Below are 72,089 nucleotides of genomic sequence, written 5' to 3' on the forward strand. Positions count from 1 at the left end.
TATGATTTGAGTGATTGCTCAAATTTGGTTGTAGATATATGTTGTCTCTCTGTATACTGTCTCTGTGTGGTTTTTTTATGCTTTTAAATTTTGCATGTTGCATTTTTAATGTTTTTAGTCTATGTAAACTGTCCAGAGAGCTTTGGCTATGGGGCGGTATATAGAAATGTAAATTAATAACAACAACAACAACAACAACAACAACAACAACAAATAATTTGACAGTAACCTTTGGAGGGTATATTAGGAATATTTCCTGATAACCAAACATTGATGGCCTCCTGTTCTTTGGAATGTGTAGATTTGTATAATGCACTTGAGAAGTGGTATCTGTTCAGTGTTCATCCATGTGCATGTGTCCTCTTATATACACTGGTGTTTCGTGCATAGCTTATAGCATCCTTCACACCTATGTACATCTTTCCATTTGAAATGCTGAGGAATGAATGGATGATACTACCACTGAAGACCATGGTTTTGTAAGGGAAATGAGTGTATTTTATCCATAGGGAAAATCTTCAGCATTAATTATTGTTCCTTTTTTAGATTCCCACATGGAAAAACATTATCCAGGGAAATTTGATGCATGCATGTGATCTCCTCAAATAGTGATTTGAGCTAGCGGCAGAAGCACTTGCTTTCAAATATGCATGGTAGCTTAATAAATAGGTGATTTTTATAACTTGGCACAAGAGCTCCCTAGAATTAAAGCTGACAGTCATTCTCCCCAGCCTCCCAGCACAAGCTTGGGAAAATGGCATAAAGGAACAACATTAAAGCTTAATGCAACCTAAGTTGCAAAATGCTCCATAGGATGCAGTCCTATGCATGTTTAGACAGAGAAAAAAAATTCTACAACTCCCAGCATGCCCCAGTAAGCATGGCTGACTGAGGAGCACTGGGAGTTGTAGGACTTTTTCCTGTCTAAATATGCATGGGATTGTGCCCTTAAAAATAGAGTTAAATTGGTTGTGTAAAATCTAAAACATTTGGGTCAGGTTGGTATAAAAGCATCTTAGGGGTAGAAATTAAAATTGTTTGAAATAAAACATCCCCCCCCCCATCTGAACTCAAATTTGGATTTGGGGAATTCTGAATTAAGTGCTTGTGTTCACGGAGCAGCACTGCGTTAATAAATACTATTCTCCCATGTTGATTTTGAAATTTCTGATAGACCACTGCACATGTGCTGTTAGTTGCAAATTTCATTTCCTTGTGTGGTTGTTTTCTTTTATACCTGTTTTTCTGATCTACACCGCTTAATAATGGTATTGAAGTGAATTGATAACTGTTGGGGCACATTACATATTCCATGTATCGCTTTTATGGTGTTTTCCTGCTTTTTATTCCACATTATCCAAAGTACCACAACAAATGTCATTGTGTGTCCTATGAGGCATAAATGCACGAGGTGATGGGACATTACCGTGATGGGATTGTAATGATTTGACACAAGGTGTAGATCTGGCCCAGATGCACACAAGCACCTGCATTCATTGAGGAAACACAACACAAATAACCAGAAGGAACTAAACACTGTGATTAATTCTATCAGTTCTGGAATTCAATTTAGAAACAGTTCAATAAGAAGTTGTAAGAAAGGCAGAGCAGGAGAAGGGGAAGAAGAATGGGATGAAAGGGGGAAATCCTAACAGGGGTTCCTGATAGGGTATATGAACAGGTATCTTGTGTGAATTCTGCACCCCAAGCCTCATGCTTCTCAAATTCAGTCTGGCATGGAGGGAAATATCATAACACCAGCAGTCAGAAAATATTGCCTTTTTGATTTAGGAGTGTTGTTCACGTTCTGTTTTATGATTTACTTGTTGTTGTTTTTAAAAATTAGATTATAAATCAGAAGTATTTATTGTTGCTCTAAGGGCAATTGAAATCATGGAAAAGTTGTTTAATGCAATACTTACTAGATGCTTGTTTGAATATATCTGAAATAACTAAGGCTCAGTGCATGTGATCAGAACTCCCTCTATTGGACAATCCAGCAACCAGACTTTAGAGTCTACAGGATTTTCTGTTTGCAACAAATTGTGATAGAATAACAAACTCTGGAGAAGCTAACTCAGTATTTTTTTCCAAGGCATCTTTCTGACCCATTGAAAATGTTCTGGCCTGTTATTGAAATGACCCAGATTCAGTTCTCTGCTCTGCCATGAAGCACTACAGGAGGCCTGGTGGAAGTTACTGTCTGTAAGGGCGAAAACTAGATGTGAAGGTGGAAGACCTGGTTGCTTAAACATGATCCAGGCCCTATCATGTATAAAGCAGGAGATGGGCTCTGATTTTTATCGCAAAAGGGATATATGCTAGAAAAGGTGTGGAGAAGGACAAACAAAATAATCAAGGGACTGTAGCAATGCCACCATGAGGAAATTTTTACAACATCTGGGTCTCTTTAGCATAGAAAAAGGCACATAAGGCAGTGAAGGGGAGCAGGGTACATGATAGCAGTATATATAATTATGGTGTGAGAATGTGGATAGGGAGACATTTTCTTCATTCTCCAATGCAGTCATCCAATGAAGGGGAATGGTGGATGATTATGAACAGATAAAAGGAAGTACTTCTTCACACAGGATTTTATGTGCGTAGGATTTTAGAAGGGGCAGCGTAGGTAGGGAATATAGGACCAAGCATTGATTAATATTAATAATCTCTCTGTTTGTATTTTAAATAAATCTTTATTTGTTTTTGTTTTTTAATTCAAACTCCCACATATTGACTGACTTATTACGCTACTATTATTAATTCTATTTCCTTGTTACTTCTCTTGTAGTGGGTTGAGGCATATTGGATGTCTCTGGAACCCAGAGAGAGAGTGGGGGCTGAAGCTTGGGTGTCAGTGTGGATAATTGATCCGAGTGAGAGCAGGTGTCCCTGAGAAGTTCGCTTCTCCATTTCGGAGATAGAAATTGGACAATGGTGGAACCTGGACCGGAACATCACAGGGCCTTGCTAGACGAGGCCTTAGCACGCCTTGAGACCCAGTTTCCCTGCTGTGCGTCCACATGACGCACAGGGGAATCCGGGCCCAGGCCGCACTGAGGCCTCCTCCAACGCGCCATAAGCAAAGTCGCTTATGGCGTGCCTTTTTCGCAGCCCCGGCCTCAGGCTGGAGCTGCGAAACGTGTAGGAAGGTCCGTGGCTTTTTGTGGCTACTCGCTTACTCGCGAGTAGCCGCGAAAAGCCGCGGACCTGGCACAGCGCTCATACGAGCGCTGTGCTCATCGGACCTGGGGGGGGAAGAGAGGGGCAGGGGGAAGGATGGCAAGGCATGCTGCCCCTTTAAACTAAAAAAAAAAAAAATGGCGGACGCTGCAGGGATCCGACGTCCCTGCGTGTCCGGTGTCTGGAAGCTGCGGCGGCGCACGCTAACGTCAGCGCGCTGCCGCCCCGCCTCCCTGCCGGGATAAGCCGGCAGGTCTAGCAAAGCCCACATTCACCAACTTGAATGGCTTCACTACCACAAGATATTGTAATGGTCACCAACTTGGTTGGCTTCAAAAGGTGATTAGACACATTCATGGAGGATAAGGCTATCATTGGCTACTAGTCATGATGGCTTTATGCTACTTCCAGTATCACATGTCTGAGTACACCACAGACTTTCTCTGTTGTGGCATCCTGGTTGTGGAATACCCTCCCGTTGGAGGCCCGACTGGTGCTGACACTGGTTTCATTTCGGTGCCAAGTTAAAATACGGCTCTTTATCAAAGCTTTTGAGGGCTAAATTCTCCATGGTTACACATAGCTTTAATTGTTTTAATTGCTTTTATTGCTTTAAAAAATTATACTGGTTTTAATTTGTTAACAGTTTAATACATTTTTTGCTGTGTATATTATTTATGTTTACATTATTCTGATTGTATCTGTACACTGCCCTGAGATCCCATGTTATAGGGTGGGATACAAATGTTTTAATTAATAAATAAATATACCAGTTGCTGGGAGATATGAGTGGAAGTGTGCTGTTGTACTCATGTCTTGCCTGTGGGGTTCACAAAGACATCTGGTTGGCCACTGTGGGAACAAAATGCTGGAACTAGTTAGGTCCAGCATGGCTTTCTTAATTTCTTAGCCTTCCCTGCCCAAGTGCTTTTTTCCTGAATGCTCACTTCCGCACCTCTTTTGCTCCAAGACCTCCCTGCTTCTTTTATCTGTGACCTGGGGTGGACTCATTTCTAAGCTAACAAGTCAGCAGCTGTAACCTCAGCTCTGCATCACAAACTCTACATAGCTGGTGTGGTAATGAACAATTGTAAGGCACTTTGTGCATTAAAAAGTGCTTTAGAAATGATAAATGATAATAAATACTGTTGTTGTTTGAGGAACAAGTGGCTTAAAATCTAATCTCTCCAGTGTGTATTGTGTATAGACTGAGGCCTGTCAGTAGACCATACTACCTTCAGGGAATCCTGTCCTTGTCAACTCGGCTGACAATGACATCATATTTGAATCTGGGACATGATCTGGTGCACAATACCTGGTTTTTGTGGGGCACTGGCAGGGACCATTGGGCGTCACCATCACCGTGTGCAAATTGAGAGTGTGCCATAAATCATTCATAAAAACACACACACCCTACAGCTGCAAATGCTGGGGAATGTCCCATTATGTCCTCACAGGTTGCATCTGATGGAGTCAGATCAAGGCATATAAAGTCCAGTCAAAGTAGACAAAATGAAGTCATAGTAGAAAGGGTAGGCCAAGCAGGTAAAGTCCAGTCAAAATAGTAGGGTAAGTCAAGGCAGAAACCCACTTATGCAGAAGGTGAATGAAAAATAGGACCTTGGATAGCTTCCAGTGACACCTGCTTGCTGAAGCTCTCTCCTACTAGGACAACTAAGAGGATGCTGTCTCAGCAGAGTGCTAAAGCCAACTGAAGAATTGTGTAGGCTGACAAGTTCTATCTCCACTCTCTGAACTTGCTTACTGGACTGTTAAAGGGACCTCCCATGTTTTTAGTCTTAGATTTCTGTGAGGCTGGGGAAATTACGTTTCTGCTAATAACTTATCCACAGGGTTGTGCACTCTGGCTTGGATGTCCCTGAATAAGGTACTGGCCATCCTCCCCTGAGGACCAGCCCAAGCTTCATCCTCATCAGAACCCTCTGCTGCACACTGAAAGGTCTGAGAGCTGGGGATCATGATGGAGCTCTTCCTCAGAGCTCATTCAGCCCCACCATTCTGTTTTATGAAGTTGTCATATCATTTGCAGCATGTTACTTTTACGCTAAGAACCACAATGGGTTAGTGCATTCTTCAGGTCACAGTGAGGTTTTCTACATGAGGCATTTATTGTGTGCTCATCATTCCCTATTCACAGTTGTTACAGGTTCTCCAGCTTCACTTCTGTTTTTAAATTGCACTTTTGGTGATTTTCTTTTTTAAAACAGGGAAAACTGAAGGCAAACGAAAGTGCTTTTTCCACTTGTTTATTTGTTCTATTCTGCTATACCAGAGTGCCACCTAGAGGTTGTGTAGTGGAAAAGCAGTAAAGCAAATGCTCTTCATGTAGTGCTCAGATCTCAATTCTGCAATGAACCCAAAAGTAGATACAGCAGATTAACAGCATCATGTAGAAAAGTCCATTGTTATTGACCATACACTGACTTCATAGTGTAGTATGGAAATGCTAAACTGTATTTAGCAGGTTTGAAAATTGACAGAAGAAGGAAATGCTTTTTGCTCTCTACAGTGATGCCCTACTTTTCTTGGGCCAGCAGAGCCATAACAGCTGGGTTATTATTACTTACAAGATAACAGCACAACATACTTGGCAAAACATCCTTTGGATGATCAGCTAACTCAGCCATAATAACACATAAATAATCATTTATGCTTTGTAACGGCACTCTAGTTAGATTTTGTATATGTGATTCTACTGTGCAGATATACAGCACTCTGAGAATTTCTCTTACTTATGTTGTCCAGTAATAGGCTGCTGAGACATAGGAAGACACTTGGACCTCAGAGGTCGTCTTAGGAGGACACCACGGGATTCTTCCCACCCCACCTCTCCTTTGAGTACAAGATGCCAACATTCCTGTAATACAGAAATAAGTGATTTATAACCAAAATTGAGTCTTAAAGGTCTGCAAGAAACTGGAGAGTTTATTTGCTGAGTTACTATGCAAATTTGACAATTAAATCTTAACTCATCTCCTGAGGGAATGATGGGGAATTACGAAAGGAAAGAAATTTGACATGATTAAAAAGAGGCAAAGAAAATACAAGGATAGCAGGCAGTTGATCATTTCAGCTCTGCACAGCGAGTATCACAGCCGTCAGTGGAAATTACTTTAGAGAGTTCCAGGTAGAAACCTAAAGAAAAAGGATAAAAAAATATACTACCCTGTAATATAAAAACAAGCACTGTGTAAATCAGCTTTTGTGTCTGTTTGCAGAATTGAATTAATGACGGCATCTTCAAGGCCTTGCCTGAACTTCACATCCCTTGTTTCTACACACAATCTTGTGAAAACAGCCACCTAGCCTAGCTTTCAAGGCAGCAGGGGTGGGGGGTGGGGGTGGGGAGCCTCTCCCTTTGGTTAGACTAAGCTAAGCTTTTTAAAAATTGTATTCTATCTTATTTATTTGCTTATTTTACTGCCTGCACTTTCTGGGCTTTGTAGCTTGAGCAAGAAGCGTGTGTTTTGACAGCATGTCTCCTGGGCCTCCCCACTGAAAAGGCCAAAGCTCCCAGCGCAGTAGCACTCGCTGCCTCCTTTAAACACGAGACAAACGCTTCTTGCTTTCCTGTGCTGCATGCAAATAAAGGGGCTGCAGCGCTCCCCAGTTTCCTGCCAGTACGTCTCCTCGACGGCCATTGCCAATGCATGGGATCTCTCGACAATGGGACTGCAGCTACATAAATGTTCCCCAACCCCATTCCACTGATCACCTGTGCTCTCATCACTTGTACCGTCTTCACTTATGGCATAAACAAGCCACAACCTCACAGCTTTACACGATGGAGAATCTTCCTGCTCCATCTATTTCAGAAAGCTAGGAGAGCCACCTCTCCCACTGTTTCATGGTTTTGTTTCTAGAGAGATGCTTCCTCTCCATTTTCGATGGCATCATTCCCTCTGAGAGATGATTTTGTGACTCCTGCCTTGACCCCCTTTTAAAAACAATGATTTGTTCAGCCCTTCTTCCATAGTTGGTACTTTCAAAGAAATGCATTTAAAACAGGATGTTGAACCTCCTTTGGCCCAAATGCTAATTTTACAGTACTTCTGGAGAAGTTCTCCATTCCAGTGGTGGGAGGGGCCAAAGGCAAAATGAGGCAGGGGCAGGGCCAATATATAACACCTCCACCATTACCACCCTAGCCTATTTTAGCTTAAACCTCTTACTGCCAGTAACTAAGCTTTAGGAGAAGCATTTCAACCTTTTAGAATAGAAGATCATGCAAAATCTAGGAAACCACCAGATGACTGGCAGTCAGGGGAAAGAAGTTGGGATCTGGGGAAGTGGTGTAGCCGTCTGGGCAACTCCTCAGGGCTGGTCTGGGATCCCAAGAGAGACACATTCAGAGAACCTTCCTGAATGTGTGGGCTGAGGGGTAATGGTGGAGCCATCTTCCATGAGACAGAGCGCCAACTGGGTTAAGTGCTTCTGCCTGACTTTTGAGGATTCCCCTTTTCTCTCAGTCCCCAACACTGCAGCCTAACTCACATTCTGAGAGATATTTGTGGGAGTCTCTGGTGTCTTCTAGGGGAAAGAAATGGACAGGGAAGTCAGCTTCCATGAACTCCCTTCTGTCAGAGTGTCATTGGGTATCACTCCTCATGCATGGGGGTGGGGTTCTATGTTTTATTTATTTATTTGGTACATTTATATCCTGCCTTTCCCCCACTTGCAAGGATCCCAAGGCAGCTTACATGATCTTCCGCCTCTCCATTTTATCCTCACAACAATCCTGTGAGGTAGGTTATGCTGGGAGTCAGTGATTGGCCCAAAGTCATCCAGTGAGCTTTGAAATGCCTGCCCTAAGACTTAGTTACTGGCAGCAAGAGATTTAAGCTAAAATATGCAGGTAGATTTGGTATTTTGTCTTCCCCCTCCACTTTGCATTTAGGCCCTCCCCCTTTGGAGAATAATCTGGCCCTCCATCTATGTTAATGTCTTATAATTTTGTTGTGTATTTTAAACGTTTATGTTTTTTTGCTGTTGTTTTTCCCCCCAATGTATGTTTTAAACTTTGTAAGGCTGCCTTGAGGCCCAGCATTGGGCAAAAGGCGGGATAATAATAATAATAATAATAATAATAATAATAATAATAATAATAATAATAATAATAATGTTCCACCCATCACTGTAATGTGGCTCCTGGGAGCTTCTGTGAAATTGTATTTAGCCCTTGGGCTGACAGAAGTTCAAAACCCCTGATATAGACAGATCTGCTTAGAAATATGATGATGTCACTGTTGCTAGGAAGGCCAATTTGGAGGGGGGAATTGACGCCAAAGCTGCAGCTCATTAGGGCTGGGAAGGGACTCACAACTGAGAACTGCCACTGCTGCTTGAATGCCAGATATGGGATGGGCAGCCTGCCTGAATACATGTTTCCAATGACCACTGTGTAGCCTGGAGAGAAACTAAAGCAGCTGGCCACATGTAGAAAGTGTGTGAGTGTGAGTGTGTGAACTGATACAAAGAAACACTGTGGAGTGTACAAAATATTTTTATTCCAGAAGTGGGGAGGAAAAACAAACAAACACTGAGAGATAGGTCCTTGGAGAAAATTTTCAAATCTAAGTAAATTCTCTCCTCTTCAACAGCACCATTAATAATGGAAATGCTGATACAAGCATCACCTTGGCATCAAGAGTGCTTCATGACATAATCAATTTAGAAAGCAATGTGTGTATAAAACACGTCGATAGAGGGATCTTTGAGAATAGCACATTGACTGCTAAGAACAACACATAAACCAATCACAGTCAATGGAAAAGCTTTTGAAGTTCTGAAATAGGCATTTAAGAAAATCAGAGATCAGCAGGGATGTACAAATCAGCAAAATTTGAGCTCATTGAGGTTTTCTGATGTCCACCTCAAAATTCATTCCATCTTGTGTTCATGTCAGATTGCAAGCTTTGATCTTTCTTTTCACACAAAATCTGTGCCTTTTTGTTTGTTTGCGCATTTCCCCAAATATATGCATCAGTTGCAAGTTTTATTGAATGCTCGTTACTGGGCACTCACGGAGTTTGCTCAGGTCCCTCACATGACATTGTCTGCCTCCCTTCTGGCCTTCCTTGTGCCTCAATAAAACCCCTGGTTAAGTCCAATTTTTTTTAAACTCGGAATCACTGCTCTCTCTTGCTGTGTGCAGGAGAAGCAGCGCCATTAGAACAGCAGACTCAATGGACCTTGTGCTCATTCTGTACTTCCTCTTTTGAAAAGAGGAAGTAACTGAGGAATGAAAACACTGGCGGAGAAGTGAAGGTAGGGACCATGCTAATGCCCAGTGTGATGGAGCTTTTGGACACAATTTGTGGTTGAAGTCCATACATTTCTGACCTTGCAATGGCATTCGCAGACCAAAAGATAAAGTGTTTGAGAGCATGTGTACATTTGAAAAATGTGCATGAAAAATGTGTGCTTTGAAAAATGTGCATAAATACACTTTACTCAATGGGAGAAGAATATATATATATATATATATATATATATATATATATGCGCACAATTGATGCATACATTTGGAAAAATATGCATGAAAACACACATGGATTTTTATGGGAAAAGAAAAAACAAAGCTCGTAATCTGATATGGACTCAAGTTGGAACAACCTTTATAATGGAATTCAGAGAATTCCATCGAGCCCATGTTTTGCTGATTCACACATCCCTAGTTGTGAGCATTTTTGAAATGCATGCATTTTTTCCCATTGATTAAAGTGCTTTTGTGACCATTTTTGAAATGTAAGCATTTCCCCCCCGCATGAATTGCATTGCAAGTTCAGAAATACATTCAGGTCCACATTGAGGTCCTGGAGGTGTGGTGACTGTGTCTGATAGTGAGCTTGCAAAAGAGCAGCTTCAGAGTGCTTCTAGATTATTGTTGATACAATACAAGCAAGAATTCAGTGTACCAGATGGGTTAATGCCTGGAATGGATCCCTTTGGTAAACCACTGATATTCTGTGTTTCATGTTCAGGCTATCAAGAGGCTTGAAAAAGCAGAAATTCAGTCTAAATGAACTGCCAGTGCTCCTTATGAAAATTTCCATTTGGAGATGCTTGCTGTTCACTTGGCATGACACCAAGCTAGCAGCCTGCTGCAAAATTTTACACCACTTCTATCTCTCCCAACTAAACCCATCTGACTTCCCAACACAATTTGTTTTCATGATATAAATGACAAGAAATGACTTTCTGTTTGCTCCCTTAGCATTATTTGACTCTTTGTTTTCCAGTGCTCTGGTGGTGGTGGTGGATGATGTCTAAAAGCTAGACTAAGGGTCAGACTGTGTGTGTACATGTCTGTTTAGAATATGGTCAAATTTTGGTCATTTCCAGATCCCTGGTAATAGGCTTCTCACAGAAAAAGAAATACAGGCCAATCCTCCATAAAGGGTCATCTTGATACATTGGAGTGTGTATGGCAGGGGTCCCCATGATCTTGGGTTCGTGGACACATTTGGAATTCTGAAAAGGTCATGAATACTCTCACAAAATGGCAGCCATGGGGGGGGGGGAGGAAGGACTTTCTAATTCATAAAATGGCTGCCATGGTGGACATGGTCAGTTATACAACACTAATTTCCCAGAAAGCAAACTGGTGAGACTAAAAGAAAAGTAAATTGTCCAAAAACCTAAGAACAAGGCAGAGCTGAGATTTGAGCTCCAAAACACAAAACCGCTCTTTTGAACACAAACAAAGGTGGTACTGGAGGGCAGCCCTTCACTTTGCAGCAAGCCAGCCGCCCAATGTAATTTTTATTAAACACATACACACACACACACACACACACACACACACACACACACACACACACACACACACTAAAAATCAGGAGCGGTAGGGAGCCTACTGGGCACCAATAGAGGTGTCTGTGGGCACATTGCTGTCCACAGGCACCATATTCAGTCCACTGGACCATGCTGGTTCTTTTGAATGACACATATTACAGAGATTAAGGATGGTGCAGTCTTTTGGCCATAGTGTATTTAGAGATTCAGAACGTAAAACACAAGAAGAGCCATCCTAGATTAGACCAGAGGGTTCCCGCAGTGGCCAATGAGATGTCTATGGAAAGACCACATGTAATAAATCCATGACCACAACAAAAGCCTCATGCTCAGGCTCCCCAGAACCGGTACTGAGAGGTCCACAGAGTTCATAGACTCTTATACCACTATTATAATTGATAGGGGCTGGAAAGAGAGAAAAATGTCTGTGCTGAAATGATCAAAACAGGCACAACTCTTCATCTAGTCAGTTTTATTGGTTCCCACAAAAGAGATTTTAATAGAGAGTGAATAGCTCTGCTTTTAAAATTACTTAGCCACATTCACTTCCTTTCAATAATCATTGTTTTTGCAATGGACTAAAAAGGACAGTCTGACTGATACATAAAATACAGTATGTCTAAAAAAAATTCTAAATGTACAGTTGGATATTGTTCATGTATTATTGGATGTGAGTTCATTTTCTCTAATATATATAAAAAATCTTTCTTACAATTGTAAGAACAATGTGTGTTTTTTTAAAAAAGAAAGCATTATTCAAATGTGAAAATGTGTAGACACTTAAGGTATTTAAGCAATCTTTTTAAGAAAAGAAAAGAAAAGAAAAGAAAAGAAAAATGCACATATTCACTTAAATGGCTTCTTAATAGGAGTCAAGTGTGCCTGTTTGGTAAATGGGCATTTCAGTCTTTTTCAATACACTCTCCATTTGTTGTACTACAATGATTTTGTAGCAGACATTTGATTTTATTATGGTGAGGGATGCAGAAATATTCAGAAACATTTGGTCTTCCTAACCAAACAATTTTATGCACCTAAATTATTCTGAATTCTCTAATAAACAAACTCTTTCTATTTAGAGCAGAAGTGCAGAACCTCATGCTTGGATTCCCAACCCAGTACTCCTGGGCCTCTGGGCCCTCATGGTTCCCCAAATGAACTTTCCCCTGGTCTGACCCCCTTTACCCTGGCTGCCCCATTCTAAATGGTTGAAATGCCTCTCTCAGGCTTAGTTACTGGCTGTAAGAGCTTTAAGCTAAAATATGCTGGTATTATTTTGGAATTTTGCCCCTGAATCTTTTTGCTCCACCCTCCATTTTGAAGAGCTTCTCCAATGGAATTCTCCCCTCAGGCTGAAAGAGGTTCAGTCAAATGCAGATGTTGGACAAGAAACCTTCCAAAATTCATGAGGCTTTGGTGGAAGGAAGAGAGGCTCATATTTCATACATAAGAAAAGAGTTCCTGGTGCCAATACACCATGTGTGTTCTAGCTTGACCTTCATTTCAGGCAAGAATATCCTTTACAGGTGATATTGTGTGCTAATATAGGTGGCACAATGTTCTGTGTCAAAATCAGTAGAGGGTACCTGTAACGTGTGTTAGTCAGACAGCAAGCAAAGAACCCAACTACCAAAGGAGCTGTAAGTTATTTCACAGTCATGTCTGTCCCTTACATTATGGGGCAGAGGGGGCACCATTTTATATGTATGTGGATTCTGAATCTAGAGTATTTTCTCAACACTTTCACAAGCGTTGCTTATGGGCCCAAGGTGAGGACGGTGTGCCCAGAGAGGGAGGGATTTCTTGCTCCATTGTCCCCTCACCATGACTGGATAATCTGAAAATTAACTCCAAGAGAGTGGTGGGAGGAGTTGTAGCCACCAGCAGCTGCCATGGCTAACAGGGCAGCAGAGACTAGGCCAAGAGAAGAGTGTCTCTCTGCATCCACATTAATGTATGTGGAACTGTCCTGGTAGGGAGTGCTGGAAAAAAGCTAGGGATCTGCCAAGCATATGCAGTTGTAGAATAAACACAAATAGTGTTTTGTTTCTTTTTTTAAAGAAAACAACTAACTTTAATGGTGACTAGATACAAACCAGAGAAAGTCTGGTGATTCACTCCCATTGAAATAATTAGGGAATAATCACACAGTTAAGCAAAGGCTAAAAGCAGGGGAGACCAGGTTCAAACCCTCACTTAGCCATGAAGCTCACTGAGTGGTGGTAGCACACCTTAACCTACCTCACAAGGCTGTCATGAGGGGGCAGGTAAGAACTACATATTTGAAAGAAGTAGCTCAGACAGCTTCTGAGACCATACTACATGACCTACAGGTAGGTTGCCCAGCTCTACTTGCTACGGCTGTTGTCCTATAGGGATTGGAACAATTCATACCTTTCAATGGTTTTGCACCTTTACAGACAAATGAAATTCTGACAGTGGTGTCACTCATATCACTACTGTTACTTCAATAGAGAAGAGAGATTGGTAATAAAAGGCTCCATTGCCACTAAAGGATCTATGAATAGTGTATGCACCAAACATCTACTCCACAGCTTTTTGCATACCACAGGATTGGCTGTGGTATCTGTCAGTCGAGTGGGGTTATCTTATGCATCCTAAAATGTTGCTTTTATTATGGGATGCTCCCTCCATAGCACTGTCATAAATGGAGGTGGAGTCATGTGTATTTATGATGAAGGGCTCAACTACACCAAGCAGGAAATTCCACTACGAAAGTGGTATGAAAGCAGTATATAAAAGGCAGGAGTCACAACACTGCTTTATAGCAGTATTGAAGTGCACTGCAGGATCTACACTACTGCTTTATAGTGGTACTGAAGTGCACTGACAACTGTTGGGGCCCATGACACATCTACACCAAGCAGGATATAACACTATGAAAGTGTTATGAAAGTGGTATATGGTATGTGTCAATGGGCCCCAACAGTTGTCAGTACACTTCAATATCACTATAAAGCAGTAGTGTGGCTCCTGCCTTTTATATACCTCTTTCATACCTCTTTCATAGTGGAATATCTGCTTGGTGTAGACGAGCCCTGACTCAATATCTCACAACCATAACATCCATCACCACTTCTGTATCCCCCCCCACTCTCCCAACACACACACACACACACACACACACACACACACTGCTTGGGGAAGAATTGTTGAAATGAGACTGGGAGTAGATGAATACCCTGAACGTGCTTCAGACCATTACTTTCCGTTAGACCATTTGCTTTGAGCTCTCACTTGAGCGACTGTTCACCAAAGTTAATAGCTGCAAGCTCTAGGGGGCAGGTTTATAAAATCCTGTCCAAGAAAATAAATAGAATGAATGAGGAATCTCCAGAGAAAGCCTTGACATTAAAAAAAAATGTAAATGTGTTCCAAAAGTATCAGCTACAAAACATCTAAAGAACATTAGGGGGGAAATGTATATGCAGCAATTAGAAGAAGGGATAACACTCCCTCCAGGGAGCCACACCAAAAAGTAGATGTGTACAATATCCAGGAATCTAAACACGTCTGATCGAAAGTTGCTCTGCTCATAAGTTTCTTATCACACCCTGCCTGCATTTCAATGCACTTCGGCTGCTGTAGAATCAATGGGCTTTGATATGTGGAAAGCTGGAGAACAGCTTTGAACTCCACTGAACCCAATTATATCTGGCCATTTAAAAGTGCCACCGCTTGGTGATGGTAGAATTCTGCTCTTTGAACTAAGAAACAGAGTTCAAGGCATACTTTGAGTGCAGCAGCAAATTCATACTCCATCGGGGTATTGCTTTCTTGACTGAACTGGAATCAGGAGAGGGAATGTGAAAGGGGAATGGCGTGCATTAACATAAAGGTGTTTGGGCAACCAAAATGAGGAAAATGAAAGACTCTCTTACGGTCTTTCTTAAAACTTTGGGCTTCTTAAACCAAAAAGCCTAAGTTGTTGTCGATATGATGATGATATTGTGGTGGTGGTGGTGGTTTGACTTAGAAAGCCATACCTTTCTGAGGGCTAGGAAAAGCTAGAACAAGCCAAAGGGAATTAGCCTGTGAAAGGCCTTTTAGGTCCAAATTGGACGTAATGGAGTGGTTGCAGTAGCATACTAAAAGCTGGTGCATCATGTGCTCCGTGCACACTGACAGCAGTCACACATCTTCCACAGTGGCAAAGTTGGAAATCAGTATGGATAGAGAAGAGATGTTGGTGGATTCCATTTGGGGGATGAAGTTTGATGGATTTTCCAAGTTTGGCCCCATGGATTTCATTCCACTTCCCTCCGCTGATGCCGACTCTCTCTATGACTGCTATGTAATCCCACAGAGGCATATTATCCCCCTTTTGTCAATGTCAATATCCTTGGCAAATGCATTTTCTCCACATTTCTCTGTTTAACTGATCAGAGTAAACTTGTCAAAGAACTTGTCAATCCCCCCCTCGCACACAGTTAGTGTGGATTTTGTTTTTTTGGATTTTAATGGTGGCAATTTGCAGAGCCTCGAAATTCTTAAAAAAGAAATTTGGATCTTGAACTGTGCACAAATATTGTAATTTTTAAAATTGCTGCTTTTGCGCAACTGCACACGATCAAAAATTTACCCATGTCTGCTATGTAGCCCCACAGATGCATATTATTCACCTCTTGTGAATGCCAGTATCCTTATTTATTTATTTATTTATTTATTACATTTCTATACCGCCCAATAGCCGGAGCTCTCTGGGCAGTTCACAAAAATTAAAACCATTCAAAGTATAAAACAACAGTATAAAACCATAATATAAAATACAATATAAAAGCTCAACCAGATAAAAACAGCAGCAATGCAAAATTACAAATTTAAAACACCATGTTAAAATGTATTTATAGATTGTTAAAATGTTGGGAGAATAAAAAGGTCTTCACCTGGCGTCTAAAAGCATATAATGTAGGTGCCAAGCGAACCTCCTTAGGGAGCTCATTCCACAGCCGGGGTGCCACAGCAGAGAAGGCCCTCCTTCTGGTAGCCACCTGCCTCACTTCCTTTGGCAGGGGCTCACAGAGAAGAACCCCTGAGGATGACCTTAGGGTCCGGGCAGGTACATATGGGAGGAGGCGTTCCTTCAGATAACCTGGCCTCAAGCCGTTTAGGGCTTTAAATGTTAATACCAGCACTTTGAATCGGGCCCGGGCCTGGACAGTTTCATCCCCTTGACAGTTTCATCCTCTTCAACTTACTTCCTTTAGCCCATCACTGACAGTTGACAAATGTAACACCTGTTGCAATGATCGGAGCCATGAAAAGGGGGTGGAGTGTAGCTCTCTCTTAAAAGGAGCTGCTGGAGACTCAGGCAAGTATGCAATAGAAGCAGGGCACCCCCAAGTGTCAGCTCAACACTGCAAACCCTGAGGATCAGGTTGCTAAGTGGGCAATCTGCTCCCCTTTTCCCAAGCTGTCAGTGGGTAATTTGAGAACTGTCAGTATCAAGTGTGCGCAAATTACTCATTCACAATATGAGTGAAAGGGGTGGTGGTGGAATTGACAAGTTGTTTGACAAGTTGGCTCTGATGGGTTAATGGAAGTAATGTGGTGAGGATGAAACTGACAAGCATATTAACATTGACAAAAAGGGGAATAATATGCCTCTATGGGACTACATAGTGGACACAGGTAGACTTGTGATCATGCACAGTTGTGCAAATGTGGCAATTAAAAAAATTGTTACAATATTTGTGCACATTTCAATACACACCCACCCCCAAATTTCAAAATTGTGCAAATTGTGTTTTGCATAAATGGTGGAATCTGTGATAAATGTGCAATTTCCCCCCAGTCTGCAACACCCACACCCCCAATTTGGATGCACTGCAGAAATCTGCTGGGCTTGAATGGAATGGATCTCCCAGTGATGAATATCCCTTGGGTAGAGTATTTTCCAGCAATATGGTGATGGGATCAAGTAACTCAACCTTTTGTGAAAGATGTCAACCCCAGACATATACCTTCATATTAGGATTAGGTTTTTTCTTTTCTTATTTGTTTATTTATTTTAAAATTAATATCCTGATTTTCTTTATAGAATAAACTCAAAGTAGTTTAAGGGCATTTTAAAAATAATCCCATGCCAAAATGTAACACATTCAAACAACTTAACAATAAGTATAAATCAACAAAGAAGAGAACTTTCAGCAACATTCAGTTGTTGTTGCTTTTTTCTCTTTTATAGATGAGTCTAAACAAAAATATCAACAATGGTTCGTTGCTTGTGTTCTTTATTATGGCCCCAGACCAATGCACATTTTAATACAAAAGAAAAATAGAGCTAATAAAGAGTAATTAAATAAAAACAATAACATTTAAAATGGGGCCAGCGCCCCTTGTTTGCAGGCTACTTGCTTTGATAATGTCAAATAGCTGCAGATGTCTGGCTTCTTTTGACTGTCAGTTAAAAATGATTGACTCTTCTTCTATGAAGATTAGAACTATCTCTCTCTCTTTCTCTCTCTGTCTCTCTGGCCTTCCATGACTTGGTAGGTTCCAGGTGTTTTGGACTACAACTCCCATCAGCCTCTGCCACCATGGAGTAATGGGGGGTTGTAATCCAAAACAACTGAAGGCTACCAGGTTGGGGAAGGCTGCTCTGACTAAGACTGGAGATCAAGAACAGCTTTCTTTGTCCCTCAGTCAAATAATACAAAAAAACTGTGAAACCTGTTTAACACTGGGATGACTGTATAGTTTAAGCTGCCATGCAATCCCTCTTTCAAACTGCCTTCAAATCTGGGGTGTGGGGGGGGGGGCGACTCTATTGTCTGCCTCCAGCCTTTGTCTGGGTAAGCATGACTGGGGAATGTTTACTCCCCCAGCTACATTTCCTGCTTTTGCAGCCCTGGACCATTTCACAACCAATTTGAGGTGTGACATTTGAGTCCCACTTTTCATTCTACTCCCTGGCCAGCCATTCCTGGCACTTTCTCCTACACATAAATTGCTATAAGAATGCATTATTTAAAGATCTTCCTATCTCTGCACTGTAGAGATAAAAGCCCAGACTTTCCTTAGGAAAGAAACAACAATGACATTCAATTGTTTTAATAAAGTGTGTGTGTGTGTGTGTGTGTGTGTGTGTGTGTGTGTGTGTGTGTGTGTGTTTGTATATAATATATATGTTTGGTTTAGGGTTGCTTATCCTTTGAGACAGTTTGCATGAGAATAAGTGAGAATGACTTGAGATAATATTCCCATAGCCCTCGCTGCATCTGAGGATGGTAAAAACCACTGAGGCATATTATGTCCACACCTTGCTGCATGCATTCACCAGAGTGGTTGTGAAATGTTTCCAGAGCAACCAAGTGCCTTGCATAAAACTTTCCATCTCACTGTGGATAAAGGGGCTAAAAGTATGAGTGAGCATTTCAAAGATTTATGCTGCTTTCCTGCTTTCTGCTGTTGTCTCCTTGAAGAAGTTATTCATGCTTGACAGCAGTCCAGAACTTTAGGCAGACAGGAGGAACCCACCATTTTATAATACACGCATGCATTGCTTTGGATTGTGTCTGTCCCAATTTCATGGGGGAAAACATCCTGCAGCCACAATGCCAAGTGGAGTTGGCATTGGTCATCTTATTGCTTTACAGTATACCAGATGGATGAATCTGCAAGTTTTACTTTCTCCACGTACATTTTTTTTAAAAAAATCCCAAGTTCTTTCTGACTCATTTCTGACAAAATTTGAGAATTTTGATTAATTCTTATCAAAAACAAGCTGAACAAAATTCTCTGTCATCTGCACTGTCCAAATTCAATAGGTACGGCTGTACCCAGCATGGAAAAGACAATGTTGTACCTTCCTGCCATGTACAGATGTAGAGGCTGGTACATTTTTCCATGAATAAAATAGCAGTTGCAGAGACTGAAAAAATGTGCTTTTGAGATCGTGGAGTTTTCTGATGTTTATATCCATCTGAGCACATGACTGAGGAGGACCGTTGTACAGGGAAACGAAAAAAATGTAGATAAAAATACCATGTGAACCTGCCTGCAAATATTATCGAATGGCAAAAATGTAGTGATATTCCATACACTCTACTTAATAAAACATTTACTATAGGAATAAAAGGTCAAATCAGAACAAGGTTGCACTCAGTTTCTTTACCACATGAGAGTCATTTAATGAGGTTTTTTTTTTTAATTTAAGAAAAGATTCAAAGGTGGACAATTGAGTGACAGGTTCTAATAATATCACGTCTATAGTCATGTTAGGGGTATAAGAGATTATCAAGCACCTAGTTAGAAATGTCATTCAAAAAGAGGAACTAGAGGAAACCGAAAGTTGGACATGGAAGCTGGAACCACTCGAAAACATTCTGCATGGGTAGCCAATCTCATGGGAAGGCTCCAGCCATATGGTCAGTTGAATATTAAGACACACACCTGCTTCCCTGAATCTTGGCACACACAGGTAGATAGAAATGTTTGGCTCACTGCAGACCATCAGCTCTCTGCATAACTGAGCAGCTTTCATAAGACATTTTTAAGCAGCACTTACACAGTAAATTGATATGTATCAAGGCCACTTTATATGACTACTTGGGTACCTGGCACCATTAAAAACTCAACTTCTCTGGGGAATCCATGTAGATCAGAGATACCCAACCTGCAGCCTGCATGCAGCCCCTGAACACAGTTTTTGTGGTCCCCATGCTTTCCCACCTTTAAATTCTCTCTCTCTCTCTCTCTCTCTCTCTCTCTCTCTCTCTCTCTCTCTCTCTCCCCCCCCCCCCCCCCCGCTTTGGCATCACTGCTTCTGTACTGCTAGTGGAGCCATAGAAGTAACAATACTGGTCAGGGTCACTGGGGGGTGGCTAAAGCTTCCCCTTCCTCCCAGCAACCCAGAAGCAGACAGCATTATTGCTTCCGTGCTAGCAACACCGTAGATTCTAGAAGTGAAATATATCCGATTAATCATTACAGAAGAAAAATAACAACACATGTGTAGTTTCCTTGTGCATCTAAACTAAAATATAAATCTATGTGGAATGCCACAAGTCCATTTTGTATCAAATATATGGATATTGTATCCATGTCTAGCAAGAATGAACTCCAACCTCTTTTCTTCATTTTATTTTCTTAGAGTAGCTTGATAAAGTTGGAGATGTTCTGCCTCCCCCTTTCCTTCCTCAAATGAAGTTGAAGTTGGCTTCTTCCCTCTGTTTACTGTTTGTTCACTCCTCCACCAGGAGGTTCATCAGAGTAGCGCTTTATTGCACGCTCACAACTGCCCACTCACGGTTTTTCACACATCCTTTAGATGATGCCGTCCGCCTCCTGCGTGCCTCCCACTCCTTCTTGCCTTCTTTCTATCACAACATAGAACCCCCAAAGTCAGTCTTTGTGCAGGAAAAGCGATGAGATAAAATGTCCCCTGAATGGGCCACTTGACCTTTGGCCATAGCTAGATGGGGCTTTATCCTGGGGTGATCCCTGGGATCGTCCCTGTGCATCCACATGATGCACAGGGGATCCCGGGATCAGGGAGGGATGATCTCTCCCTTGCCCTGGGATCTCGCCCTCCCCTTTAGGCCTGGTTTTTCCATGGACTTGGGCTGAGTCCAAGACTGTGGAATGTGTGGTCGCGCACCATGGTTTGTCCTGGCTCCTCGCAATTACTCGCGAGGAGCTGGGAACCACGCATGGGGTGCAGTGCTCCTCAGGAGCACTGTGCCCATTGGGGGTGGGGTGGGGGGAGCGGGGAAAATCATTAATTTTTTTTTAACAAAAAACCACTTACCTTTTGTGCACAAGTGTTCATGCACTGCTGTCCCCTGAAGAAAAAAAGAGGAAATGGCGGGCGCGACGCCTCTCCCTCTGAGGTCGTCGCATGCCACGTGTGTACTGATGGGGAGATCTTGCAATAAAAATATCATGGGATCTTCACCCCTCCACCCCGATAGACCACTAGGTCTAGCTAAGGCCTTTGTTTACTTCCTCATTCATCTCCAGGGATAAAGAGGAAGTTTTGTGGGACAGGAACAGGTGTGGGGAAGCAACGGTAGGGAACCATGATTCCCCCCGTCTGATGATGCTCCAGGATCATCATGGTGTGCAAACATTCAGATCACTAGATTATTGTGAACATGTGCCACTGCTCTATCCAGCTTTGAAATTATCATTGCTTTCACCACATGCCCACATTGCTGTCCTTTGTAACACAGAGACACACAACAAGTCAGTTTTATTGCATATTTACAGCACAATCCTATGCATGTCTACTCAGAAGTACACATTATTTAGTCCAATGGGGCTAACTCCCAGGTAACTAAGGCCATAGCTAGACCTAAGGTTTATCCCTGGATCGTCCAGGGGTCAAACCTATTCATCTAGGTGACACACAGGGGATCCAGTGCTCAGGCAGGGGCGAACCCTGGATGATCCCAGGATAAACCTTAGGTCTAGCTGTGGCCTAAGTATAGTTATCTGGAAGTAAGTCAAACTGAACACTGAGGGACTTACTTTTGTGTAAACATGCACAGGATTGCACTGTTAAAGTATTAGTTAATCCATCCCTGTGAATATAATTAGAACAGCTAGGAATGCTTTGGTAACATTGCCCATATAATTTGTGTTTTGCTTTACTAAAATTGTGTAAACATCAGATATTATTTAAAAGTCTTTTTATATATATAGATTTTCAAGCTGGATAAACATGAGAACATGAAATCAGGACTCAACTGCATGCCTTGCAAGGGACATTCTGAGTCATTTTCTCCTTAATGAGTTCAATGAATCAAGTTCAACCAGTCTCATTTTCAAGCAATTTTACAGTCTCGGCTATTTGTAATCTAGTTTTCTGGTGGGAAAAAGAACAATTTTAGCTAATAATTTACAAATCACCAGATCCAATTTCTTTAAAAAGGCTATGCTGTGTTAGCTGAGGTCTAGTTAGCCCTTAGATAGTGAAGTGGATGGGATGGTAACCTACCTGCCATCTTCAAAAGCCTCATATTTGAAGCTAAGATGGCCATTCGCAGGGGCTGCTCCATTATAGAGGAGGAGGAGGAGGAGGAGAGTCGTTGACTGGTGAAACAGTCTGAGTGGTAGTCATTAGAGGCCTGTACAGGCCTGTCTCAGGAAGTGAGGCTCCCATTTGAATGAGAGGGAATGCAAAAGAATCATGAGGAACAGAAAACTGCCTTTAGGAAACTGTATTTGAGGTGCTTCTGTTTGATGAAGGCCTAAACTACTTCCTCGTAACTTAACCAATCCTCAAGAGCAAAGGGTTGGAAGCTTTAGAGAGGATCAGAGAAACATAGAATAGCAGAGTTGGAAGGGTTTATAAGGCCATCAAATGCAACCTCCTGCTCAGTGCAGGAATCTACCTTAAAGCATACCTGGCTTCATCCTGATTGATTGCTAAAATCTTAAAGGTATGGACTGAAGAAGGCTAGAAACACTATTAATTAATTAATTAATTAATAGTGCCCATCAGCTGAAGCTCTCTGGGCAGTGCACAATTAAAAACCAAAAATATATAACAAGTATAAATTTAAAATATTAAAAACGTTTTTTAAAAAGGCAATATAAAACCTGCTACATTAAAAACCAGGGAAATCCTCTTTAAAAAGGTATGTCTTCAGGAGGTGTTTAAAAGATGTTATGTTTTCTGCCTCCCAAATCACACAAGGGAGGGTTTTCCAGAGGGTGGGTGCCGTGAATCATTCTTCAGGGCCAGTTCAGGGAGCTGACCGTCAATTTCTCAAATGCCAGCAGTAGAAGCTCTTGAAACTACCTGCAAAAAGAAGACAGAATAACTCCAGTGGATATGTCTCATTGCTAAACTCCAGAAGAGCAGGCTAACATTTTGACCCTGCAATGATTCAAGTCTCCAGATTGGGTTGTATTCCCTACATGTTCCATATTGGCTGACCTGCTACTCAGAGAGCAAGATTGCCCAGGCTCTTAAGTTATAACCTTGATCATGAAGCTGTTCATTTTCAAGCAACAGAGCAGACACTGGGACATGTTGGACGAAAGGAATTGTTCTTATTGTTCTAATGTTGTTCTTTTTTACTTAGCTTAGGGTACAATCCTATGCATGCTTTGTTGAGCTTTTCTCCTTGAGGTATTTATTGTGCGCTTCTGTTTCTTTGCTCATAGTTATTTAGTGTGTTTTTTAGATGACATCATGATCTTCCTGTTTTGCTTCAGTTTTTTTCAGAGCACTTACCTGTCTTCTTCTTCTTCTTCTTCTTCTTCTTCTTCTTCTTCTTCTTCTTCTTCTTCTTCTTCTGACTGGGGGAAATGGTATTATTTAAGAATGGCAAAAATGATGCTGTTTCTATTAGTGTTTTTATTTTGCTACAGCACAGCTCCACCTAGAGGTCATGTAGCAGAAAAGCAGGAAAAGAAAAGCTGTTTGTGTAGCACTCGCTTCACAATGCTGCGAAGAAACCAAAGGCAGATACAGCAATTAACAGGCTTGTGTCAAAAGGTGTGTTTAAACAGAAAAAAGTCCTACAACTCTGGGCGACACATGCTGGGAATTGTAGGACTTTTTCCTGCCTTAACATGCATGGGTTCATGCCCTTAATGTGTTGAAGTACGCATAGGACTGCTAATGTACACCTGAAGTCAACATTGGCGTTTCCTTCCATTACGAGCCTCCTCAAAGTTTATGACCAGCCGGTTAGGCTCTGGTTTAAGATCCAACTTATTTAGAGATTAGAGTGACTTCCACAAGACGCAGGGCTCTTCCATGGATTGTTCATTTCTCTGCTTCTGTAATGTGACATTTTATATACTACTGAAGACAATCTCTGTCCATTTCGCTACTGAAAGTTGTCCTCCTTTGTTACTTTTACATCTCTGCTGTTATTTTGTGCATTTAACTGCTGTTTTTAATTTTTATTTTGGTAGTTTTGGGTTTTGTTAGTTAAGGTTTGCAATATAGCTTCATTTCTCACTATTTGAAAATATTATTTAAATTTTCTTTCAGGCTAATGTGTGGACCAACTTTTTACCATACTTTGATCAAAATTGTCTGGGGGGGGGGGCGAGATCCAGTCAAAAAGATGCAAGTGAGGCATCCCTGCCTTAGCAGAATTGTTCACCTTCATTGCCAGTTTGTTTTTTACTCTCAGAAATAGGTAGACATGGTCAATAAAACACATAATATTGTAAAATGTTCCTGGCATTTAAAATACCTTTTATTACTTTGGACAATCAGAAGTTTTATGTCCTCACCCAAAACATCTTAAAGCAAGTGGACCACTATTTGGCAGGATATATTGCGGACACAGTCCCCTGACTTGGACTGAGACTGCAGCATGGGGGTGGGTGGGGGTTAAAGCCTCCCTACTCCCTTGCCAGGGGCCCAATCTGGATAAAAAGAGGGAAAATAATGCATGTTTTGGCCCCCACTTTGCTTGTTAAGCATATTTTGCTGAGATGTGGAACTGAATTCAAAGAGGGTAGGAAGAGAAATACGGTCGCTATTGATAGTACTGTGCTGTGCTGAGAGGATAAGCCAATAAATTGGGTGATGAACTGTTACCTTTCTGAATGGCTAGGCCTGCACAGATATCTGTCAACAGCTTTGTGAGCAGCTTGATCCTTTTCATATGCAATATTAACGTTTCCACTGCTGCATGGAAGCTAATTCACAAAAACATCTTTAATGTACAGAAAGTCACCCTAAAGTAACCTTATCAGGGAATTTTAATGCTGCAAGCTGCTAGGGATGGCAGAAGGAATCAGGAGGAGTGCAGCCAGGAGATCTCTGCCCCAAATGTTTGCACTGTTCCCTGGGTCTAAGGAGACAAACACCTCGCACTGCCACTGATCAGCTGTGTGGTGGCTGCAGGGATGGGGGAATCAAAGCAGGAGCTCTTCTAGTCAGTTTGTGACTGGAGGAGGGTGTGTGGAGGGGCTGACCAGCTGTGGGCGGGTGAAGGAGAGGCCTCTGCCCCACCCTGCAATTGGTGCCTCAAATGTCTCTATAAAACTGCCTATTTCCATTTCTATGGGTGTTGTATGGGGCTGGGGGGAATGCGTGCCCCCAGTGGAGGCTGGTGGCTCTGATTACAGTGGAGCTGTGAACCAGTCTGGGGTTCAGCACAGGCTAGTTGAAGCAGCACTGATTTACAAAATGGAAGAGTTATGTGGGGTAGGGGCTTATGTCTACCCAAAAGTTGCCTTAGTCAGCCCTGCTGCTTTGAAAGGACACTGTTTTGTCCCTGCAGTCAATTGCTGCCTGCCCCTTTGAATATTATCAGAGCATAGGAGTGGGAAAGGAAGCTGTTATGCATGGAAGTGAAAAGGCATTTCTTTATTTATTTATTATTTCTATACCACCTGATAGCTGAAGCTCTCTGGGCAGTTCACAAAGGTATGCAGACAGAGCCTTACTGATGATAAAAGCTTCACTGAGCCTGGGGTGCGGTGTGGGGAGAGTGGAAAACAAGCCTCCTCACTTCCCATACCTACCCATTTGAAGGGCCTGTTCAGACAACACTTCAGGCTCTGTGGTTAGCAAAACTGTGGTTCTCTGGGGTTAGCACTAACCACAAGCCGTGCTGACACACACAACACTTTAAGCCACAGTTAGAGCCATTAACCCTGCTGCATACAGCCCGACTGTGGTTAGTGAGTGAGAAGGGTTTAGCAAAACACATTGCACAAGACACCTTAAACCCTACTGCTTAATCAAAAACCTTAACCAGCAGGGTTTAAGGTGTCTTCTGAAGAGGCCCACCTAGTCCTTGCAAACGGATTTTTAAAAAATGTATATACCACATTACTGTTTGTCCCAGAAGGAGCTAACATGACTTCATGACAATCCATGTTTAAACAAAACCGCCTCAAAAACCATCTCTGTGGCAATTGGTCTGGAAGCAAATCAGTCAAGAATGAATATAAGGACACAGAATTTGAAGAGCAACCATCACAGCTAGTCCCTATACATTCCTCTAATTTGGTAGGCTTGTTGCTAACGTGATATATTATTATTATGGTTCATGTCATGTCTACTTGACCACTGTGGTATCTTGCTACCTTTCAGAATCTGAGATGTTACCATACCAGGGCTCCCCTAGGCTTTGCCCCTAAAGGGAGGCACACCCATTATGCACGCAGTGGACCTGGAGGGATAATTTCTTTCTTTATCGTTCTTCTCTTTCCTCCAAATTCATAGGCTCACCAAAAAAGGAAAAGCGATGTTCAAATCAATATGAGAATAAATTGCTGCACGGTCTTTATTGTGAAGGCAAGATTTCTACAGAAAATCCTTGTAATCAGGAAAAGAGAGAAGATGAGATTAAACTGATTAAACTGAGAAAGTCAAAAAAGGACAACTTGAAAGATTAGCTCTAGGACGGCTGAAAAGCATAATCCTCCATGCATGTTAAGTAGAATAGTCACTCTCTCTTATCAGCCCTTCATCTGATGACCTTCTGTTGCATTAGCTCACAGCTACCTGATCCAAGGCAAACAGTGAAAATTGAAAAGCCCAAATTCCAGTGATTACAACAGGTATCAGTACTACAGCAGCCAGCCTTTGTTATCATTAGGGAGTCTCAGCCGGTGCTTGCTGTGAAAACAAGAGGGCTAGGAAATAATGACAAATCAGGACTGTGCCAAGAAGAAGAAGAGGAGACAAGGTACAATCATGGATAAGCCTTTTTTTCGTTTGTTGCTGTGCTTAGTTAGAGCAGAAGAAAAGGGCATGGGGGAAGAACAACCAGAAATCTCCAAGGTTTTTGCAACGGTTCTGCTTCAATACACACATACACATCCGAACAGTAGCATATAGTTTGGCAATTGCAGTAAAGGAAACAAACATGTTTATTTTGCTGGACTGATGATTTTATACATCACATAGTTCATTTTACACTAAATGATTTCCAGAGGACTACAGGCAGAAGCAGAGGTGATCTGAATAAAAGGCATACAACTCTAATGCAACATGTTACAGTGTGTGTACAATTTTTATTTTCTTGGGGATGGGGAATGTCTGTTGTATTAAAGAAACATTTTTATAGATGACAGTCAATATACAGAGAAATACAATATAATACAAACAATGCATACATTGATACACTGAGAAAGATTAATTTCAAAGTATAATTATTTTCTAAATGATGGAATTCATAAAAGTCAATGTCCCTGATCCAGAACTTCATATGCAGCTTGATGGGCATATTAGAGAACTATGTGAAACTGCATCTCCATTCACTTAGGAGACAATCTGGCCAAGTTTATCCCTGCACTGGCAATATCTTGTTTGATTCCTGTAATGCATTGTATATTGGGTTGCCCTTGAAGTCTTCTTGGAAACTTGAATTGGTCACTGACTGGCATCAATACTTTGGATGGCATCTTTTTTGTCTTGAAGCTGCTCTGGATACCTGTCAATTTCCAAGCACAATTAAAAATGCTGTGTTTTGCCTTTAATGCACCAAGGAAGCAATCCTAAGCACATTTAGACAGAAAAAAGTTCTACAACTCACAGCATTCCCCAGCTGGTGGGACTTTTTTCTGCCTAAACATGCATAGGATAACACCCTAAATGGCTTGGGATAAGGGTACTCAAAGGACCATCTTCTCCCACATGAACCACATGATTACAACAATCCAAAGATGCCCTTCTCAAGTCCCTTTGCCTTCAGACATGAGGCAGGTAATGCCCAAGCAAGTGCAGATAAGGTCTTTTGGGTGAGGGCACTCTGACTTTCTTCTTTTTTTTCATTTATTCCATTTATTGCCTTTCTGTAAAGGCGATTTATAATTTTAAACAGAGATGAGGAACTGCTGGCCTGTGGGCTGAAAGAATGCAACCCTTCAGGCTGCCCCCTCCGTCCCATAGAGGCCTTAGGTCAGGGCTCTTCCTCTCTCTGAAAATTAGCCCTTCTCAAAGGAATAGGGTTAGAGAGCAAATTAGGCCAAAGCTTAGTCAGCTTTGCTCCTCCTTCTCTAATCAGGGAATGGATAGAGAGAGATACCAGCTCTGGACACAGCTGATGCCTCAAGATGCCAGCGTTGTATGTATGGGGGAGTGGGGGCTCTGTGTGAATGCATTTTTTGTATGTGTTTGAGTCTGCATGTCTGTAAGCGGGTGCAGGAGGGACAAGTGGATCAGGGAGGCTTGCCAGCAATGGAGTTTAATCCCACCCTCTTGGGCTGTGGTCCTACCCACTGCTAAAATGCAGTTCACGGTACACTTGTCCTGAGCTAATTCAGCCCTTGGGCAGAAATAAGTCTCCCAACTCTGATTTAAAAATATATTAAAAACCAACCAACCAAACAAACAACAACAGAGTTCTCTCAGGTCATTGTTCGGTTGTTGTTTTTCCCAGAAACTGATGGTACGAGATAATGGCTTGGGCCTCTCCCCTTCATGATTTTGTAATAATCATCATTTGGTAGTGCAATGCTCTTCCCAGGGAAGCTGAAGACATTTTTAGTTGCTCAAGCGTTTTTAATCTTCTGAGTTTTATAGTTTGACTTTACTGAATAGAGTAAGGTTATTGTAAATGCTGTTGGTCCCATTAATTTTGCATTGTTTTATTCCTATTGTTCTTTTAATATTTAACCTGGAGTTTCTGGGGGGGGGGGGGAAGACTGCAAAAAAATTGTAGAATTTTGTTATTGGATTTAGGTCAAAAGTACAATTGTATAGATAAGTCTATGGACTTGGACTCAAACCTCATTCAGCCAAAAAGCTGAGTGGCTTTTAGACAACCTAGCTTAACCAACCTTACAGAGTTGGGAAATAATAACAGACCAATGGGAAATATGCTGTCCTATGTTCCATACATAAAGTCTGGATATAAATATAATAAATAGATAGACAAGCAGACAGATATTGGCTTCTGACTGGTTTTCCTTAAATGCAAGATTTTAGTCACATGTTCTAATGGCAAATTTCTCTCAATTAAAGAATCCAATTAGTGACTGGTAGGTGGCCCATTGTATAAGTATACACTTTTAAAAACGTATGCATTGACAGTATTTTTCTGAGACAATGTCACTTGTTATAAGATAAAATGAGATTTCCATGGTTTTTTTTAAACCATTTTTAATAGTGTGAAAAGCATGTAGCTTGAGTGATGCGGTGGTTGCCTTTTAAAACAAGAGTGCAAAAGCCACAATAGCCAATTAGATGGATTCAGCCCTGGCTGCTACATGCTTAGCTTTTCCACTTTCTTTTTCTTGCCTTTTTGGGTCCCTGCTAGCTACTCAAACTGTTATTTGCTTGAGGGGTTCCTGAAAGTATAAAAGGCGGTGGCAGGTGGGAGGGGGGGCGAGTAACCCTTCCATGTTTACAGAGTTTTCAGTGTGCGAGGAAATTGGCATACTTTAAAAATGCTGAGTCTTGAAAACATTGATCTTTCCATGTCTTCACTCAGGTCAGTCTCCAGTACAGTAAAACATGTACAAGATTTGACCCCTACTAGGTGTGAAAAAGGCTCATGCTGAGAGGAGGTGACTATCCTCACCACCAAGTTTTTATTGATTTTCTCAGATGAGTCCTGACCCAGACCCCAGAATGTCAATTTTAAAAAATAGTTCTAAGGAAGTTTTGCTTCCAGAGTTATATTTTGATGTGTCACCTTTTCCCTCAGCACATCCTGGGTCAGTTAAGTATGATCCCTTTGCCCTCCTTGCTTTTCAATACACTCCCCCTGCCAATCTTTAAATGCTTAACAGGGTTTTGAAGAAAGCCTCAGTTTGTCCACTGATGTATGAAATGAACTTTTGGAGACATAAACATTAAATGTAACTCTTTTCCCCTTAGGCCCTCTTCTCTGTTTTTGTTATAGACTGCATAATGGTCTAGCACTTATACTCTCAGGCTGTGCCAGCTTCAGGTTTTTGAGAGTTCTTGGGCAAGACACCCTTAGGGTGACCATATGAAAAGGAGGACAGGCCTCCAGCTGTATAGAAAAGGGAATTTCAGCAGGTGTCATTTGTATGCATGCAGCTCCTAGTGAAATTCCCTCTTCATAACAACAGTTAAAGCTGCAGGAGCCCTATCCTCTTTTGTATCTGGTCACTCTATAAAACAGGGCAGGGCTTCTGCAGCTTTAACTGTTGTGGTGAAGAGGGAATTTCAAACCCTAACCCTAACAAACTGTTAAAGATACAGAAGCATTGTCCTCTTTTCCATATGGTCACCCTACACATGATAGCATCATCATGCCTGAGGAAGGCAAGATTTCATGGCAAAAAGTGAGCGGAGTCAGACCCAAATGAAAGTAGACATAGCAGTTGGCTGCACCCATTCAGGTAGAAATTCAAAATAGCCTGGGACTCTGAAAAAGATTGCCTAGTTTTACCCTACTCTATTTTACACCAAAAAGGTCAAGAGCAAAACTATGAAAGAATGATGGGCTCTGTTTAGAATCGCAGGCATATTGACAGGCAGGGAAACAAAGTAAATTCAAGAAGGTTACATGATAAAATGACCAAATCTATGATCTGCACATGCTTTCCTAGCAAATATAATCTTGTTAAATTAGATAGTTCCTCTGCTTTTGTCCCAGCTGAGATTATGAAGGGCTGTTTTGGCCAAATAAAAGAAGTTATTTTCAAGAAAAGGATTATGTAATGCTTTTCATGAGATTTAAATATAATGTTCTTGACCTGCCTTGAGCTGTAGTGCACAGAATCAAAGCAAAAAATTTTTTAGCCTGAGGTGGTTAGCCAAGAATGTCATTAGGAGCAACAGAATGTCATTAGGAGCTTATCTTTCCTAGGAAATATGATCTTCTGTAGCTAGAATTGGAATATATCTTGAGTTCTGCTATGATTTTGTACACCTATGTACAAAAACAAAGAAACAAAAACAAACCCTGACTGTTAGATACCTTGGCTTGATGGGCAATATGTAACCTTGCCATCTCCCAACTATTCCCAGGTTCCTGTACACCATACTGTACCTTATACATTACAGCAAATTTGGATTTAGATGCTGTGTTCCTCTTTGCTGTGGGTTATTGGGATCAACTACTACCACTCCCTCCCTCTTCCCCATCTCTCTCTTGTTCATGTTGATCCCTATTTCTACCACCATTTCATCCTTATGCTTTGCTTTGTTTGTCTCTAAGCAATGGGAAAGAGTAAGTCATGCCAAGCATCAGTTAAATTTGGCGAGAATTAACACACTTTTAATCTGAGGAGGGTGATTTTGAGTGAGGGGAAAAGCCACTGGTACTACCACTGGTTCACCACATTCCTTCTCAAGATCAAAGTGCCCCTGGGACAGTTTTTCACTTTTTTAAAAAACAAAAAACCAATGAACATTTTATGCATCTGTATATATCAGTCCACTTTGGCCCTTTGGAAACTTCCCTTCTGTCATTGAAACAATTTGCAGCCTGTTTTACAGAAGAAATTGCCTTCTGGAATGCAGCCCTTGAATATTTTAAAAACTGACATCATGAGCTTATTAAGTCAGGCTCTTTGGTTAAAATCATGCTCACAGGAATACGAGGGCAGCCAACAAAGTATAAAGTTAGTGAATAAAGGTACCCAGAAGGATCTGGAAGGAAAGGATCAAACAGGTCATCAGACGGGAGTAATCTTGAGAAGAATTAGGAAAGATAATTGCTAGCAGTCATGTTTCCTTTAGGAATATCATTATAGGAATTAATTTAATGTATGGCAAAGAACTCTTTAGCCAAAAAGCTGTTTATTAGCTTTCTCCTAAAACAAAAATCTTGAGAGGGTATAATTATGATTTGATTTGGCACTATTTTGATTTTAGGATACTTGGCATGGTTTTAATTTGGGATGGGGCAGACCTGTGGCTAAATCAGAACCACAGTTTATAGTTGGGGCAGTAATATTTCTGCAGTGGGATCAGGTTCTGCTTCTTTCAATGGATATTGGACTTTTCCAGAAACACATCAGAGGTTGGTACAATAAAGCCTGGGCCTGAATCGTTTAGGAGGCCTTGGCATGCCAAGTGGTGATGTTTCTGCTATCTCAGCATACTGGAGCCGGCATCATGAGGCCTAACATGGGCAGGATCTACACAACTGCTTTAAAACGGTTTATAACAGGAGTAACAACTGTAGAGGCCCAAGATACACTCTATATACAGTTTTCAAACTGTTTTCAAAGTGTCATATCCTGCTTGGTGTAGGGCACAGGTGAGCAACACATGGCTTTTGAGCGGCACGCAGCCCTGCTGGTCTTTTTTTTTGTGTCCCCCTCCTTGCTGTTGAAATTTGGCAGTGCAACAACAGTAAAAAAGAAAAGAAAAAAAGAAAAGCAGCAATTGTTGCGTTAGCAGCGTGCGCCTCATTTCAAAGCAAAATCACACTCCCTGGAGGCTTCCACAAGCACGTTTTTCCTTTAAAGCAAGGCACGTGTTCCTTGGGCCACGCACCTTATTTTAAAGAGAAATTGCTGCTTTTTGCTGCCGCTGTTTCAAGAATGGTGGATTGCACCTTATAAAATCAAAGAGACTCTACATTCTTTACAAACTTTTCTTTTATTTAGATCGCCTCTTGAACGTCTCCATCCTATTTGTGGGCAAAGAAATTTCACCGAATTTCTCCAGTTTCTCACATGTAGGATGACCCATTAGCAGGGCTTGTAGCCCTGCTCCTTTGGTTTTTCGTAAGGGTGCGTGGGTGGGTGTGCTGCCACTGTAAGTGGCAAGAGCATCAACTCTGTTAGCAGGCTGACCTATTTTGCATCTGCCACAGTGTAGGTGTGAGGGGGACGGTGTTGTGTCTAGCTCCAGAGAAGAGGTGGAACTAATACTGTACAAAAATCTGTTCTCCAGTTTCCTGAAAGTTTCTTCCCTCATAAAAGAGGCTTCCATTATTCTACCTCATTTTCTGGATGTTCTATAATTTATTTTTGTGGTGTTTTGAGTTTACCTAAGCAATGTGAGGCAGCCATGGGTGTTGCGTTTTCTCTCTCTCTTTGTATTACACATTTCTCAATTCCTCTGCAGCCTCCCAGGCTGCCTGCAGTTCCTGAGCTGAAAAAGCCCTATGGGAGCAATTACCTCATGATGTCTTCCCCTGGGCTCTAAGTGAAATGATGGCCAAGGATACTACATGCTGATTGAGAGTGAACTGTATAGAGAAAGACAGGTCACTCATGCATACTCATCAGCCACCCCCTAAGGTAAGCACAAGAAACCTCAATCCAACCCATGATAATTTCTTAGAAATTTTCTTCTCCTCTGCATTTATTTTCAAAATCGATTTCTTTTCTGTAAAATTGAAGATGGTCCTAAAAAAGTGGGTTTTTTTTTTTTTTGGCGAGGGCAGCGGGACGCAGCACTAGTTTTATGTAAACAATTATTATTATTATTGTTATTGTTATTATTACTATTACGAAGATCTCTCCGGCTGTGGCCTCTCTCCACAAGCCAGAAGCAGTGGATGTTGTTCCTGTTCCTCCCAGGAAGCACAACCCCCATTCAAGCTCTTTCAAATTGTTACACACTGTTATATGGTCACTCAGCTGCTTGATCAACTTCACCTCTTCTTAAAGCATGGAATTTCAGGAGGAATTTTAGTGGCAAATCTAGTCACTGCTGGGTTCTGGGAGGTAAATTGGCTTCCAGAAGTTGCCTGCCCCTTATATAGGGGGAGATCTTTGGGGCTGCCTTTGTCTCCTTCTCTGAAACCACTAGTACCTAGTGAGCAATTATATTATTGTCTATTCGGCATGTTAGAGACCTCAGAAAAGACCAGGTGAAGCCTAGAGCAGCCATGCAACAAAGCTTCTGACATGCCAAGGGAGTGGTGATACTACCACAACTTAATCACACTGGAGGCCTCAGAACATGTTCAGAGATGCCAAACCACTACTATAGGCTTCTTTGGGCATGCCTGAAATGGATTGCAGAATTGTTCCAGATGCCTCAATCTGCTCTGGTGTTTTGGCAAAGGATGTTTCTTTTTATAGATAACTATACTGCTCTTTTGTATATTGCTTTGTTGTTACGAAACAAATAGGCCTGAAATGGAATGTAAGTTGGTCTGTCTTCAGAAGATGAAACAGTTCCCATTCAAAGGAGAAGCAGTTTCAGATGTCAGCATACTTAAGGTCAATGATTTATTTGCATATAAGGATGAATATACAGATATATGAAGTTTGAGTGGTAAGCTCACTGTGGACCCACACTCATTGCCTTTTGGACAGACATACAAACTGAATTTGTTTGGAGCAACCATTTGTTTCCAGAAGTACCAGTTTTGTAGACTACTGATTGGCTGGCTAGTGTGATAATGATGAAGTCATCCTCCTCCTATCTCTCAATTTGTAGAGTTTCGATTGGCTTATTGTGGTAATTACAAAGCTACTCAAGTCCACAGGTTCTCTCTAAAACTTACAGCATCTTTAATCTGCTGCTACCACCTTGTAACATTTTTCAGGCAGCTAAAACAACTCTAGTTTAAAAAAGCCAACCACTACATCACATATATTTAAAGGTTCATTAAAAAGTTCTCATAAAATAACTCCCAACAATTATGAGGAGTCTAAACCTCTTAGTAGTATATTAATTTAAGCAGGTGTAAGAAGCTGAGTGTGGATGAACCCAAGCCGCAAACTTGCACAAACAGTTGTAGAAGCATTATGATAAATCAGGGCAAAGATTGTACTTTAAAATGTTACTTAGCTTCTGTTTCTAGTACTCAACATTTCTAGCTCTCAACAAGCAATATTAATTTCATTGGGGGATGAATCCTCTACATTCTGGGCATCCTGTTTCTATTGCATGTTTAAATACATACACACACACTAGAAAAATGACATCATATAAAGCTATGCCCCTATACATACTTACTTGGGAGTAAATCACATTGAAGTCAACAGAGTTTGCTTCTGAGAAGACATTTTAAGACTGTACTTTTAGTCAAGAGAAGTGGGTCCATTCAGAAAACAGAGGCCATCTTACAGAATAGGAGCCTTTTATTTCATTTAGAATAAGCATTCCGTGTTCCTGGCCCTTAAAACACCTCATTTGGGGAAGGCAAAAACGGGTCAGCTTTTCAAATAAATGTGAACCAGTCAAGATGATCTACTGGAGCTGCTCCATCAGGTCAAGCCAAAATACTGTGAAAATGAGAAATAAATCAAAATGAACTGATTTGGAACCAATTATCATTTCATGTCATATTGACATCAGCTGTGGCACATTGTTAAAAACCTACATGGGCGCTGAAGCTGTATAGGCTCTGTATAGTGCCATGAAATTGAAAACCTTCCCGAAAATGTTCTGGCCTCTTCACCTTCAAATCTAGCCAAATTACCCATGTATTCAATAATGTCTATCAGCTAACAAAGCCTATGTTGAGGAGAATATGTGCAAGTCTTAGGCTGTAGCTAGACTTAAGATTTATCCCAGGATTGTCCTGGGATCAAACCTGTTCATCTAAATGCCACACAGGGCATCCAGCGCTCAGGCAGGGACGAACCCGGGATGATCCTGGGATAAACCTTAGTTCTAACTACGGCCTTAGTTAATGCAGATTAAAAAACAAAAAAACCCTACTGACTCGTAATTATGGCACTTATACTTACTTCAGATTGGGAAAGGCTGACAGCCACCTCCCTCCCATCTCACCTCTAGACATGCTTTAATGTATAGTAAAGACAGTATGTCTTCTTGGGAAGTACTCCATATAACACACAATCCACTTATGGAATTTAATGTCGCAAAATGTGATGTTCCCTAGTTTAGGGCCAGACCATACCTTATGTTAAGCATGCTATTAGAAACATGATTAGAAGTTTTCTTTCTTAATCTTAAACAGTCATGGGGTGGGGGCTGTCCTGGAACCTTTTTCCACCCATGCTATTTTGCTGCTGAAAACACACACACACACACACTCAGCTACTTTCTGCAAATAGCACCTTTGGAGGCAAATAGTGGCTTCAGGGTACTTTTGATGAAACAATGAAATAGAGAAACAGTTAACCTCTCCCCTGCCTCATTGTCCCTATCTGATCACACATATCCTTCTCCTTTTTGTTAAGATAAAGAAGTGGCAGGTTCTTATTGTGCGCTTAAAATGTATTCACTAGCCCGGTTCAGACAACACGCTAAACCATGCTACTTAACCACAAAATGGTTAATGGAATGTATTAATGCATTCCGTTAACCATTTTGCGGTTCAGCAGCATGGTTTAGCGTGTTGTCTGAATGGGGCCACTGTAATATGTATTTGGCTTTTAGGTGGCTTCAACAACAACAAGAAAGCCAGTGTGGAATAGTAGTTAGTGGAAAATCTGGGTTCTAGTCCTCACTGGACCTTTCAGTCTAACCTACTTCACAGGGTAGATGTATTCTGCATGTCAAATGTTAATGTTTATAGGCTTCTAAGTTTATTATGTTTATTATGTTTAATACTAGTGCTAGATGTATTCTGCATGTCAACCATAAGGACTAGTTTCAAACTTGGCCTTCTATCATCTCATTTAGAGGAGGTTTCTAGCAGTCATGATTGTGAGAAATAGTTTTAAGATGTATGAGGATTGTTCATTTCAGCACTTGGATAGACACACACTTTTTAAAAAAAACTGTGCAGAAATTAGTAGTTCTGAATTTTCATTATGGGGAAAAACAGAGAAGCTTTGTTTTGATGGGGTTTTAAAGTAAAGTCTTAAATGTGCAGGCAAAATGAGCTGATCCATGATAGTCCCATACACTCACATAAAGTGAGAGATTGTACTTAAAATTATATCAGTCACCACATGAATTTTTTTAAAGCCAATTGGCCAGGCTGCTAGTATATCTAGTCAGATAATGCTTTGCACTATGAAAATTCATATCAACTGAATTGCTTTGCCTTGAAACATGATGTTAGCTGTACAATATTCAGTTATCCTTCCTGTGGAATTTAACTACATGCAAATGAGGAGTTACCTCTGGAGTCAACAGACCAGCCTCTTAGAAGGTGATATATGATGGAGAATTATCTGCCAGACAAAGATTATGCTCTGGAAATGACAAGATTCGTGTGTTGTATTTATCTAATAAATTATTACAGCATCATAACATGCAGACCACAATACATATTTAATTAGATAAATCACACTTATTATAAGCCAGAATTAACAGTGATTAGAGTATAGGGATTCATTATTCATTTCAGCTACAACAGCCTTTCCCAGTCAGGTGCCCTCCAGCTGTGTTGGTCTGCAGCTCCCATAATTCTCAGACGACATGGCCAATGGCCATGCTGGCTGGGAATGATGGGAGTTGCAGTCCATCTCAGTTGGAGGGCACCAGGTGGTGGAAAGGTGAACTGAAGAATACAAATGGGAACACTCTTTTGCAATCTGGGCTGCTTCTGTTCAGAGTTCCAGCCATGCCCTCTTCCAAAATATTCCATCCCATTCCCCTCCCCCTTTTCTATTCCCTGCTTCTTCCCAGAGTCAGCCAGCATTCCATGGCCACTGAACATGCTCAGTCCTCATTGGACTCTTTTGGGGGATTGACAAACCTTTTCTGTTACTTTTTTGGGGGGTACTTCTGCAAACCTTGGGGTTTCTCTAGGTAGGTCTGTTGATATGTCCCTCTTGCACATGTGTGGTACCATTTTGTCTACTTGGAGGACTGAATTTGGAGGATTGAATTTGCTATTAGTGTAGATGATGATGATGATGGGATATGATGATGGGCACCTTGTGTCATAATATCCTCTTGTGTCATAATATCCTGTGTCTTGCTTGACTACTATCAAGTAATACTTCTATCAAGCCTTCTGGCGCCTCCTGAAAACGTCATTGTTCCAGGAAACCTTCCCTTAATGACCAGTCATGGTTTATTTTGCACTTTCTTTTTAAAAAATGTACTTTTAATGTGTTTTTATTCTGTTTTTATTCTTATTTTATTTGTCCACCGCTCCAAAATTCTCAATGGGGAGTGGTATATAAACGTTGTAAATAAAACTAAAGTAATAAAATGCGTGCTGAAATGGCTAGTAACAGCCAATAAATAACAAATAAGTCAAATTTAGAGAATATCACAGGTTCAGTATTATAATGGTGAAAGCCAAATCAATGTTCAGGTGTAAACAAGAGGTAGTGGTAATGATAGAAAGCTACATGCATAGCACCGGCAAGGATTCACTGACGGGTAATGGGCATGTTTAAATGAAAGGAGCACAGTGGTCATCCATCCTTGGCTTCTGCCCACATCTCTTTGATTATTGTGAACCACCCAGGGAGCTTCGGCTATTGGTCGGTATAAAAATGCAATAAATAAATAAAGGAAAGTCACCATCTGAATATGTTTAGGCCCACTGGCAGACTGATCCTAAGCATGTTTACTGGGATGTTAAGTCCCACTCCCTCTCCATTCAACAGGCTCTACTCACATATGTCTTTCTGAGTCAGTAATTAAAGAATGGCTGTTTGTGATCTCCTGGGATCGCCTTCTGGGATGGTGGGACAGCCTTGGCATTAAAAGAAGGTAAACGAGGATGCATTTTTGAAATGGAATGTTTACTTCTACCCCTCTTAGCTTCATCTTTTGTTTTAGTAAGGATAGCTCTGATTCATGGGAATTTCTCAAACAGTATTATCAAAACAGATCATGATCCCTGCCCCTGTCTTAGGGCATGGCATGTAGGGCTTGGCACAGAGTTGGATACAGTTGTGGGTGATTTTATTTGGATCAAATGTTAATGTTTATGGGCTTCTAAGTTTATTATGTTTAATACTTAACATAATTTTAAAAAGAAATCTACCTTGCCACATGGAAGATGAAGCCAGGATAACTACATAATAGAGAACACTTGGAGCAATCTAGTTCTTCCTGGTTACTAATATCCTTTGCTTGTTCGCTGGCTTCATCTGAGTAAATGTGTGTGGGGATTGCCTGTGTCTATTTAGTTGAATTCAAAAGTAAATTTCATTGGGATCTCTTAACAGCCTTTTGTGTGCACTTCCCAAACATTTGAGTTCTACTAGCACAAATATTGGCAATAAGAGGATTTAAAACTCAGTTGGTTAAATATTTATCCAGTGTCAATTCTGAATTACTTTACTTTAAATAATAACAATTTAATATTTTGCTGGATTGGTATTCTCTGTCCAGTGATCATAAACAATATCATATGAAGACTACAAATCCCATAATCCTTGGTTATAATTTTCTTCCGAGGAGCATGGAATTGTAGGGTTTTTTTCTGCTTCCCAATACATTGAGAAGGAAGTGGGGTACAGGCAGAAGAGGGCGTATTGACTTCACACATTAGTTTGATGGGGGGGCTCAAGAGTTTTTTGTATTTTAGGTTTTTTTTAAAGCATTCAATAAAATGAATTTACATATCTGCTCAAGAAAATCCTCTGTGTGTGTGTGTGCGTGTGTCTGTGTGCGTGCATGTGTTACTATGGGAACTGAAGTGTCTTACTTTACACTAACTGTCTGACCAAGAAATGTGACATGACTCAGGAGATAAGACCTCATTTTTAGTGAGAAAGTAAACCTTCAGCAAAGCTAGACTGCCTCCTGGGTTTATAAGAACCAGTGTTGTGGAAAAGTGTCATCACGAGTCTTTGTGAAAAAACTTCATGAAAACCATCCAGGTATGGCTGATATGGAGTAGCAGCAGCAGCAGCAACAACAAAACCCTTAACTAAAAATAGGCTTGGTGGCCATGTATGGACAGGGTTACAGAAAAATCGATTCATATCTGTCATTCCTGTCAGTTTGTACAAGTTAGGCTATGTCATGTACTAGAAAATCACTAGATTCTGCTGCTGAAGCCCATGGAAGCTACTCTCATATTGATTTTGCTGACTCTTTTTATGAGGCAAAACTTTTTGATATTTGTAGAAGCAATCAAATGACCAGGCATTATCCGTATGTCTTCAGTTAATAGTGACAGTGCCTTTGATTTGGAAAGTCGTGAATTACCACTCCTGTTTGATACCATCTTTACAACCTGAGGATTGGAGGACTTTTTGTAGGCTAATATAACATTGGGCTTGCATGTTATCCCTATCTTCAGGCACTGGGGTTGCAATAAAGAAGTGTGAAACATGATGTGGGGAGCATTCAGCTATCATAAAATAGTTCTTAAGGGAGACGAATGGAAAAGAAAACTCTTTTTTCTCCTCTTTTCACTAATGGGATGTGAACTCAGAGTCTTTGTACCATTGCTCAGGTTATCGGAAGAAAGGGATTGGGACCCTTAAAGAAATGTGCAAGCCCCGCTCCCTGACTCCCTTTAATTTTAGCCAAATTATTCCCCCCGCCCCACATCCTAAGGGGCCTCACAAGAGGCAAGGGAATAGCAGCTCCCCTCTGCCTTCTATAATTCACATGCTGCTTTGCATTCAGGACTAAAAGGTCTGCTCTGCTTGAGTGATTCTGAGGCAGAGACAGCACAGACCTACAAGAATATGTCTACCTCAGAACGGCTCAAGCAGAGAAGAGTCTTTAGCTCTGAATGCAAACACCGAGTTCACAAATCGCTGGTGCTTATATACACATTTGGTAGAGCTATGAGCTGTTTGTTCCCTGGGGGCGGTTTCTTTCCAGATAATACTATTCCTGAGGGCTGTTACTGATCCCTGCAGATGCTGAATCACTTCATATCACTTGAGCCAGTGTGGTGTAGTGGCTAGAGTGCTGGACTGGGATTCCAAAATCCGGGTTCTCGGCCATGAAGCACACTGGGTGACTCCGGACCAGCCTAACCCACCTCACAGAGTTGTTGTGAGGATAAAATGGAGAGGAGGAGGAGGAGGACTATGTAAGCCACCCAGGGCTCCTTGCAAGAGGAAAAGGGGAAGGAGAAATATAAATGCAAACAATAAATAAATAAATCCCTGGATAGCAGCTGTGTTCCATGGTAGACCACTTTGAGAGGGAGAACTATATCACCACTCCAACTGGCCTGTGAATAAGCCCAGCACAGTGTGGCCAGATAAGCAAGTATACTTTTCTGTATGCAATGATATAATGATTCATTTTGTTCAATACTACTCTGACATTGGTTCCAGCTACTGGTAAGTGGTGGTCCAAGCCATGGCAAAGTTCCAACTCTCCCTTGCACAGCCCTGACTAGTTCTTGCTTCCCATCCATCTTCTCCAAAAGGAAGAAATGTTGGAATGAAAAGAACTATGTTTTGGAGCCTTAGAGGAAAATTGGAAGCTCCCTTATACTACAAACCAATATTCTGACCTGGTCTGGCCAGGAAGCTTGATATGTTATCAGGTCAGACTCTTTGTCTATCTGGTCCAATATTGATTACTGGTAGCTGCTCTCTGGGGTCTCTTTCTCATCACCTGCTGCCTGCTTTTAAAATTGCTTTTCAGCTGCTTGGGACTTTCTGCAGCCAAAGCTGGTGCTCTGCCATTGAATTTTGTCTCCCCTCTATAAAGCAGAAGCCATCAAACCAGTCATCTGGCTCCAGCTATCAAATCAGACAACTGAAAACATTGCAGGCCAACACCCCCTAACCTGGTGCTCTCCTGGGGTTTTGGGACTGCAGCTCCTTTGATTCCTAGCCAGCATGGCCATTTGGTTGGGAATTGTGAGCAATGAGAGCCAGTGTGGGGTGGGGTGTAGTGATTAGAGTGATGGACAAGGATTCAGGAGATCCAGGTTTTAGTCCCAACTCAGTTATGAAGCTCACTGTGTGACTTTGGGTGACTTGCAGTCTAACCTACCTCACTGGGTTTTGTGAGGACAAAATGGAGGGGAGAACTATGTAAGAGTTCCTGTAAGATGGAAAAAGCCAGGATAGAAATGTAATAGCAGTCATCATCATCATCATCATCATCATCATCATCATCATCATCATCATCATCACCACATCTGGAGGGCATCAGGTTGGGGAAGGCTGCTACAGGCTATGATTGGAACAGAAAGAGAAAGAACTGTCAGGGGCCACTAGTGTTGAACTTCTTCTGGTGTAGCCCTTTTATTCTATCAATCAGCCTTCCCCAACCTCATGCCTTGTGAATGCCTTGAACCACAGCTCCCATCATTCCTGACAGTTGGTGATATTGGCTGGGTTGAAGTCCAAATAATCTAGAGGGCACCATGTCTGCTCTAGACATACCCTTGATTAGAATAGCCCAAGGGACTAATAAAAAAGCCGTGGCCTCTTTGTGTGCTCTTCCTGCTTTATACCCTGGGCACATCCTCACTCCATTACGCTAAATAAAACCATGTACTATCACTTGAGTTTGGAACTGGAGTTTTCAGTCTTCTAACAATGTACCCTTTAATTGAAGTAATGTTTTGTTGCACTCCTTTAGATTAAAATGCTATTTCTAACTGTCAGTTAATAGGTTTTAATGAAAGCAATTTATTAGACATTATGTACTCAGTTTAAATCTAACAGGGTAACTAAACATTCAAGTAAGCAAGGATGGGGTGGGAGGAAATCTATATTGCTCTAATTTGCATTGTATGTTCTTCTCAGTGAGTATAATTGCTATTGACTGCCTACAGCAGCACTCACCAAATCACAAATAATCAGAAAAAATATAATTAAAAAAATAAGCACATTCAGGAATAAACATCGGGGTAGGAAGACAGGAATTATATGTAGCTCAAATCTAAGCTCCTGTGTACATTTCCATAGAATCATACAATAGTAGAGTTGAAAGGGGCCTATAGGCCATCGAGTCCAACCCCCCACCCCACTTGATGCTACAGTCTGACTGGTCTGTAGTTTTCTCTCACATTTGCATCGTTGTGGACTTAACTTGTCTATTGCTCTAAAGACAAAAATGAAATGATGAGCATCAGCCCTACTGCCATGAACCTTCTCCCTCAAGAATGCTGCAAATGCTGTTTAATTAATTTTACCAAAAATGCATATTAGAGTAAAGAGAACATAGTGGATAGCATACTTGGGTTTGGATGCCTCATGAGATATAGGGCCTGGTCCCACAAGTATATCTATCCACTGATTTCTTATGACTTGATAACTCAACACTTTATCACTTGCAGGTAGAAGTGTAAATAGACTTCATTACAAACAATGACATATTTGACAGCTCATGGTTATGCTTGGTGAGATCTGGTGAATCATGGGTAGGCAATGATGGGTTTTGGTGGGTCAGACTTTGGTACATCATAGGCAGAGGCTGAGGGATTAGAGTGTGAGGTCAATTATATTAGAATGTAAGCCTATGCGGCAGGGTTCTGCTATTTTATTGTTTTATCCTGTACAGCACCATGTACACTGATGGTGCTATATAAATAAATAATAAAATTAAGCAAAAATATAAATGGGCAGGAAAAATACCTCGGAATTAGCAAAGTGTGCTACAATTAATCCTAGCCAAGGATGTTGAAAACCATGCCCAAATATTGTTTTCAAATGTAATAAAATACAATGCAAACAACTCAGCTCTTTGAATGCTGAAGTCCTTGGGTAGCAGTAGTTATATCAGAAGACCTTCGTTTAAAAGCTGCTTCCCAGACAGATAATAAGAGCCAGCTTGCTCCACACTAATAGCTTTGACAGATTTTTCAAAACTGACAGAATTTTCAGACCACAAAAATATAGCTGTAACTATAATTGCTAATCTGTGAAATAATTTTCAAACCTATCAAGCTATTTTGTGACTGTAGCAACCTGTGAGAAGTAAGCTTAATTCAGAAATCACCTCAGAAAACTGAGGAGAATTAAGTTTACATTGGGGTGGTACCAAATTGAGAAGGACCATTTCTCTCCATTTCACCCACCTGAAAGCCAGCTATTTTTCCATTACATTTCAGTGGGGGAGGCACAATTCTTGTTGGGGAAAGAAAATCAGAGCAGCCACTATTCTGTTTCCCCCCAGAAGGCACATTCTGCCATGCCCGGCCAAGCCTGGGCATGGGGAGGGTTTTGTGGGCGGGGCAAGACTGAGACGTGGCCACCCTGCATTGGCAGGGCCTCTGGGGACTGGGAGGGGTTGGGCACCTTTATCAAGGGACGCTTGACCCCTCCAAGCCCTCTTTCCCTCGTGCTCATGTGGCTGGCATTTTTATCCAAATTCAATGGGGTCTCCTTTTGGAGACAAGACTTGCTGATAGAAGCAGAAATGCGGATTCATTCAGACGCATCCGGCTCCTTGGGCTTCGGTGTCATTTGGGGGGACAGATGGTGTGCGGAGAAATGGCCAACTGAATGGCAACAGGCAAACATTTCCAGTGACTTGACATTTCTAGAATTTTTCCCAATCTACGTAGCAGCTCACATCTGGCAAAAGGAGTTGTCAAATTCAGTTGTCCATTTCTGGTGCGACAACCAAGCAACTGTGCATGTCATTAATACACTAACATCACGTAACCCCCGCGTCATGAACCTTGTTCGCGCTTTCACCCTCCATTGCCTGCTTCATAACATTTTATTCCGCGCCCGGCACATACCCGGCTTAGATAACTCTATAGCTGACGCTTTATCGCGTCAGCAGGTTCGGCGCTTCCGAGACCTGGCACCTTGGGTGCGTCAGCAGCCGGAACCCATGCCCTCATCCCTATGGGCCATTGGCAACTTGAAATTGAGCGCGCTGTATGGCAATCGATAGCACCAAGCACGAGAGCATCATACCAGCGCGCAGGTAAGGAATTTCATGCTTTCAGAGCAGCTAAGCGCCTGGCTATAGTATGGCCCATTCCTGTCGATCACATCCTGCAGTTCTGTGTCTTTTCTTACGCAAAGGGCCTTTCTGCACGAACCATCGCAGGTAAGTTAGCTGCCCTGGCATTCTTGGCCAAGATGCAGGGTGTGCCTGACAGCACCAGTGACTTTCGAGTACGACAGGCATTGAAAGGGTGGTCCAAGGCCTCGCCTCAGCCGCAGGATAATCGCCTTCCAATCACCCCGGACATACTAGCCAGGTTTAAAAGCCAATGGCTCTTTTTATGTCATTCGCCTTATGAGGCAGCATTATTTCATGCAGTAGCAGTAACAGCGTTCTTCGGGGCCTTCCGTATATCGGAGTTACTTGCGTGTTCTAAGAATGACCGGTCATGTACGGCCTTGCAGTATCATGACCTAGCTCTATTCGACCATGGCGTCACTTTGCGGCTGAGGAGGTCTAAGACTGACCAGGAGGGAAGAGGTACCTGTATTTCTCTTAATCGCGCTCAAATTACTGACATCTGCCCGGTAAGCGCATTGCATACTTTCGCTAACTTGCGGGGTGATCGAGAGGGCTACCTCTTCTGCCACAGTGATTCAGCACCGTTAACCAAATATCAATTTTGGTCCATAACCAGGACAGCATTGCAAACGTTGGGACTACAAGCTACATCATATGGCACACACTCCTTCCGGATTGGGGCAGCATCCATGGCGGCCAGCCTACAGCTCCCCCAGCAAACCATTCAAAGCATAGGTCGATGGAAATCTGCAGCCTTCCAGTCCTATGTCAGGAAAATGTCATAAGATGGTCATATCATTAACTGACTACCATGTCTATTTTAGATCTCAGGAGGAGGTGTGCGCCTGTTCGCATTGTCATATGCGGGCACAGCATGGTCTTTTGGGCCGGCAGAAGGGCTGCGAACTCTTCTATTGGAACCCAACTGGGCTTCAGCCAATTGGCCAACATCCAATGGCTTGGAAGACGCGGGATGCGGTGGGAACGGCTCCTTCCCACGTTATTTCAAGCTGCGGCCTCGTCACCACAGGTCCTCATCATTCATCTTGGAGGAAACGACCTGGGGTTACTTAAGGGCAAGGCTTTAATACTGCAAGCAATTGCCGACTTCAAGGTTATTCGGCAGCGTTGGCCTGGCATAGTAATTATCTGGTCCTGCATCCTGCCCAGGTTTGCGTGGCGATCCGGCGAGATCAAGCCAATGGAGAGGGCGCGTCGCCGTGTCAATGGCGAAATCTTCCGCGATTTGATTAAACATGGGGATGTCAGCATCAGACACCCGTTGATTACACTGGCCCGGAGGGAGCTATATCGACAGGACGGCGTACACCTGTCTGACATTGGTAACGACTTATTTCTGCATGATCTGCAAAGGGGACTTAAGGGCGTCCTAGGGCGATGGGGGGGGAGCGACTAAGCAAGTGGCTTGCCGCCCCCTGTGGCAGGTAGAGAAGGCATCCAGAGGGAATATAATGGCGAGATTCCAAGGCACTGTTTCAGTGATTGGTGACTCCCGAGGGCTCCCGGTGTTGAGCCCTGTGGCCAGGCCGGGGGATAAGGACCACCTTTGAGGCCGACCTCGCTCACCCACCTTGAGCCCGCGGGGGCAGGGGTTGGGGGTGACAAGGGAAGGTCTCCCTACCCCTGGTTGGGGATGGACAGCGGGGTGGCGAAACCGAGCGCCACCTGCTGGACCAGGAAAGCTCGCCCGTTCACTTAGGAAGGCCTGCACGCAGGCCTGGCTGGATGCCTGAGGAGAACCCCCTTTGCAGATCTTGAATAAATGTGGCCCAGTTTAACTCCATCACTTGTGTCGTCTCTTATTTCTTGCGTCCGTCCCACAAGGCACATTCTGCCATGCCCGGCCAAGCCTGGGCATGGGGAGGGTTTTGTGGGCGGGGCAAGACTGAGACGTGGCCACCCTGCATTGGCAGGGCCTCTGGGGACTGGGAGGGGTTGGGCACCTTTATCAAGGGACGCTTGACCCCTCCAAGCCCTCTTTCCCTCGTGCTCCGCGGCTCCCTCCCTCCCTCCCTGTAGACAGTGTGTTCCTTGGGTCGCCTTTATGGGGCCGAGTAGGAATTTTTTGCTCCCGCCCTGAATTGGACGTGAGTTGTTTCGCCTACTCCACACTGTAAGACATCGGGGGAGTTTAACTAGGTCAATTTGGCTGCTAGCGATTTGGTCACCTAGTTCAAGGCAGGTAGAGAAGGCATCCAGAGGGAATATAATGGCGAGATTCCAAGGCACTGTTTCAGTGATTGGTGACTCCCGAGGGCTCCCGGTGTTGAGCCCTGTGGCCAGGCCGGGGGATAAGGACCACCTTTGAGGCCGACCTCGCTCACCCACCTTGAGCCCGCGGGGGCAGGGGTTGGGGGTGACAAGGGAAGGTCTCCCTACCCCTGGTTGGGGATGGACAGCGGGGTGGCGAAACCGAGCGCCACCTGCTGGACCAGGAAAGCTCGCCCGTTCACTTAGGAAGGCCTGCACGCAGGCCTGGCTGGATGCCTGAGGAGAACCCCCTTTGCAGATCTTGAATAAATGTGGCCCAGTTTAACTCCATCACTTGTGTCGTCTCTTATTTCTTGCGTCCGTCCCACAAAGCCCTATTCTGGGCTGCTTTTGAATTCTAGAAAACACAAAATTGGTTCCACTATGAAAAAGGCTTCTTCCTTTGCCAGAATGCCATGATACTAGACAGGAGTTATTCTACAGAATTCTACAGGAGTTATTCTACAGAAAAAGACGTACTTTTAAACAATTGTTTCTCCAGGAGTTTATTTTATGTGAGGGATGCAGTGTTAAATGTCCCTCCAAAGAAAGGGGAGTAATTGAAGGAAGCTTGTTTAAAAATATTTAGTATTTATTTCATTTCTATACTGCCCAATAGCCGAAGCTCTCTGGGTAGTTAAAATAAATAAATAATGGCAGTAACAGTGTGCCATTCCATGCAACCCTAATTTTAACCTAAACTACTAGGGGAAATGTTTTTTAAAATTAAGATTTTTTAAAAATAAGAATGCCTTGCAAAAACAAAACAAAAACAAAAACACCTGCCTAGCTGGGGTTTGTGGACCTGGAGGGAAAAAGGGTGGGGAGGCCTGGGCATATGGCATAAGATGGCATCCCAGCCCCCCTCCCTCCCTCCCTCCCCACTGGCAGGACCCCTTTCTTTCTTCTCTGAGGTCACTTTTTTAGCTCAGAGAGGCAGCTGGCATGGTTCTCTCTGTGGTGGCTGCAAGGGAGAGGGGCCAGAGGCAGCGAGCTCAGATTCCTGGCTCTGAGGTTGGAGCACTGACTCTGACCTTGGATCAAAACTATCCAAACCCCACCCCTATGTCTAGGGGCCATAGGATTGCTCCCTAACAATGTAGTCCAATGCATGTCTAATCAGAGGTAAGCCCCACTGAGTTCAATGGGATTACTCACAAGGGTATGTGCTTAAGACTCAATGAAATGATAGGGGAAAGGAAAGTTAGGAGGGAAGAACCATTTCTTCTCAAATTATTGGATCAATTTAATAAACTTTTGGTTGAATCATTGTTTCTATCCTGTCCTAGTTTTGGTCCATTTTCCAGGATTACTTGATACAGGTGCATTAAAAAAAAGTGTGAGTGTGTGTTTGTGTGCATGTGTGCATGTGTGCACTTATTGATTTGTACATTGGAATTTCACCACCTCACACTGCTGTTGGCTTTGGTAATGAGGGAAATGGTTTGTGCTCTTATAAGTAATTAATACAATTTACGTTGATTGCAGCACGCATGACGATCATTCAACACTGGGTAGGTTCTCATACCTTTTAAAAGAGAGGAGTGGATGTACACCCAGAGAGACACTCATAATGGATAATAGTCAAGTTTGGATAGTACAAGAATCATTATTTCTTACTAGCAAACAGACTGTGCATTGCATGGGTTGACAGAGTAATTAATTAATTAAATCAAATTAATTAAAGAATTTATATTCCACTCCTCAGCCAAAAAGGCTCCTGAAGAGGCTTCCTTACAATCAATTAAAAGAGACAGTCCTTGCTCACAGGCTTACAAGGAAAAGAAGGGATGGAGAGGGAAGTGGAAACAATTAAGCAGTCTTTCGGCATGGTTGGTGGAATGACTGTGCTTCTCCACTCATTTCCCTCTGTTCAGCCAGCTAGAATGGCCGCTAGTGGGAGGAGCATTCATGGTAGAGGTCTTTCAGCAGGGTTGATGGAATGGCCTTGCTCTCCCTTTCATCTCCCCCTAAACAGCCTATTGGAATGGTTTCTGGAGATGACAGTTGAGGGAGGAGGGGCCTTCATGGGGGAAGGGTTTCAGTTGAACAAAGCCCCATATAGCCCCTTGAGGGAGGAATCTATCCACTCCATTCCTTTTATGGACAAGGGTGGGAGCAGATCGATCCCTTAGGCTACTTCTTCCTGGCTTCTAACTTCAATACAATGTGCTGCTTAGGAAGGTCTCCCACCGACTGAAGATGTTTCTACAGGATTTAAACATATGGACCCATTAAAATTAATTAATGATTTTTGAAAATTAAATAACCCTGAGCTGTACACCCCTTGGGTATCCTTAATATACATGCCAAGTTTCAGGTGTCTATGGGCATGTCTACACTAGTCCTTATCCCGGGGATTGTCCCGGGATCATTTCTGTGCATCCACATGACTCACAGGGGATCCCGAGGGCAGGGAGGGATGATCCCTCCATTTCCCTGGGATAAATGGGACGGCTTTTAGACCAATTCTTTTTGCAGTCTCAGGATTGTCCCGAGACTGTGGGAAGCGTGGGTGCCCATCCCAGCTTCAGCCCGCCTCCTCATGAGTAAATGCGAAGAGGTGGGAACTGGGCACAGAGCACAGAGCTCTTCAGGTGCTCTATGCCCATCGGGGGAGGGGAGCGGGAGCGGGAGCGGTGCTTTTTATATATATAACTCACTTTTTGTTGGAGCATACATGCGCTCAGCCATCTGTAAAAAAGAAAAAGAAAATGGCAGGTATGACATCCCTCCTTCCTCCTGGGATTTCGCGCATGCATTTGGACAAAGGGGAGGATCTCATGATCAGAATATTGTGAGATCCTCTCCCCTCCCTCCCCTGGTCTAGACATGCCCTATGTTTCATTCTATTATTATACACAAGATATTAACAGAGTAGTTGGACAATACAAAATCTAGTTATATGTTCAACCACACATTTAGAAGTAAATATAGGCTAATTAATGGAGATATGTGATTTGTTCTTGATTATTTGATATGGAAAGAGCAGTGGAGTGGGAAGAGAGGAAAGGCATAGTTATTTTGATCTGCACAATGTCAAAAAAATCATTTTCTTAAACTGAGACATATATAAAAACCAGGCAACATTTTGTTGGTATTTATTGGTAAATCTCATTCACAATTTTCTTTTTAAGAAGACTAGGAAATAGTCCATAATGAAGGAAACAAAGCCTTTGAGAATAAAGTAACTTGCAGAAAAAGTTTCTATAATTTTCACCAAAAAAGCAATTATTTTAAGGCAATGTGTATTTGACATTCACTTACAGTTTCCCTTACAACAGGGTATCTAACATAAAGAGAGCCTCCATGGAACTTTGCCTATTCTACTGAGTCAATGAAAACTTCATTACAACTTCTGTGCCTATCTATCAAATTCTGTGTTACTGTTCTCCCATGGCTCAACAAAAGCGTGCTAATCTCATCATCAGCCTGTGCAAAGGAATTCAAAGACAGAGTCTGGAGACTTTGTGGCTGAGAAATGTCCAAAACGCTTTTTAGAAAATGTGACTGACAATTTAGACGGTACATGATCTCAGTCTTCAGCATTTGACTGTAGCTGTTCCTTTCACCTTCTTTTATCCACATTAATAGAATTTTCACCTGCTAAATAACAGCTGTGGTTGTTAGATGAGAAAGCTGTGAGCTAAGGCGATAAAGTCAATCTTTCCCACTTATTCAGAGCTTAAAGTTTTAATGGTTTTTGAATTAATATACCTTTTTAGCCTTAAAGCTTGGGCTAAATCTGAGTCCTTGTGGGTAAACTGATATGTTACCTTTTTAAGGGGTGCATTTCTAAAGGCCAGTTTACACACATGCCTGGCATTAAGGGGGTTACATCAGACACATGCATCCTTCCCACTACACACATAACCTTGTAAGCCTACACCTCTGGGCTTTTCTACACGAGGTTGTTAATGCACTTAATATATATCTACTTTCAATTTCATCACAGAACTGAGATTTGAGTACTAAACAAAGAGTGTTTCCTTTCCTGATTTTCTGCTACAAAACCTCTAAGTGGCACTGTGGTATAGTGGAATATCACAAATCTATGAGTGAAAAAATCTTTTCTTTCACTTTTACAAATAATACATTTTCCCCCTGCTCTAAAAAACACACTTTCTGAAAGTTCTTTAGGCACAGAAGCAAAACTGGATGGTCACAGCCTTGTCTAAAGAACCTGTAAACAAACATGAGTAGGGAATGACAAATGTACAGTAAATGCCTTGTGTAGAAAAACTCTTACAGTGTTGTACATGGCATATTGCTGTGCCAATCAAACCAGTTCATACATGCATCTATGAGTGCTTCACAACTGCTTATACCTGCAGGACAAAAATTCCAAAACTGCCTTTTCAGTCATCTAGTATATGTTAAATATCTGTGCCATCCTTTGTCCATAGTCAACCAAACTGGGAATGTGTGGAATCTGTTTTTTCCAAACAAAGCTTTTGTAATTAGGCCAATGAATGTACTACAGAATGGAGGATTGTTGTTGTTGTTTTGTTTGTTTCTTACACACTTAAAAAGGTGTGGGTTTTTTCACAATGAAGTTGTGATTTCAACAAAGGCTAATAATTATAGGTAATTATTTTACTCAGATCATGGCCTATGAAAAAAGAATAGTACCTAATTTTAATCCCTCAAGATGGTACCGACCACCCCATTTAAAGACCCATGTATTTGGAAGGAACTACGCTGACAGATGAAGAGGGGAAGTATTGTTTTATACCAGGAATTTTACTTCAAAAGAGATACAATTGATCACTTCTGTATAGACCAGAGAGTAGGCAAAATGAGCGGGATGGATGGTGTTTAATATGCAGAAGACAGACCACAGATAGATGATTTTATCCATAAGTAGAATTTTAAGATGTCTTAAAAGATTTTAAGATTTTAATAATGTATTGGTTTTATGTTTTTAATTAGTTTTCTGTATTTTATATATTTTAATCAATGTAGTTCCCTGCCTCGATCTAGAGGGAGAGATGGGTAATAAATTATTATTATTATTATTATTATTATTATTATTATTAAAAAATAAGATATTTTTCCTGTGCATGGTTTACACATTTTGCACTGTTTGTTCTGCATCTTTACAGGGATGCTGACAAAAAATATTTCAATACACTATGGATAAATTCCAAGTCAATTCAAGCCCTCATGGGCCTTAACTGAATAAAAAGACTTATAGCTTCAAACTGAAGGCTTCATCCCATGTACCTGTTTCCCTCAGATTATCCCCTGTAGCATAAAGCTGTGTTGTTGTTGTTGTTGTTGTTGCTAACTAAATCACACCCCAGGCGGCAGCGCTCCTAAGATCTTTTGCATACCAGGAAAAGGGTTTAAGGGGGAAATGTAAATTATCATTAGAAATCAATGGATGACCCAATCCGTTTCAAATTTGGTATGCTTAAAGCTCTCCTTAATATCTATTACTGTGCCAATTTTGATGTCTTTATCTTTAAAACTTACACAGATGTAAGCATTTCCAAAGTTAGTCCTATTTAGGATAGAAATGAATTGAAATGAATGGGACAAGTCAGACTAACATTGGATATAGCCCATTGGATACAACAGCAGATTACTGTTGTTATTGTATTCAGTTGGGCATTCAAGAGTTTCCAGAATAAAAATATCAGAAAAGGCAAGGTGGCTATAAAGAAGGAGAAGAATACAGCATCTTTACAGCAGTAAGGAGCTTTGTAACAGGTACAATGCTTTACTTTTTCTGATATGAAAAATCTGGGGGCTATTTTTAGGACAGAACTAGAGCCTACGATAGACACGCAACTGCCATTGCTTCATATCCCTTTCTCTCTTCCTTTAATATCAGGTCAAACACAGCACCCAGTGTGATGGCATCACACTGTGACGATTTTCTTGTCCTCATGGTCAACAGCCAATGATGTGAGGCTGCGACAGGGAAGCACGCAGGGCAATGTTGTCATGTTGCGTCACAGTACCCGGAAGATGTGGGAGAGAGACATGAAGCAGCGGCAGCTCATGTCAGTTCCACCCTGTGTAGGATAATTTCAGTATTATTTTTAAAGCACAAACTAGCACCACAAAGCTGTGGTGATGGCTGTTCTGCTGATTTAAAAATGCTGCTGCTACTAGATCAGTCAGGGGTCACTACTCAGAGCAAAAGCACATGTTCTGCATGGGTAAGGACTTTTCTACATTACAGCAAAAATCCCACAACATTACCAGATTTTCTTCTTGCATAATATTTTTGGAATTACAATGGGCATAATATACATGCCTTCCCCTTTCCTCCCCTCATTTTGGGGCCATTTCCTTTGTGGGGAAGTTCCATATGTTCCATTTATACAGCCAGCAGGTGGCGCTATAACATTGCAGCAATATTGCACTATCCTGGAACTACACCAGCTTCTGGTGGCAGTGTTACTGCATTTTTAGTGAGTTAAGTTATGGCAGAATAGAGATTAAAAATGGAGGAAGCAGCACTGGAGGATGACAACTTCATGAAAAAGGACCCACAACATCATTGAGTAACAAAAGTTCGCTTCAGACTCAGCAGAGTTGGGAAAGGCCACTGTCAAGACCCTGAAGAACTACCTCACAGGCTAGGTAGAAGACAGCTTGTTATATAGGATATGACCCCAAACAAACATATGTATGTATAGCCCAATGTGATCTTTCTAAAAAACACCAAGTAAGTACCGCACAAAAAACAAAGCCAAATTAGCCTAAAAATAGAGGGTATTTTCCCCATTGCTGCTGTGATGGAAGTAACTGCTCAGAATGACTCTTGCTGTGCTGATGTTTCCCCACTGAAAGATCCCAGTTGTTATATAGGGAAAGCTCTTTGTTGAGACAGCAGCCAATGATTCTCTTCTGTGGGTAGTTTGGTTCTTGCAAAAGAGGGCGAGTGGGTTCAGAACAGCAGCTCAGCCTGTTAAATTTAATTAAAAGAGCTTGTGTGGGCCTGCATTTAGTAAAACTGAACAGGCTTTTGGCTGCAAAACAATCAGAGCTCCAGAAGGAATTCGGCATGATGCTTGTTGTTATCATACTGCCAGGATTTTAACTGAAACCAAAGCCAAAAGGGGGGAAATGGTGGGAAATGCTCTCTTTATGTTCAATAACTGTAGCCTTAAAACATTCGAAGAGAAGTGTAATGCCAGATTCTCAGTGTGGGTAAGGCTCCTTTGGCCACAAAGGGTACAGAAAATACACTGGAAACCATCTAAAATTGGAATCTGAACATTTACATACATGCTAGTAGGATGACTGGATAGCTTAGGCCGAGTTTAACAATCTCCACACCAGGATGTAGTTTGGCATTATATTATTTAAATTAATGTAGTTTAGGATCCCCAGAAGTTTGTAGTAGTGTGGGTTTTTTTAGTGTTTTTTTAAACAAGCTGGCCAATTCCTCACAAATCACAAAATCATGGATTGTCCAGATGACTGTATGATATCTTTGCTACATCACATCTTTGGTTGGGCCAGGTATAGTTCTTTTCATGCTGACAGTCAAACATGAGTCATAAGAAGTTGGCTTCTTGTGTACATTAAGTTGATGTCAGCTTGATGGTGCTTTGCTTTTCGTGTCAGTTTTGTTACTTCTTGGTGATCCCATGTCTGAACTAGATTTCCCCCCCCCCAAAAAAAAAATTGGTAATGCCTGTGAGAGCAATCTTATGGTCTGAGGTGAGCACCCCAGGGATTATAAGGTTATTCAGAGTCCCCCTTGCGAGGTCAGAGACAGCACTCCAACCTTGGAGAGGGGAGTCAGAGATCCACCCCACACTATCCCTGCCTACTTGCAGGTGGCATTGAAAGAACTGTCCTGGCTTCCTGCAGAGGTCAGAAAAACTGACCTTGGAGGAGGAGGAAAGGTGGTGTTTTAGTGGACAGGGAGTGGAGGAGACTCATGAGTTATTTTGAGCCTCTTCCAGTCTCCTTCCCTCCCACTTCAAAGCACCCTTGCTAGATGGGCTAAAAAGCCCATCTAATGAAATCTGCAGGGCAGAAAGATAGGGAGGTGAAGATCACCTCCACCACTCCACCTGCCCTGCATTGGATGAATGAATGCCTTGAAGTTCCGATCACCGAGGGTGCAATAGATAGGATTGTGCCCTAAGCAACCATTCTGACCCTACAACATTTAATCCTTGGATCCTAGTAAAATGGCAAGCTTGGAGCCCTCCAAGAAAGAAATGCCACTGGAGACCTCAGAACCTTTTTGCTAGCTTATCAACATCTGACAAATGCCTTTCCTTGCCCTAGAGCTCTGTTCCTGAATCGGTTAGCTCTTTGAGATTGAACCCTGATCTTCTCCTGAAATTCCAGAGAGTTTCTGTTGGATTTTTGTATACCAGCTATATTCCCTATTTTGAAAGCACAGGTCCATAATCTTGGAACTAGGCCTTGCCACTCTGTTTTTTTACTAGAGTATTAGTGCCTGTTCTAGCATTGTACTGGCAGCAGGGTTGCTGCCAAGATCCCAAACTGTTCCACATTGATGATTCAGATAGCCAGGAGTGCTTTCAAATCCCCATGGAATTAATTAGGTGAGCAGTGAGCATTAATTCATGCATCGTTAATTAAGTTTGGGGGCTGATTAAAACACGATGCCTCTTGCATGCAGTATCACTGAAAAGCCACTTGAACTGTATATTGCAGGCAAGAACATGGCAAGACATGGCAAGAACTCTACAAGACAAGAACGACTTTACCGTTACACTAGCCACCAGTTGTAGATGGTCCTGCAAACAGTGGGTGATCCATTTAAATCAGCCTTCTATTGCTAGGGATTAAGAGTCAATAGGCTGTGTCCATAGTTCAGATGAGGCTAGGTAGCAGAGTACGTGGGTCAGAGATAAATCATTAATATAAATAAGCTCCTGGATGATAAAATGGCTCAGTGGTCTTGACTGTAGACATGATAACCTTGGGAGAGCCTTATGACAAAAAATGGAATTCCTTGTGAACTCTGTATTAGTTCATAAATATTGGCCATGGTTGCTTTGTTGCTTTGTTTTTGTTTTTTGAGCATGGTGCTGGTTTCTCTTGAATTGATTCCCAGAAGCATAGTGACTCTTTTAGAAATACTACCATATTACTTTTAAGATTCTGCAAGAGTGCTTTTCTATAGTGATTGGTTAATGTTTTATTGCCATTCCCAAATGGACTTATCTCCTGTAAGCAATACTTTTGTTTAATAAAAAAAATAAAGTAGCGCAGCACTTTTTAAAATCCACTTAGGAATGGATTTTTGTCAAGTAATATTGCCTGCTTAAACTGGCTTCTAAACTAATTCAAATAGAAAAGAAATGTGCATAATGCACTTAGGGACCCTTGGTCCATACTGGTTGGTGGACGTGCATGAATTTGGGCATATGTTAAATTGTTTAGTACTCTTCAAGCATAAAAATAAGCGCACAGAATTACAAAGTATGAATAAGGAAGATCCAGCAAATGGAGTCCATTCAGTTTCAACCCCAATTGGATAGAATTTGATTCTGAGACAGGCAACGTACAATCATCATTCTAACAAACTCTATGTTTTACTTAATTTATTATTGATCAGTGTCAATATCCATGTTTTATTTTTATGTGTTAATTAAAAAACGCCCACCTCTCTTTTCTATTATTATTATTATTATTATTATTATTATTATTATTATTTATTTATATAGCACCATCAATGTACATGGTGCTGTACAGATAACACAGTAAATAGCAGGACCCTGCCGCGTAGGCTTACAATCTAATAAATTGTAGTAAACAATAAAGAGGGAAGGAGAATGCGAACAGGCACAGGGAAGTGTAAACAGGCACCGGGTAGGGTGAAGCTAAACAGTATAGAGTCAGAACAAACTCAATATTTGAAGGCTATAGGGAAAAGAAAAGTTTTTAGCTGAGTTTTAAAAGCAGTGATTGAGTTTGTAGTTCTCAAGTGTTCTGGAAGAGCATTCCAGGCGTAAGGGGCAGCAGAAGAAAAAGGACGAAGCCGAGTAAGGGAAGTGGAGGTCCTGGGGCAGGCGAGAAGCATGGCATCAGAGGAGCGGAGAGCACGAGCGGGGCGATAGTGTGAGATGAGAGAGGAGAGATAGGCAGGAGCTAGGCCGTGAAGAGCTTTGAAGGTCAGCAGGAGAAGTTTATATTGGATTCTGGAGTGAGTTGGAAGCCAATGAAGAGATTTCAGAAGTGGAGTGACATGGTCAGAGCGTTAGGTTATCATTTCTGAAATGTTGTATTTAAAGTATTGGCACTGATGTGTTTTGTGTGAATTTGTTTTTGCTGCTATATTTTTTTTTATTAATGTTTGATTTCTTATGCATTGTTTATCCGTTATTATGAAAGTGTTAAGCATTTTTAAATAATCTTTGCTGTGCAGTGTTCCCACTGTATGATGTAAACGGAGTGCAATTTTTATGCAAAAGGAACTTACAAATAAACCCGATGCTGCTGTGTTAGTATTTCCCCAATTATTCTAGAACTAATATTTACTTCTGTTCAGACAGTGCAAAGCCCCTCCTCAAACGCCTTTGCTAGCTTAAGAACATAACAAGAGCCCTGCTGGGTCAGACCAGGGTTCCACCTAGCCCAGCGTTTTCTGGTCACACAGTGCCCAACCAGATCCCTGTGGGAAACCTATAAGCAGGAAATGAGTGCAGCAGCATCCTTCCCCGCCCATGTTCCCCAGCTTCCTGTTTCCGCTGCAACCAGCACAAACTCCCTGCTCCAGTTTCTACACAACGGCCCCACCTTATCTTTCCACCCTCATCTCCTGACGTTTTAGCCCTGTGACCTCCACTCGTCCAATTCTACCACCTTCAGCCTCCTGAAATTCTCCTCTGAGCTTTTCCTCCCTTGCTACTCCGTTGGCTGGTTTGCCTTGCCTCTTCTCTCTCCCTTCCAATTCAACTTCAAAACCCAACTCCTTCTTCAACAAACCCTTTGGCTTAATCCCTCATTCTTCACCTTAAACGACAGCACCTCTAAATACACTGACACAGAGCCATCCTGTTACACTCCAAGGAATATAAGAGCAGGCCTACTGGACCAGACATCTAGTCCAGCATCCTCTTTCCCACAAAGGCCAGCCAGATACTTCTGGGGAGTCTACAAGGCCAGAAGGCCCTCTTCTACTGCTGCTCCCCAGTCATTGGGATTCGGAGGCATAATGCCTCTGATCCTAGAGGTAGCATACAGTCATCTTGACTGGTAGCCACAGATAGCTTTATCTGCAATGAATGTGCTTCATTCCCGTTTAAATCCGTCCAAGTCGGCAGCCATCACCAAGATCATCCCTCTGTCGACATCTAGATTGCTGGCCGCTTGGGTCAGGGGCCTTAAAGCTTTTGTTTGAGTGTCTCTGTGAAATGCCAGAAACATGAACTACAGAAATATGGCTGACAATCAGCAGCAGGACTGAACCAAGATCAGGCAGGGGGAATTTTTCACAAACATTTCTCCTCGTTGAGGAAAGACTGCCTCTTTCTTCTGGCATTTTTTTTCAGGTGGACACAAAAAATGGGGGGATGAGCATGGAGCAAAAGCACAGCAACCCCCACCTCCCACTCCCGCTCCTCTGCAGCCCCCCTGGCTCCAGGACCCCAGAATGGACCTCTTAGCAGCTCTAATAGCCCCGCTGCTGCTGCCATAGCACCCTTTTTAAATTTTCAAATGGCTCCTGCTCTGCCTAGGGAACAGTGGCACATGGTCCTAAGCAGAACAACTCCTATTTGGGAACAAAAACAAACAAACCGTGTCGAATTTCAGGCCCTCACAAAAGCCTCGTTTTGTGTGGAAAATGTTAATCATGGCAAGTTTGGTACAGCCTGACAATAATACCAGGCATGTTCATCTATACATTTAATCGCTCTGAATGTCATCATACTATCCATTTACTCAGGGAAGAGGTTAAGCTGAGCCATTACAAAAGCATTACAAAAGCCATTCTACAAAAAGTAAATTCAGAATGACTTACAAATGATATTAAACACAATAAAACTATTCAAATTTCAGTAAAAAATGTAACTAAAATCATCATTCTGTCAATTGCCTTTTATAGAAGTCAAAAAGACTATACTAAAAATGAGTTTGAAAAGAATTGGAAGATATTTGTAGAATCATGCTCAATACCCAATCATTATGGCAATTAGCCAATCTGACATTATAGTTCAAAGCTGTTCTAATCAGATTTCTGTCTCTTTGGTTGCCGACAAGGACTGACAATGAATCACAAAAGAAATACAACTTAAAGTAACTAGACATGATCATATGTCTACTCCCATGAGATTCTGCCCACCTCTGTTCTGCTCCATGTTCTACCACCACCTGAGGTCTTTGATGAATACACAGGACAGGGCCTTTTGAATGGTAGTGTCTAGGTTCTGGATCACCTCCGTTAGTGGTTGTGAATTCTGTACTGTGCTGTTTTGTAAATAAGATAGCTCTGCCCTACTGGCTCAGAGCCTCAGACCTGGTTCTCATGTTACTTTTGCAGCATGAGTGGCACCAAGACGTTAAGGTACATGGGAACTGAGCCATGCACAAAACCACATTTATGAAGCATGTTCCATATGTGGTTGGGTGATTTTATTTTTTTAACACTGTTAGGGATTGAAGTCATTCTCAACCCACAAGGGAGCTACTTCAGATACACAGATCCTTATTTATCCCATGTAATTTGGATCTTAATGGCAAACATGCCATAAACATGAGAACTGGGCCTAAGTACATGGCTAATGATAATCATAGAAGACACTACTGACACTGCTATTCTTCTTGACCCTGCTAAATTAGATGCATAGGTAGATTCAGGTCCCAAATACAAAATTAGTTAAAAGAAATTACAGAAACAAATATGGTAAGTACAAGTATTTACCTGAGTAGGATTAAAATCTGCCTCCAACTTAAATTAATTGCTTCTAATTCCCATTTTGTCTTCATTATTTGATGTCCAGAATGAATCTCCAATTTTTTTGTCTTTGTCTTATTAGAATGATAAAACAATGCAGCTTTACCAACTTTTCAATGCCTGTTCTATTAACAAAACATGCATTATTTCATCTTGTCTAATTAATATCAGGTTTAATAGCTGGCTCACTTCAGGTTAGGTTCCAGTGTACTTAAGGGTTTTTAAAAAGTAATTTAATTGAGATCCGTCTTAAATTAATTGTATAATTAATCTTGTCAAATTAGGGAACATTTCATAGAGGGCCTTATTAAAGAAACTTGAACATTTTAAATTGCTGTGCTATTAGGCAGTAATGGAGAAGTTTCTCTTCTGTATTGTTCTGCTTTAGAACACAAAGAAGGTAATTGTAGCATAAAAGCTACTTTCTATAGAATATTAATAAATAGTAATACGTTTATCCATATACTATCTTTTTTCTTATAAAATTATTTTGTAAGGTGGATGAGCATTTTTTTAAAGGAATAAAGGCAAAACAAAATACATGGACAATTGTGTTGTTGACTGGAGAGTTCAAAATACAGTGTGCTTGTTTGACTGGAATGTCCAATAAAGAAGCTTCTGAGAAATCTAAGTCTTAAAGGAAGTCATGGAACAGTGGAGTTCTCATCAAACATACTCCTCAAATCCAGGAATAAACGGCATGTTGATTTCTTCAGTGTGAGTGAATGACTGTGGTTTTTCAGTAAGTTCCAGTGAGTTACAAAACACATCAGCTTTCTTACATAGAAAACTGGAAGAGTTTTCTCCAGAGACGCCCTGGAGGGTGGCCATGAAGATGATATGCAGGAATCAGGAATCAGTGGTGGCGGCTCTGAAGGAGGAGAGGCAGCCAGGCGGGCTGAAAAAAGGGGAATAGATAATGAAAGGGACCATCAATTTTTTATGTGTATGGAAATTATACTCAAGGTCATCATAAAGTCCAAATATTAAACTCATATTGATATGCAAGGAATATTTTCATATACATCTGAAAGTTCATCTTTCTGTCTGTCTATCTCTCAGTTACTTTCATGCTATACAATCTATAGACTTGGTTTGTCTTACAGAACTACAGAGTACAAACACTGAAAAACATATATGGGTATAATATATATTCAAGTATAACCATTTGCAGTTCAAAAAGAAAAAAAATCAGCTCATCACTTCATATAATGTAGAACAAGTAAACCATGCATATACCCATCCATATGGTTACATCTGCCATTTATGTATGAAGCCATCTTTATATGTGTAGTGTGCCAATGCTATACTTTCCTTGTCTTGGCATTTGTGCCATATATATTGAATGGGCAATTGTGATATATCAAAACAAAACACATGAGCAGAATTAGGAAATGATAGGTATTCAGAATGAGAAGGAGATTTTTTTTTTCTCTCTCTCTCTCTCTCTCTCACACACACACACACACACACACACACGCACACACACACACACTACACACATTGCATTGAATTAAATAGGATAGGGAAATCTGCTACTTGAATCCTTAACCAAAACCAAACTTTTTGAAGCATGGAATTCTCCATCCAGCAATTTCAGTGGGGCATAGGTGAGCTCTGTGATGTGCTGGAATGGAATTCTGCTTCTGTACACAGATTGTGGCAATTGTCACTTAGGTATGCAATCTGCAAGTAAATGTAGCATAGTAAAAATAGTTGTGTTGATTGCTCATTCATTCTTCATCTTTGGACATAATATTAGTAAAACCGAGAACCTCCCTCCTAGGCAAATGGTTACTTATTTTGTGAATTTGAAAGTAAATTCCTTGAGAAGCACTGATGCCACTGGGTTATTGGACTATACCTCTTTGTGTACCAACTGTTTAGAGCAGAGAACAGCAATGCAGTACAATTGTTAGTGATATTTCTCCACATAATTCGATAAGCCATGAACTTGACAGAGCTGCATTCTTGTTGATTTTTAGCAGAACTGTCATTCTGATTAGCTTGTGTTTTGGCTGTGTATAATGATATTTGTACTACCCCTGTGAAGCTCATCTTCTCCCCTCTTTCCATAATCTATAATACTAGATGTTCTGCATTATATTACTTTTCCTTGAGATTTGATTTCACTTGTGTCAGCCATCCTGCTCAACCTGTCACTGGTCTCCTGCTGGTGCCTCTGACACTCGCAGACTCCTCTGTTGTTCTGTAAGAAAAGGAGGAGTGGAAGGAGGAATCCTAGGGATTTATTTCTGCCACAGCATTTATTAAAATCAATCTTACTCACCTACAGGGTTTCTTTTTATTATTTTAAACCCTCCCCGCCCCCCACTGACATTCCATATTATCATCAGTTGTTAATAAAACTGGCCATTCACAGTGAGGGGGAAATTATTTTTATCAGGTGTGTATTAGCAGAGCATGCTGAGCCCAACTGGCTCTTTTTACAGCTAGCTATTTGTCTCTGGAGTGATCCTCCCTGTCATTAATATTTCCCACCTCCAGTGTTTGCATAAATGGAGTTTGGTCCAAGCAGATATCCCAAACCAGAGTATTGCTTCTTCTAATCAAGACTGGCAGATGTAAACTGGTTCTTGAAAGTTTGGCCCCACTCAATTCTGTTCTAGATCAAATTTCTCATTTTCCTCTGCTCTGGATTTTCCACCTAACGACAAAGGATTTCCCATTTGCGTGTGTGTTGAATACTGGCAGGGCAATCAAACAGGATAAAAACAACAACCCACCCAACCTTGGTTAATGAAATTAGAATCCAACATCCTTAAGTCCATCTAGTAAGGTACATTATGAGGTTCAATTCACACTATGTAGTAAACACATTTGTCACGTGCTCTCCAATGTTCACAATGTGTGAATGGGATACATATGAACATGTGGGAAAACTAGGAGGGCATCTGCTGAGGAATTATGATTGGCCAAAGCTCTCTACCAGTTTGTTCATTACGTGTGTACAAACAAGTATTTTCATGTAATTTGGTATTAATTACTAGATGAAGATTTGTGTGACCTTAAAGCTAGCTAGCCTCAAGGAGCATATGCTTCAGAATGTCACACTCTAAATTTAGATTAATTAATCCAAAATAAGTACCACTATTTGGCCTGTACTCAAGATCAGTAGTCTTGATTAGAAGCTCTACTCAAGTGATCAGAAATGTACCTCTGTTGGATTCTTCTAGTTTGCTCTTAGCAGAATGCAGGCATGATACAGGAATTGGGGGTTGTGTTAATTGAAGTGGATTTAGGTCAACAATTTAGAAACATCAAATCACAACTGCCTGTTTTCAGAGTTGCTGGATAAAGTAGCGACAAACAAAGAAATACCAATTTAGGTGGTCTAAACTAGCAATAGGACATCTTTGTCCAGGAGCGATATGGGCAATGGTAAAGTGACTCATGAACCTCATTCATAGGACCCAGCTGTGGGGTGGGGAGGGAGAGTGAAGAAAGGGGGCACCTTACCCAGGCTGGCAGGTCCAGTGAAGCACAGGCTAAATTGTAAATTATGCTTGGGGGTGTTGATGCAAACACTTTTCCCTGTGGTGTCTTGCCTAGTGAGTTTTGCTGGAGACTATAAGAAACGGAAGTCTTAGAACAGAACACACAGGAAATTCTAGTCTGAGAGATGAAGAAAGTGTGTTATGCTATGTGACATGCTCTCTCAAGAATGACAAGCCCCATTATTCTACAGTTCCTGCTGACATTTCCACTGTGCAGGCAGGATGAATCAACGGGCTGTGGCAGCTGATTTGGAGTAGGAGGGAAGGACAAGCCCTGAAGGACACTGAGATCCTAGGGAGAGTGGAGGCTAGTCATAACCATGAAAATAAACTTCCTAAAGGGATAATCATGAATACAAAAGCAACCTAAACCCACAAAGATGTGGTAAAGAATATTATGGTCCAGGGGCAGTGCTAGGTACTAAAAGATCCAGGGCAGAGGACAGGACATGAGAGGCAGGTCCAAGGGGTCACGAGAGGAAAAGTATTGATCTGTAGATCTATGCCACGAAACCACAATTCCTTTGAAACCACATTATTCTGCTCCACCAGCAACAAGCCATTGCACAGCATCCAAATTCTACCTCTTGATATAAGCACAACTGTAAGATCGTGAATGCAAAACAGTGGGGGAGAACACAATGCCAGTAAGACAGGTTGGGCTTGGCCCCAAGAGACCCAAAGGAAAGAACCGGGTCTCAGGCCAAAGTGAGCCTCTCTCTCTCCTTGCTTCTGCTTTGGCTCCATTGTTTTCTATGCTGTTTACATCTGTGACGTGAAATCCTGATGATTCAGGGCCTGTCTTCATTAGAACTTGTGTTTTCACTGTATGTACAGTGAATGTGGATTGGAGAGAGACCGGGATTATGGCAGCAAATTCTGCCTTCTGACCTGTGCATATTCACTCGACTATACAGTCCCTATACAACTGCACGGTTTCCAAACAAGCATAAAAAGCCTAGCTTTTACACACTCAGCGCAGACACAAGTGGATACGCATAGGCTGAGGGCTGAAACTTCCCACTTCCCCCCTACATTCATGCACTGTAAACATAATTATCGTGTGGAGAATAAGTTCCTCTGAGCTGCTTTCAGCATCAAACTCAGTCTGGCCATGGAGTGTGCTCTCTCAACAGACAGCAATAGCCAACTGCCCTCTCTGACAGGTGTTTCAAGACAGCTATATTTCGGATTCACACTTTACATTTTTATGTATACACTTAACCAATTTTAGGTGTACACCCAAAACACCTAAATGTGTGAAACAATTCCGAATTATCCTGCCCAGAGGCAAGGAGAATTTATTTTATCATACATGAAGATTAGATGTGTGGTAAAACTGACATCTGTATGGGTTTATCACTTACAGAGAATGTGTTATGCAAGAATTGCAAAGGCTTAAATGAAAACATGGTTGCAGGGCCTCATGGTGGCCTTAACATTGTACAACAGTAATGTCCAAAAATGTAGGGGAAAGATGTACTTAGTTGTAACTTTTTTTATAGGTAGCAAAAGGACATTTATGATGGAGAGCTGAGGCAGCAAACACAACATCTATAAAGTTTCTCAAAAATATAACAACTTTCTCCTGTAGGTTTTATTTGCATGTTGGTGCTAAAAGAATGGAGATCTGCATGCTTAATTTAGGTCCCACAATATGTCCTGAGTATAATGTTATGTGAAATAAAAATATCTGTCCAATTTCTTTCTTCCCCCACTCCCTTCTTTTACACCATTTCCAAGTCTGTTGGGCTGTAGGGTTTCCTAGGAGAGCATTTTTATTCCCTGTAGAGCAGAACTCAATTTTAAGACTGCTTCCCTTTCTGCTTTTCTTTACTGCATTCTTAAAGCCTGACAAGGGACTTTCTCTAGAGAATCATCTTCACCACTCTCTTTGTATTTGCTGTCACTTGTTGGCATTTTCCTCCCCGTTAAGGAGTCAGGAATGTAGCCATTGCTGCCAACATCTTATAGATCCACTTATCCAAAAAATAAAATAAAATAAATCTAATATGCTAGGGTAATGATGATGGACAAAGGTAATTTTCCATGGTGAACACTAAGCTTCAATTCTGACTTTGGATTCCAATCAAATTCACTGAAGAGAAAATAAATGACCTCTTGGATGAATACTGATGTTCTCCATTGGCTAGAATGTGATGCAATCTATATAGCACATGTTCAGAGAAAAGGAGATGATGGGTATCGAAATGAAGCTAATTTTGGATACTTATAAATATCTTGGGTGTTGCATGGCATTCTGTGATTATAGCTAGTTGAAATGAACTTTCTGGACTCCTTATGTTCATCTTTGATGAAAAGACTTGGCAGCATTTTGTCAGCTGATCAGCATTTCTTCTCATATGTATGTATGTATGTATGTATGTATGTGTTTTTAAAGAGTAATACAGGGTTTAGGGAATCAGTATTTTCGACATCCTTAATTATTTGAACCATCTGAGTACTTGAGCACCAGTAAGATTCTCTATGCAGTCTCTCACATCCTCAGGTACTATACACACTTGCATAGCTGAGAACAATGGGCACAGACTAAGCAAAGGTACACACTTTGAATTCAGGGGAGAGTAAAAACAATTTTCTATTAAAATCAATGGGACTTTAAAATGCTTAATTTCAACTAGAAAATGCCCAGTGGGGATTTTTTATTTTTATTTTGGCATGGCTTTTAGGCAATAATGAATTGTAATTTTGCACTATTTTTTTAATTAACTCTGCTTTCTTTCATCCTATCAGCCTTTTTCTGTTGGGTACATACTGCACTTTGCAACATTTCAAGTTTAAAAGCACTTTACACTAGGTTAAATGGTTGTTGGCCTAGACGTGGAGTATTTAAGTGACTTTTGTTGTGGCAAAATCTCCTTTCAAAATTAAATGTAAGTTGCTATGCAGTGCTTTTTCCATGGTGCTCTGCTTAGCTCCAGATCATTTATATTTTGTCAATCAGTCCAACAGTGTTATTTATTTATCTATCACATAATAACCGTGCAGAAGAGAATAATTTATCTGGCATAGCATGGTAATTTGTACTATAATTTCACCCCTGCTGCCGCAGACTTGCATTCCGTTACAGTGATGGCTGAGAAAATTATGATTCTGAGGTCATTTTTTTCTGGCTCTGTTTTCTGCCTTTCATAATTTTATTTTGTCTCATCTCCAGTGAGGGTTCATCCAAAAATATGAAGACTGGGGGTGGAGGGAGCCTGTTGTTAAAGTCTCCAGTTTTAAGTTAATGCCTTAAAGATGCCTCTATGTTAATGCCTTAAAGATGAGGCAATAAAATAAATGTGTGAGTGTGTGTGTGTGTTTATACATTTATATTATAGTTACATGGAACTCAAATCTCAGTATTTTCATTTGGTACAAAACTGCAAGGCCTGAGCTCACTATTTGTTCCTGATTTGATATAATAGGTTCAAGGAGATTTTGGGTTTTATTATTATTATTATTATTATTATTATTATTATTATTATTATTATTATACAGAAGGATGTGGAATTCTAAGGCCTGTGGGTGTTGCAAATAAAGGAATTTGTTCAAGGATATGGAATTCAACTGGGACAGACATTACTTTCTAATTGGGGAGAGTACATGGGAACTGCAGACCTTCAGAACACGTGCTCTCGGGACTTACTTCCTTTCAGCAGCTTGATACAGATGGGCATTTCAGCACTAGTGATGAATCTGTCTGTATCTGAATTGTGGCATTTCTGTGCACGCACTGAGCTTGATGAATTAACACCCGTAACATCAGCCTGGGTTCTCCAGTGAAGTATCCACCTTGAATCTTCTGTCTTCGCTGCCATGGCTCTGGCTCTACAAGGAAGTCATGGGCTTTCCCACACTAGAGGCATTCAAGATGCAACTGGACAGCTATCTCTGAAGTATGTTTTAAGGTGGATTCCTGCATTGAGCAGGGGGTTGGACTCAATGGCCATATAGGCCCCTTCCAGCTCTACTATTCTATGATTCTATGATGACTCGGTGACAGTCACTCACCTCACCACCACACTGAACTGATGAAAACAATCAATCAGGAAGTGATTCCTAACATATTAATGCATGAAGCATTATGCAATTTCAAATTACAGTTCCCAAGATGCAGTGATAATGTGCATGTGTAAAAACTCATGCACAGAACAAGTTCTAGAATTAAAGGAGAACTTTCATATGAGATTACATGAATGCATATTTACTTTCTGAAGAAATAACAAACTCATTTGGGGTAAATTCACCCAGTAGTATTAATCTGTCATTTCAGCACACATTTACACCTGATAAGTGAGAAGAAGAATTTAACCACACAACAGGTTTTTACAGATTATCAAGCTCAATATGATTAGTTACTTTAGAATATTCATGGCTATGGATAAATATAGGGTGTGACTGAGAGCAGCAAGTTTCTGGTTTTCAAAAGTAACTTCTGACTAGATTCTCTGAGTATCTTATCCATCAGCACAAATGTTCTGGAGTAACTAATATATATTAAATGGTCTTGATGATACACAATTAGAAATTAGAATAATTTTGGGATGAGTTGTATGTAGCCTTATCATATATATTTCTTTAAAGAAAATGTTTTAAAGAAAGAAGAATTTGTTTAGTAAGTTACAGTGCTCCAATTCAGCAAAAGTGCCAATTGACTTGGGACAAGAATCCCTTGCTCATTTGCATATGATAATTCATTTATACATTGGCTGTGAAAGGTTATGCCACAATAATATATTAAAGTGTCCAAATACTCCTCATTTTGTTTCATAGTTTTGTTTCTGCCAAAGAGAAACACATGACAGAATAGAGATTTAATTTAGAGAAAAGGAAGAATAGGGACACACAAATAGAAAAATGAAAATCTTCTTTCAATACCTAATCTAGTTCATCACCTTTACTCGCTTTTATGCTGTACTTCTCATTTAAGGGATTCTTGTCCTTCTTTGCAAACAAAGCATCCTAGTTCTCACCATAATGCCTCAAGTTATAGCTGCCCTCTCTTCCAATCCAGCCTTATCAACCCAAACCCCTACCCATTTCTCTTAAACTCATTTTTTAAATTATTAAGACCCCTGCCTAAGTTCCCTACCTCTTCTCTACTCTCCGATTTCTCACCTTCACTAAGCTTCATTAAGTGAGTCTTGTGGACTTGTAATTACTCTTCTCAGTTCAAAATCCACAGTCTAAATTAATCCCTGTCTGCATTATTTAACAGTAATCATTTATACATGGAGCAACTGAATGAAGTAATTTTTAAAAAGTAAAGTTTAGTCCTTGGCCATATAATCAGTTCTTAAGCTCAGCTATTGAAGCTGCAACTTCGTAACATGAGAAGTAGCACTGACCTGCAGGATCAATAATCCAGACAGGGCCAGCCCTACCATTCGGTAGAGTGGGGCATCTGCCTCAAACATGTGCTTTGCAGTGTAATGAAAGGGCAGCAAATAGTTAATTATTTAATGTATTGTTGTTGTAGTTTTACTGTCCAGGAGAGGTAGAGATGCTTGTGAGATTTCCTGCCTCAGGTCTCCAAAGAATGTGGCTGGCCTTCGGTACCTTGACTTGGGAGGGGGAAGGGGCACCATCTGCTGCTCTGCCTCAGAAAGCAAAATTTCATCGGCCAACCTTGAATGTAGACATTTTTGTGAAATAATTACAAGGAGACAAGATAAGCCTTCAAGAGCCTAATAACACACATATAATCAGGACCCATCAGGGTTAGAATTGGGAACCTTTGGAGACATGCTCCGTGGTCCCTTCTGGTGAGCTAGTTAGGGGGCAAAACTAGATGTGATATTATCATAGAATCATAGAATAGTAGAGTTGGAAGGGGCCTATAAGGCCATTGAGTCCAACCCCCTGCTCAATGCAGGAATCCACCTTAAAGCTTACCTGACAGATGGCTGCCCAGCTGCCTTGAGTACCTTGAATGCCTCTAGTGTGGGAGAGCCCACAACCTCCCTAGGTAATTGGTTCCATTGTCGTACTGCTCCTAAAGGTGTGTAAACATTTTAAGTGCCTGATTTTTATTTTTTTAAATAGGAGCTGGGAGGAGTGAGGGATGATCAGGGCTGGGTCAGGGCTTTAACTACCACCACCACCCCAATATTGGTAAAAATCCACATACACATCAAAGGTTTCTATTTGCCTTAGGAGAGAAGCAGCTATTCGTTGCAATTGTAGCATGGAGGAAATGGTTGAAACCTTTCTCCTCAAGAGCTGCAGTCCTGATCAGGCTAGTTGAGGCAGCTGCTATTTAAAGAACAAATATCAGAAACATTAAATGCTTACATGCATTTTGCACAGGTCTAGCTCAAGTTTTTTGGGGGTGATGGTGGTGGTGGTGGGGGCATGGTGCCCTCTTTTACAGAGAACAATCTTCTGTTCAAAGGGCTGCCAGAAATCTGCCCTCTGTCCATTTTGATGATGAATTTCCTCTTTTTTGGCAATTCATCAGAGGACACTCTAGCTTGCTATGTTATCAAGTACAATAGCTATCAACGGCTATTTATTAAATCCAGTATGCCTCCTCATACCACTTGCTGGGGAACATGAGCGGGAAGGTGCTTTGCCATCATGTCCTGCTTGTGGGCTTCTCATGGGCATCTGGTTTGCCCCTGTGAGAACAGAATTCTGGACTATGCAGGCCTTTGGTCTGAAACAACACATTTCTTTGTATGTTCAGAAGAGCTCTGCCATGAAATAAATTGGCCGCTTTAGGATAATATACTCCACATATACTCAAAGGCATTGCTTCCTTTATAATTTATTTAAATAATTCCAAAGCACAGGACTAAGTACCAATATATTCTGTAGCAATGACCCCCTATAAAAATATCTATTAAAATATATAAAGTGGTATACTATAGCTAACTGGAACCTTATTTGTTTAAAATATTTCTGAATCACCACTCCCCTCAGTGACCTGATTGGCACTTAATGGCTAACTATGTTTTTTTTAAAAATGAAAAATAATGTCCACGTGCCCGTTGCTTCTGCTTTCAATCAACAACCCAGAAAGGCCTTTTTTCTGGGTTTCTATTGTTATGTCTGAATGTAGAACTCTGGGTTGTTTAGGCGTTAAACAACCCAGATTTAACCTAACAGCAAACCAAGGGCAGTCCCATAATTGGTGTGCTGTTCTGGATCCCCACCAACCTCACTTCTTTCAAATGAGGCATGTAACCTTCCTAGCATTATGTTAATATCCCAGTTCCAATTTCTTAAAACCAAAGATTGACCTTTTGTTTTGTTTTAAAGACAACATTCTGGTAAGGTTCGGGGCAGAGCAGTCTTGGCAGTGGTGGGTAATTGGCAGCTGCCCGAGGTTGCTATCTTGTGTTGTCAGCACTGATTTCATATCCCTGATCTCCTCCCAGTCTTCAGCATAATTCCACCAACTCTGTTAACTCATTAGTGTCCCTCTACTTCCTAGGGCTATAAAAGCTGCTGAGACAAACTTGGCCTTTTCCAGGAAATGAGCAATCTCAACTGTGTATGCCTGGCTCTCATGCACAGGATGGCGTTTTGTGTCTCCTCCTTCCCTGCAAGAGTCTTCTCTTGCCCTAGTCCTGTGGGTACACCTACAACCTGATTCCCAGCATGCTGGCTGTCCAGCTTGCTTATGGACCATCCAAGCAGTATGACAACTTGAGCCCCTGAGTTCATCACACATAACAGAAAAACAGAAGGAGAGAGTATCTTTGTGCCGTGAGAGTCCAAATGCAGGCTTTTCTGAGTCCTTTGGCATGGTCAAGGAAGTTAGAGGGGAGCGGACCTTCACACTTTGCACTGGGCTGAGAGAAAGGCAGTTCTCTAGGCTCTGACCCATTCTATTGCAGAGGGTTCCCAAACCTTCCAGTGCAGCTTTTGCGGGAGGGATGGAACTTAGGTAAGTAGAGGGATTTGCCCAGACATGTACAAGGAGGCATGCTTAGCACTTGGACAGTACCTGGGGACACTATCTGTGTATATGTGTTTGTGTACACATTCAGGGTGCCTCTATTCAAAGCATACATTTGGTGCCTGCAATATACACATCTGGCTCACCTCATTATAATCACAGTCATTTTGCTAGTAAAATATACAACGAAGTGTAAAATCCCATCATCACACTATTGCTGTAGTAAGGCATTCTTTTAAAAAGGGAATGTCAGAAAATGTACACCTTTTCAACTGTAATTACTAGAATAAACAGAATTAAACGAAACCCTGCACAATGCTTGCTTAAGTCCCTCAGTAATAACAGTGAGCTGAATGGTGAACAGTTTGCTGCTGTTTGCTAGAATAGTTAAAATATTATCTCAAAACTCATGTAAACCTAGAGAGCTTATTATGTCAAAAGAAGTTTAATTAAATATAACACTAATTTTATTCAGTGAAGGGGGAGTAAGAGAGTCTAACCACACTCCCCACCATTGCACACTGTGAAGGTTTCAGGATCTATTTGGGATTTAATTTGGTTCACTTTTTTTTCAGCCGTGGTATGAAATAGAACCAGAGGCATTTTAGAGTAAGTGGCTGATTTGGGAAATGACATTTTTTGTAAATGAACATTTGGAATTCAAAGGTCAAATTCTGATATTTTCATTTGCATAATCCAAACAATTAAAATCCCAGATAGTCTAGACCAGTCTTTCCCAAACTAGTACCCTCCAGATGTGTTAGATTGCAACTACCATCATCTCCTTGCTGACTGGGGATGATGGGAATTGTGGTCCAAAACATCTAGAAGGTTCCAGGTTGAGGAATGGGTATACCATATATGGACTGTCATGAGTTTCTATAGCACAAGTGTAGACAATAT

The sequence above is a fragment of the Elgaria multicarinata genome, chromosome 4 (genome assembly GCF_023053635.1).
Source record: "Elgaria multicarinata webbii isolate HBS135686 ecotype San Diego chromosome 4, rElgMul1.1.pri, whole genome shotgun sequence".
Lineage (NCBI taxonomy): Eukaryota > Metazoa > Chordata > Lepidosauria > Squamata > Anguidae > Elgaria > Elgaria multicarinata.